The sequence below is a fragment of the Pinus tabuliformis genome, chromosome X, assembly GCF_031772625.1.
Source record: "Pinus tabuliformis cultivar Carrire ecotype Pingquan chromosome X, CPIR1, whole genome shotgun sequence".
In the NCBI taxonomy this organism is placed as follows: Eukaryota; Viridiplantae; Streptophyta; class Pinopsida; order Pinales; family Pinaceae; genus Pinus; species Pinus tabuliformis.
The window spans coordinates 915,982,259-916,054,347 of record NC_142308.1 but is presented as its reverse complement, the minus strand read 5'-3'; positions in this window follow the sequence as shown (position 1 = coordinate 916,054,347).

Sequence of the window (72,089 nt, the reverse complement as noted above, 5' to 3'; positions counted from 1 at the left end):
AGTTATGAGAAGTTGGTGTTAATTTTAAGAAACAACTCATGAAAATATTATGTCTTAGCGTGGTCAAATTGATTCCCTCACTATGAACATTGATAAAAGTTAGGAAAGACTGAGAAAATAAAAAAAGGGAAAAAGATATTTCTCATTTATTTACCATCAATTATGAATAAAGTTTTATAAATAATATATACACACTAGAATAGGAGTGTAAATCTTTTTAAAATTATATTCTTAACGGTGAAGAATGCATCTCTTCTAGTTTTGTGTAATTATGCAATATGATATGGTTAACTTGCGTTTTTTCATTGGATTACATGGACTTGTATGGGTGCCAGGATATGGTATGTTTTGTATAGAGAAGAAAATGGGATTAAATGATTGGTATGCGTTGGATGGTTGCAGAAAACATATAAGGGGAAGTGGAAAATTGGATTAAATAATTGGTATGTGTTGGATGGTTGCAGAAAACAATAAAGAGAACTGTCGAGACTGATTTTTGTCACAATAATATATGGTGGGAAATGCATACCAATATGTAGTTATGAGCAAGTAATTCTTAGGGTTGATGGAGAGTTTGATAAAATATTATAGGGATGGTAAAGAATAGTTGATTCTATGTACTTGGTAATCATATGAATTTGGTGTGATTTAAATGCCTTATTTCTGTTATTAAATAAATAAAATTGGGAATTGGATAATAAATACCATTTGTTTGGGAAAGTTTAGATAACTTAATAGTTATATGAACTATTTATGTTGTGTATGATTGGTTTTCATAATATTAAATTGTTTAAGAAATGTCTAAAAATCATAGAAAATCAGAAGCACAAGTTAATGAAACTAAGCATAATATATACACTAAGATATGTGATAAAAAGCCTAAGTTGGAATCTTTAACAATTCGAGTATACATTTTGTTTTGTTTTATTTTTTATTTTTTTTATAGTGAACCTTTTGACCTAAAGGAATTTGGATGACTATGGATAAGATGTGTTGTTTTTATTGTGAGATTTCTTGAGAAGTTATGGATTGTGGTGAATTTGTTCCATGTTTTCCTAATATATTATTACTATATTATTTCTAAAATATAAATATCACGAGAGATGCAACTAGGATTTTTATTTAATGGGAAATTATTATTATTTTCTGAATATGTGTGTTGAGGATGAAAAAAATTATTACTTCTCTTAAATAAATCCTATGACTATATTCCATCTCATGGAAATAGTTCCCAAGGTAGAAATTAGACATTATTCACTTGTTTCCTTAATGAAGAATTTCTCACTAAATAATCTTTAAGTTGTTTGAGTTATTTATTAACTCTTGAGTGATGAATTGAATACTTTTTATTGAAATTTTACTTATGATCTATTTAGAGCTTTACAAACTTGTAATTCTTAAAGGAATGATATGCTTAGAGCTAATCTCTCTTATGTGCATGGAACTTTCATTTTAGATTAGACAATGGACATGATATTGTATGAAGAACTAAAATTTAGTTCTTGATAATTAACAAGAGTTGTTCTTTAGAGATTCCTATAACATGATATTGAACAAGGGTGATATTCCTCTATTGGTGAATTAGAGTGTGCAATCATAATACCATTTGGATGATTTTATAGCATGAAAAATGTAAAATACAACTTGATATTGAAATTCGTACTTATGTCACATGATTGTATGAGCAACTAATGGTCATGGAAGAATATTATAAGCTTATGAAGAGAATAATAAAGAATCTCCTTTACAATTGGGTGGAGCTAAAGCTTAGCTTTTGAGTAGAAATTCGTAGTATGATAGCCTAATACTTATGTAAAAGGAGAGGATTCATAATTTTTGGATTGTAGTTTTTGCATAGGTTGTTTGAAGTGATGTGGGTGTATGGACATTAATAAATAATTATGCATGATATATGAATAACAATTGGAAAATAATTAATGATGTACATTTGAAAGGTGGATATATTTCTAATTCTCATGAGAGATAACCTATTTAGCTATGCATAAAAGTTACCCTAGATTAGTATCTTGCAAAATGATATTTTTCGATCAAATCCCTTTAATTGATTCCTTACATGTGTGATATAACATGTAAGAGAAGAAAATGACACTAATTACATTGAGACTTAAGAAAAGTACTATGGGTTATACCATTCGAAGAGCTACCTCGAGTAGGCCCAATAACCTACAAAGATAATCAAAATGTGGAAGGAACATAGTCATGCTAAAATGAATACTAGTATACATTCTATACAATTCCATTAAACTGGTTAGCCACAACTATGGAATTCCAAACTTAAGTAAAACGATTAGTAAGGAGATTTCCCTACCCTTTCTCCTCTTGTTACATTAATAACATAACATTAGCATAAAGAAGTGGCTTATTCACATGAGTAGGGAATGGAAATATTGTATTTATTAGCATGATTGATTAGAACATGATAAGGTTGTTATTTCAATTCATATGAATTAGTAAGCATGTTGAAGCATGTGAGTGTATGTGAGTATGTGAAGTACTATGTGGAAGTGTTGTTGCAGAATGCTTGGGGATAATCTATTGTTACACAAAATGAATGTAGTCTAACACTTAAAATGGCTGTTGGTTTAACTGTGAATCCAAGAGGAATGATGATGTAATGAGGTTGTTACTATATCGATCAGTTCGATGAGGAAGGATAAGGAAAGTGTTTCTTATTAGTGGTTAGATGAAGGAATTAGGTGAGAGTTCCTCTCAGCATCAACAGGTCATCTTCATAATGAGCTAATGGTACAAAAACATAAGATATCCATCTTTACGAGGATGGAATAAGGACAAGAAAGATTTTATTACGAGGTTGGTTAACCCTATAAAAGTATAAAGACATTAGGTACATCAGAGCCATAGATGGAAGTCATGTAGGTATGAATTTCATTGTGGTTATAATGCTCATGTGTTAAAGTAATCAGGTAAGAACTCTTTTAGTTATAATTGGTATCATAAGATGGGAATGATTATTGTTTGAATGAATTATGGAATGCTTTGAATGATTTTGGTGTAAATAAATAATGTAATGATAACTTCATTTCAATTTAGCAATAAATTATAAGTGATTGAAACATTATGTGTATAATAATTCTAAGATCAATTTAACAAATATAAATGTATGAATGCTTACCATTGTTTTGATAATTAAAAATATGAAATTGTAGTTGAAATGGAATTTGTTATGATAATGAAGGATTAGTACTACTATATGCAAGAGTCAAACATAATTAAAATATTCTCATATTTATGAAATTTGATTTCTACATGAAGCATGTTTGGAAAAGAGTAGAAAAGGAAGAAGATTTAATTCAAATGATTATGATTAATCTCATGGAAATTTTATTCATGTGATACATGTGACATGATTATCTATCTAGGAAGTGTAAATGATGATTGTGAAGTTGAAAATCCTAGGGACAAGGCTATTGTGGTTACACTAGAACCTTATGACATTCCTTGATCACCATGAGTTATGTTATGACAAATGTGTTGTACTATTAGAGAAATCCATAGGGATGGCTTGGTTGTAAGACTTCATAGGTCTTAAGAATATTATTATGCAAGGAAGTCTTGCCAAGGATTGGATCACCCAAGTGACTATGGAGGAAGAGAAGGAGATTTCTGAACTTGGAATTCGTGTGACTACAAGGAAGGGGAGACTTGAATGAATTGGTTTTCAAATATTCGTGTACATACTCATTACGATAATGAATGCATTATGTGTGTCCAAGAAAACATTGAGATGATCTTGTTCATTATGGAATTGATCTTTAAATTGTCATGGATATTCAACTAGACAATTTGTCACGACATATATGATAAAAATAAACATAAAAAATTAAAAAATATACGATATTACCATTTTATATCTCTTTATATTTATGGATATGTGGTGGGCTCCAGTATTGTAGCAATAATGCTACAACTCCTGGAGCTTCCTTCTCTAATTTTATCAGCCCGGTAGTTCGTAACAAACTTGGAAGCGACGGTGCTGTATGCACAAGTACTAGCTCTTGTCGCAGCTGTCACTTGGTCAGCTGGCACAAGTCCGCTAGGGCTCAAGCCAACTTCTATGAGTTCTCAGAAGGAGCTTTTTAACCGATGAATGAAAGCTATCTCAAAGGAAATTAACCTACTGTAGGAAGGAACTGAAAGCCAACAAGAAACGAAAAGCCTAGCAAACCCTAATTCTACCATCTAGACCTACTGATGCAAAGGTGGGAATGCAAACTACTGAAAGAGGTGCCATTACTTCTAGGAAGGTGAGATGCATGTGTCTAGACTACTTTGATCTAAAGAAAGCATATTTTTGTATTTTTGTTCAAGTCGTTGGAATTATTATGTGTTTGCTTCTAACTGGGTCTTGACTGTGCAGGGATAGATCAAGGAGGGAAATGCTTGGAAAAGGTCAGGAAGCCTCAGAGAGGGTCTAAGGAATCCCTAACATCCTTTCAGAGAAGTTCATAAAGTTCAGATGCTTGGCAACCGTGTTTACAAGCTTCTACAGGAAGTCTGCATGGGTTCTACAGGATGTTCAGAATTTCTACAGGAAGTTCACTAATTCCTACAGGATGTTCTGCAATAGGATTTTTGGGTGATGGATGAGTGGAAGAGGCTATATGGATGGATAGGGAGGTAGGAGGGGAGCTTGTGATGGCTTATGGACAGAGAGATGAGATGAAGAGGGGGTTTGCAAAGCTGGTTGGTCTAGAGGAGGTTAGAGGAAATGGAAGGCCGAAAAGGTAGAGTCACGTGGGTGAGAGGAGAGTTAGGAGGTAAGTGGTCTAACTGAGAGATGGGTGGATGGCCTGGGCACGGCTTAGGAGGATAGGGGAGTGAGGGAGTAGGACTGCACAGTGTAAATGAAACAAATCATCCATGTCTTGCACATAACCAAAATTTCATCAACCTATTCTAACTGTTTTTATGAAACCATAGAACAGCAACGTGATTTTGTAAGGAAACTCTTACATGGTACTGAAGCAAAGATTCATTCCACTAGCCTTTTGGGACAGAGCGTAGAATTACACCTCTGCCACGCATACAATTCACGAAGACTATCTCCAGATAAGCTTTAACAGAGCTTAATTACAAATTATATCCTATAGGAGACTTTACATACACCTCGACGACAATTCATGCAAACGGCAGACAACACTTGCAATTCTTTTATGAGCAGACTGTAGAACGTCGACTCCGCCACCCTCGAAACCAATTGCATGGGAGGCAAGGTTCAGGTTTACCTTTTTAATTCGCCACCTTTGACGTGAAGAGCCCAATTTTCCCTGTGGCAGTGAGCTTCCTGTAGAAGCAGCTTTCCTGTAGAAGCAGTGCACGGGTTCTGGAGAACACTGCAGTGGTTCTGCGCCCTCTGTGCTACTATCAGAGATTCGAACGGCCGAAGACTTGGAGTGTCGAGCTTCAGAGGAATCTGGATGCTCACTCGACTTCTAAGCGGCTGATGATAAATGCGTGGGGTGGCAATCTAGCCGATAGATTTGAATCCGGCAGAATCTGTGGTGCGCGGGTGAGCTGTCCCTGCTGTACCGTTGGACAACGTCACTTAATCATTCTACTGCAAGTTCCCTGACTGCCGCATCATTCTCCACAGATCCGCCGTCGTCATTTCTGTTAAAACGTGCTTCTCCTTGACTGGATGGCTCTCACGTGTCCACTACCCGTTCTTCTTGCCACGACCACCATTTACACATCCGACTAGATCATCTGACTGGTTGACATGGCCAGTCGAATGGCCATATGACCGCTCAACCCATTCATTTCATACTTCCAAACATTTCAAAGTAATATTCATGTAATTCGACGAAAGAAAGGGCGAGGCACTTACCTGTGCGACCGCGACATGATTTCTCAGGCTTCAGGACGACGATGACTAGATTTGCTTGCTGCTGCTTAATTGCACAGGCCCGAAGGTTCCTCTTCGCAGGCTGCTGACGATGAAGCTTGTGACTCGGCTGCATGTGCCCGCGTTATTATTGCATGTTGCAGGCGATTGAATGGTGTACACTCTAGTTGGCTTAACTGCTACGGGACTCCTGCAGGATGTCCTGTAGCAGTTTTTCCTCCTCGGGTGCATGCTGACCGGTGAAGACAGTGGCATCACGATCACGCTCGCAGGGCCCTTGGATAGCTGTGATGGGTATTGCATGGCATCTCAGCATTTTTTCATTTAAGAATCGCTTCCTTTTGATAACTCAATGATCTGTTTTGATTGTGCAGGTACTTTTATTACATGTCAACTGGGGTGGTAGAAGGAGGTGACAACAGTGTGTGATGGAGGAAATAGTAGCTTGCATGCCTCCATGTCGAACCTTGGTCGTTAGATCTCCCCACATAATGAATTCTGGGCCGACCAGAACTTCTACAGAAAGTTTCCTGTAGAAATACAGAACTTCCTGTAGAAAGTCTGCAGCTTCCTGTAGAAGACTAAGCTGTGATGAAATCGTGCCCATACCTTGGAGAAGATGAGTGTTTTCGGGGGAGGTGCTGGTGAGGCTACTGGTAGCATGATAAGGACCCTTAACTTTGAGTTGAGAGACCTCCTCTCCTTCATAGAATACCTGCAACCTGCATGCATTGCCACTTGTAAACTTGTTGTCCCTGTCTTTTTTGCTTATTGTTTTTTTCTTTTTTTTCTTCTTTTTTTTTGAAAGACAGCAGGGGCGCCTCAATGAGGTTTTCACCCTTGCCATATGCCTTAGGCGCCTCAGAGAGGATTTCACTCAAGGATCTTTTTCAAATCTTTTTTTTTTTTTTTTTTTTTTTTTTTTTTTTTTTTTTTTTTTTTTTTTTTTTCTGAAAGAGAGCAGGGGCGCCTCAATGAGGTTTTCACCCCTACCATCTGCCTTGGGAGCCTCAGAAAGGTTTTCACCCAATGATATTTTTTTTTTTTTTTTTTTTTTTTAAGATCTTTCAGGGTATGCCCAAAACAGAGGAAGAACCCTTCTCTATGACCAACACTGATTTCTCCACAGTTTTGATGAACTCTTGTCTTGAGAGAGGTTTCCTGTAGATCTTCAGTCGATGCCCATTGACAAGCATGGGGATGGCCTCCTCATCAATGGTCCGAATAAGAACAGATCCATTGTCATGACATTTTTCCACTGCATATGGTCCTAGACATCTGGTTCTCAGCTTCCCCTTGAAATCTTTATGCTTGGAATCATACAACAGCGCCCAATCTCCTGGCTGAAATTGCTTGTCATTGAGCTGTTGGTCATGCCACACCATTCTCTAAAGCTGAACCACTTCTGAGTGAAGGAGGGTCTGCATTCAGTGCTCGTCCAATCCATTCAGCTGCAATAACCTTTCTTGTTGGGCATGGCTGAGATCTAGGTCCAGCTGAGCTGCCATCCTCAAAGTGTTGTATTCAAATTCAATTGACAGCAAAGCTCTCTTCCCATAGACCAGCTCATAAGGTGTGAAGCCAGTTGTGGTCTTCCAAGTGGTGTTGTAAGCCCATGTGGCCTCAACCAGGCGATCTGCCCAATCTTTCCTACTGCTGCTCACTACCTTAGTCAGAATCCCTTCCAATGCTTTATTGGTGACTTACACTTGCCCATTTTCCTGAGGATGATAGGGGGTGGAAGTCCTATGCTTGATTTTGTGATGAGCTAGTAGGTCTTCAATTAGGTTGGATGTGAACTGGCTTCCTTGATTGGTGACTAGCTCTCTTGGGTAGCCAAATTTGTAGAAGATGTTTTCTCTTAAGAACTCAGCCACCTTTTCTTCTGTTGCTTCTTTGATTGCCTTCGTTTCTGCCCGCTTTGTCAGGTAGTCGGTGCACACAATGCTGTAAGATCTTTGCCTCGAAGGAGGGTTGATTGGACCCACAAAGTCCATACCCCACTTCTCAAATGGCTCAAGAGTCACTTGAGGTTGGAGAGGCATCTCATCCCTTTGAGTCAGTTTCCCCATTCTTTGGCATCAGTCACATTGGCTGATATACCTTCTGACATCTTGATGAAGTGTGGGCCAATAGTAGCCTGCCTGCAGGATTTTGAAGGCAGTCCTCTTTGCTGCAAAATGTCCTCCACAAGGCCCATCATGACAGGTGAGGAGGATATCAAAGACTTCCTCCTCCCTTACACAACGCCTTAAGATCTGATCAGGGCCAAGCTTGAACAGGTTGCCCCCGATCCAAGTGAATGAGGCACTTTTTCTGATGATTCTGCTCTTCTCTCTTGAGGATAGGTGCGGAGGGAACTGTGCTGAAACAAGGTAGTTTGCTATATCAGCAAACCATGGAGAGAGTACTGAAATAGCAAACAGATGTTCATCGGGCATCTGGTCATCCACTGTTCCATCCTCATCTGCAGATAAATCCAATCTAGATAAAAAGTTAGCAACAATATTTTCTCTATCTGGGTTGTCAACGATAGTCAAATCAAACTGCTGCAACAAAAGTAACCATCTAATAATACGAGCATTCACATCTGGTTTATTCATTAAATATCTAATTGTAGCATGATCAGTATGTACAAATGTTTGATAGCCAGTGATATTATGTCGGAACTTGTTCAGTGCATGGACCACAACCAAGAATTCTTTCTCAGTAACAGTGTAATTCAGTTATGCTTTGGATAAGTTTTTGCTAACAAAGTAAATGGCATACGGAAGTTTTTGTTCAACTTGTCCTAAGGCTGCCCCTATGGCTTTGTTCGAGGCGCCAGTGTGGATGTGGAAAGGTAGGGCTCAGTTTGGACCTCTCAAGATTGGGGCAGACACCAACTTGTCCTTTAATTCATTCAGAGCCCTCTGACAATCGTCAGTCCATTTAAACTCCACATCTTTTGCCAACAGGCCAAACAACAGCGAGGCTAGCTTGCTGAAGTCTTTAACGAATCTCCTGTAATACCCTGCTAATCCCAAGAAACTCCGAACATCCCTTACCTTTTGAGGAGGTGGAACCTTCTTGATGAGAGCAATTTTGTTAGGATCCACCTGTAACCCTTGGCAAGAAATGGTATGGCCTAGCACGGTCCCTTCAGTCATCAAGAATTCACATTTTTCAGGACTAAGGGACAGGTTCATCTCAATGCATTTGGTTAGGACTTTTCCCAGATTGGACAATGCTTCTTGGAAGTTGGACCCATAAGGAGTGAAGTCATCCATATAGATTTCCACCGCATCATGGACCAGCTCAGAAACGATGCCCAAGACGGCTCTCTAGAAGGTAGCAGGAGCATTGCATAGCCCAAAGGGAAGAACTCGGTAGGGAAAGGTACCCCAAGGACAAGTGAAGGTGGTCTTATCTTGGTCTTCCGGGCTGATTTGGATTTGGTTGTACCCGCTAAACCCATCTAGGAAAGAGAAAAACTTCTTTCTTGCCAGTCCATCCAACACTTGATCTATGAAAGGTAGAGGGAAATGGTCTTTCTTGGTAGCTTTGTTCAGTTCTCGGTAGTCCACACAGATTCTCCACTTCCCATTTTTCTTGGGAACCAACACCAGAGGGGACACCCATTCGCTATCTGAGATGGGGTAAATGAATCCGGCATCAAACAGTTTTTGAAATTCGTCCTTGACGATGTCCTTAAGGGCTGGATTCATTCTCCTCTGGGATTACCTAACTCGTTTACAATCCTCTTTGATGTAGATGTGATGGGTACAGACCGAAGGATGGACTCCTTTCATCTCCTTATAGCTCCAAGCAAAAGCATCTAGATGACTGGCCAACAGACTACACAGCTCCTTTTCCTGGGAAGGAGATAGGGAGGAGCTGATCTTTAACGTTCTCTCAGGGCCGAACTCCACATTCTTGACTCTGTGAGTGACAGGGTTGGTCACACAAAGGTCCACTAAGGTGCTGGCTTGGGCATCCTCCACCAATTTTTCTAAGGACAGTGCACCGGGAGGTGGATTCTGGATCAAGGTCTCAATCAAATCATCCTTGGTTGGGGGGTCTCCCGTAGTGGTGTCTAGGGTGCACAAAGGTGCTGAGTACACCTCATCCTCTTCTCCTTCCTCCAACCAAAGTGGTAAGTCATGCTCTAATGAGGGTTGGGCAGGAGGGTATAGGACTAGCTACTTGGACATAGGACCATTTTTGATGGTCATGTTTCCTGCACGGCAACTTATGTAAGCAGCTGTAGTGGCTAACCAAGGCCTTCCCAAAATAAGAGGATATCCAGTGAGCTTTGCCTTTGGTTGCAAAACGAAGAAATCTACAGGGTATTCCCAAGAGTCAACAGAGACCAAGACATCCTCCACAATCCCTTAGGGAGTCATGGTGGAGCGATCTGCTAGTTGTAGGACTGTCGAGATCTTCCTCAAGGAACCCTGAAGGTTGAGTTTGAGCATCGTATCTCTGGTCATCACGTTAATGGCAGCCCCCAGATCAATCAAGGTGTGAGGTATGATGGTGGCATTGATGTGGACATCTACTATAGGACTCCCAGGATCTAGATACTTTGGGCAGATGACTTGTCCCAACATAAGGTCAGACAGTTGTCCTATGACATTGATGGTGGAAGCATCCCTCTTTCGCCTGCCTGGGTGTCTGAAACACTTTTCCTTAACTAGTTTGTTGTATATTGGCACATCTTTGATGGCTTGGAGAAGTGATATTTTCACACACAACTGTTTGAGCTCTCCCAGAAGCTCATCCTCCTCTGGGTTGGGTTGTGTGGTGGCTGTTAGTCTCTCACGAAAGGGTGGAATAGCCTTTGGTTCACTTTCCTGTTTGTCTTCCTCGTCCTCTAGGGGAGGAGGTTGGCGATCCGGAAGAGTCTTTCCAGACCGCAGATTGATCTCCTGGATCTCCACAGCATAGGTAGGGCATGATGTTTCCCCAGTATATACCTGTTGGGCCTGTCTGTTGTTGGGGTTCAGGTTCAGTTGAGCAGGAATTTGAGGTTGCCTTGGAGGAGCAGGAGGTAATGGTTGTGGTTGAACTAGTGGTGGAGGCAAAATGGCGGGAGGAGTGTTGTACTGGGGCCTCCATCCCAATTGAGGTGCATTCCACTGCGGCTGTGGCTGGGCATGTGAGCGATACGAATGAGTAGTGGGTTGAGTATGGTACTGAGGTGGGTAAGACCATGGAGGAGGCACAGACCAGGAAGGATGAGCAGGGGGACCCCAGGAAGGCATAGGAGTAGATTGGTTGGGGCTGTAATAAGCTTGGGGTACCCCTTGCATCCCCTGCTGGTAAGGTCTAGGTCCCTGTGGCCTCCTTTGGTTGAGGAAATAGAGAGGTTCGGTGGGGGCTTCTGTCCCTTGATACATGGCTTTAAGCCCAGGTAAGGTTGGACATTGGTTTGTGGGATGGTCCTCCTCGCAAACAAAACATACTTTAACCGAATGTAATGGGCATTCGTTCTTAGGGTGTTTCCTTGTACACCTAGGGCAGAAGATAGCCAAGGCCCTCTCGGCTTCTTCCTTCTTCTGCTGGATCCTGAATGTATCAATTTGCATGGAAATGGTTTGTCTCACCTCACTCTTGAGATCCTCTAATTGATTTGCAAACTCATGTTTGGAGAAAGGAATACCAGCTGAGAGGAGGTTTCCTCTACCTCGTTTCCGGGCTGCCCTAGAGTGGTTTCTAAACACAGTCTTTATGTCCTCATAAGGCAGTTGGTAAATATCTCCTCCAGCTAACATGTGAAGGGTATCTAAGAGGTCTTTAGGGACTCCTCGGAGTAGGACCAACTTGAGGGATTCAGGGTCAAGTGTGCACCTGGCCCGTTTATAGCTAAGTTGGAACCTTTCCTCGTAATCCTCTAAGGACTCATCATTTCCCATGGTCATCCAAAAGATTTCTCCCTTGGTTTCCTTGGACCTACAGTAGTCCTGGTATTTGGTATTGAAAGCTTGCTGCATCTAAGCCCAAGTGGTGATACTGTTCCCAGGTAAGCCCATGAACCAGCGTAATGCTGCATCCTTAAGGGTTGAGGGGAAGAGTTTCAGCTTCTGCTCATCTTCAGTATAGTCATAGGTTCGACAAAGGACAACAAACTCAAACAGGAAGGTATCAGGATCTTCAGTAGTCAGTCCATGGAAGTGAGTTAAAGCGGAGGGGCTAATGTTCTTCATTTTCATGTCTCCATTGGTCTCTCGGATGGGGAAGGCACCTTCTATTCTCTCATCTTCTCCCCTATTGTCAGCCATAGCTTCAGATGGAATGGTCTCTAATTCTTCTTCTGCTATAGGATCTTCGTATATCTCAAGAGGTTCACCTATAGGTTCTTCTGGATCACTGTCACCGAAGAAGAGAGAAGGGTGACTCAGTGATGTAGTGGGGGTGTTGGGTAAGAATTTGCCTATTTTATCTCGATTCCTACGAGGCATGAAATGGAAAGACTTTTGATTGCTTTTGTTTTTTTTCTCTGGTACCTACAAAAACTGAAACAGATTGATCTACAACTAACTATCTTGCTGAAGTGAAAATGCAGAATTGAAATGAGGAAAGAACTAATCTACTTTGCTCAAATGAAATTGTAGGAATGGAAATGCTAGTCTACGCTTGCAGAATTGAATTGCTAATCTACGCTTGCAAAAATAAAATTGCGGAATTGAAATGTTAATCTATGAAAGCAGGAAATGTCTATGCTACTTTTGCAGAAAGGAAATGAAATAAACTACTTGGCAGAAGGCGAGAGTAGGAAAATAGAAGAAAAGCAACAATTACTAATACTCTGACGCTTCCCCGGCAACGGCGCCAAAAAGATGGTGGGCTCCAGTATTGTAGCAATAATGCTACAACTCCTGGAGCTTCCTTCTCTAATTTTATCAACCCGGTAGTTCATAACAAACTTGGAAGCGACGGTGCTGTATGCACAAGTACTAGCTCTTGTCGTAGCTGTCACTTGGTCAGCTGGCACAAGTCCGCTAGGGTTCAAGCCAACTTCTATGAGTTCTCAGAAGGAGCTTTTTAACCGATGAATGAAAGCTATCTCAAAGGAAATTAACCTACTGTAGGAAGGAACTGAAAGCCAACAAGAAATGAAAACCCTAGCAAACCCTAATTCTACCAGCTAGTCCTACTAATGCAAAGGTGGGAATGCAAACTACTGAAAGAGGTGCCATTACTTCTAGGAAGGTGAGATGAATGTGTCTAGACTACTTTGATCTAAAGAAAGCATATTTTTGTATTTTTGTTCAAGTCGTTCGAATTATTATGTGTGTGCTTCTAACTGGGTCTTGACCGTGCAGGGGTAGATCAAGGAGGGAAGTTCTTGGAAAAGGTCAGGAAGGCTCAGAGAGGGTCTAAGGAATCCCTAACATCCTTTCAAAGAAGTTCATAAAGTTCAGATGCTTGGCAACCGTGTTTACAAGCTTCTACAGGAAGTCTGCAGGGGTTCTACAGGATGTTCAGAATTTCTACAAGAAGTTCACTAATTCCTACAGGATGTTCTGCAATAGGATTTTTGGGTGATGGATGAGTGGAAGAGGCTATATGGATAGACAGGGAGGTAGGAGGGGAGCTTGTGATGGCTTATGGATAGAGAGATGAGATGAAGAGGGGGTGTGCAAAGCTGGTTGGTCTAGAGGAGGTTAGAGGAAATGGAAGGCCGAAAAGGTAGAGTCACGTAGGTGAGAGGAGAGTTAGGAGGTAAGTGGTCTAACTGAGAGATGAGTGGATGGCCTAGGCAGGGCTTAGGAGGATAGGGGAGTGAGGGAGTATGACTGCACAGTGTAAACGAAACAAATCATCCATGTCTTGCACATAATCGAAATTTCATCAACCTATTCTAATTGTTTTTATGAAACCACAGAACAGCAACGTGATTTTGTAAGGAAGATCTTGCATGGTACTGAAGCAAAGATTCATTCCACAAGATCTGAACGCATGGATGCTGCTACAACCGAGAACATTGCATTAAAGCTTGCATGAACATGTAAAATAGTGTTTTTAGTGGGTGGCACGGTTTGCAATTCCAGTCTCTAAACAGAGGTGGAAGTGAGCGTGCAGTCAACCCTTTTTTGGAACTTTGATTAACTCCAATCTCCTTACGCTAATATAAACTACTGAAAGCAACTTTGTTCATAAGACTAACCTGATTAATCACACCAAGAAGTTCAACTCAGCAAACTGTGTTTCCGAATGCATGTAAAGGAAAAGAAATACAATGCTGAAAGAAAAGTAACAATACAAAGAAAGGAGGCCTATTTCTCTCAGGTTGGGCCCAACCCCGAGAGCTATGGCTCCTCTAAGAACTCAGAACTAGACTCAAATCTGCCTGCTTTTCATTAAAAGATAATAGTCATAAGTCAAATAACATGCCAAAAATGGCTTACAAAGAGCAAAACAGAGCTATCAGCTCGTAATCCAGAATATGCAACAAAGTTTCAAAAGTCCCCATCGAAGGCTATAGCCTCATCATTTATACATTACAAGGGCCAAGCTGGCCTCCTAAATTAGTGGGGTTTGGCTGTCCAAACTAAGAGTAATATGTTGCTTCCTCACAATCTGTTTGGCTGCCTTCTAGCTCGGTGGTGGTGGCTGTTGGAGCTCGGAGTTGGGGTGGAGATCACGAGGAAGGCCATTCAATGCTGTGGACAACCTTCCTACAAAACCTCAATCCCATCTTGGCTGTCTCCTAGCCCTCATCTGCGTGGTTTTGCTCCATTAAATGTCAAAAAACCTGAAATAAACATGTGTTAGCCACCTAGGAATAGTGACTGCCCTCCTTCGTACAAATGACATGAATATACTAAAAAATGATGCATAAGTTATGAAAAATGAAGGGTTGAGCAAGGGTAGTTAGGCCAAATGAGCCCAAAATGTTACCAAATTTGGGGCTCATCAATATGTAAATTATAATAACGCATGCATGTGAATTAAAGTTATGTAGAAAGTAGAGAAAAGTAAAATAAAATCCAACACACACATTTGACACAATACATGACCTGGGAAACCCTTTTAAGGAAAAATCCCAACTCGAAGGTGAGGTTTCTCTATTGTCTTTCTCTGAATAGAAATTGTTTTCAAGTACAAATAAGTATGGCCTGTGTCCTATGGTTATCATAGGCATAAATCCTTTGTGTTTTCTCTATCTCATATCTATCTCAGTTATTTTTTATTAGTTATGGAACAATTGCACTAGAAAGAATGGAACCCTTGTTTCTTCTAGTGGTATGGTTATAACACAACCCAATAACCTACTAGTGGTTAGTTTTGACTACCTCAACTCTTAATCGGAGATATAATATAGACTCTTCTAGAGTATTCTTCATAATAATCATATGGATATCCAATTTTCCACGAATTATGGGGTCTGACATGGAATCATCTCGAATTATGGTAGTGAAAACACAAAGGTGAACTTATGAGTAACATAAATTTTTTATGCAGACTCTGATCGATATGATTCTTATGTTGTAAAAAAGTTTCCTAGGTGTATAATAGGAAACAAATGTGCATCAATAAAGAAACATAGTTTTACTCATGAAACAAATCATTTGATGCCTCAAAATGCTCCTAAAAGTTTCTAAACCCCACTTTTTGAAACTCGGTCTTGTCGGTAAACATTGTCATGTGAGTTTATTCATCCACTTTTTCCACTCTAAAAGCATCGATATGGATGAAAATAAATATAATTATCTAATATGGATCACATATAATTATTTTTGGAGGATTTTGGTCCCCAAAATATTTTACTGAATGAGGTGATGAAATGTTTCCTATACCTTCTCTTGGGTGTACCATTTAGCTTTTCCTAGAAGTTGTCCTTTCAACCCAATCTACCGAAGGTCATGATGACCCTCTCTTGTAGTTATGGATCTCTTCTATAAAAGTTGACATTCTATCAAATATTACTTGTTACTCTCCCTGATCTAGCATGGAAGGCTCATAAAGTTTCATATTCTCTACATTCAGAACTAAGTAAATGTGCACATATGGTAGTAAACTAATTCGATAGGAATTATGGCTAAAATTTTATAGTATCTCAAATGGAGCATACCTTATAACCTTTTTTTTCTTATGAAGCCCCTATAGCATCTCCTTGTTCAACTATAGCCATACTCTATCTCCGACCTTCAATGACTTATCTACTCTATTTTGATCATATTGGGCCTTATATTTATCTTGTGACTTTTGTAGTGTATCTTGTACATATATATGGATCTGCTAGACCCTCCCTATAATTTTTTCATCCCTTAAGGAATCCCTTCTAATATCTTCCTTCATTTCTTCATCCTACCCATATGCAATGTCCAAATGTGAAGGTGTAAAATATCCAAAACAATATTCAAATGGGGACTTTCCTATAGAAGTGTGGACTACTCTATTATGAGAATATATATATATATATATATATATATATATATATATATATATATATATATATATATATATATATATATATATATATATATATATATATATATATATATATATATATATATATATATATATATATAGATAGATATATATATAGATACCATATTTTAATCCCATGTCTTTGGATGTTTATGGTTTGATAGACTTAGAAGTTGCACTAAAGTCCTCTTGACTACTTTTGTCTTCCCATTTGTCTATGGATGGATTGTTGTAGATCTCTTCAACTTTGTGTGCACATACACCTGTTCAACAAACATATTTTCATTTTCCTTCCCACTGATGGCCTTTTTACAGGGAATTAGAACACACATATTGTTGATCCTACCAACTACCATGAAAAAATATTCATGTCCATTCCTAGCATTGAGAAACCAAGAGGCTTACAATTTACATTATATTTCTCTTTACATGGTAATTACTTATGAGTTTATTGACATTTTTATTATTATTATGTTTTCCTTCTTTCATCAAACAATTACCATAATAAAAACATGAAGATCACAAAAGACAAAGAAACACAAGATATAGGCTGCAAGCCAGGGAAAAACCCCTATAACAGGAAAACCTAGAAAAATTTTCTTCTTATAGAATGAAACCAAACTAAGATATCCAAGATCCGTGACCACAAAAAATAACAACCTTGTATATGCCAATTCAAACCCTAATTCTGCACAATAAATACTTCAATAGCGAGATACCATCAACAAATATTCATCGAGATATATGATGAGGCAACAAATCGACAAACCCTTCACCAATTGCATACTTTGACCCTCCTTCTACTAAAATTTTGAACGAATTGAGTGAATTGTGTGTGTTCAAATTTTTTGAAATAATCCTCTATTTTTTTTATTTTTAATTTTATATGGGTGTGAATAGACATTCCCTTTCAGACTGGACCAACTTGACAGGTAGGCCAACTTGGCATCTAGAAGGGTTTTTGATGAAAATTACATATCTGAAAAATATTTTTTCCTTTTTTTCTTACAAAAGTTCCAAATAGGAATTTGACTTTTTGACTCAACGAGTCCTAGAAGCATGAAGAACATTATTATCTAATAAAATAATAATAATAATAATATTTTTTCTTATCTCTCTTTTATATAAAATATACAATGATATAGGTACAAAGACCATTATGGAGACTGAACCTATTTACATTTTTTAACACTCCCTCTTAACAAGGGAGTTAATTCATAATTCCATAACCAATACAATGATACTTCTCAAATTGAAATATTATCATAAGAGGAGTCAGATTGATAAACCATCTTTAGCAATCAACATCATAACCAACATTGCCAAATTTCAACATAGCAAGGCAATAAGTTGACGAGATCTAAATATCCATAAGGCTAGAGCATAATGCTGGGAGGCATACATATAGACACCTTAACCTCTCAAGGCACATACACCATCCAAATGTTCACTGAGCATGTTTTTCCAGTTTTATTCTTATATTGGATTCCTAATCCTTAAAGAATACCAGTAATGTTTGACCACTCTTATCTTGGATACCCTATCAGATCCTCAAAGAGCTTCGGTCAATGAGACGACTTCCTATCTTCAATTCCTAATCCTGAAGGATTACCATTCCCATATGCTTATCAATCCTTCATTCTCCCTCCCAGTGTGATACATTATATGTACATTGGTTACTCTTTGCCTAGTGCATGACACATGTGGAGAATATGATGTGCACCATCACCCCCTCTCGACCAAGGAGGAGGTCCTTACTGCTCAAACAGGGAGGAGATTTTTTACTCCCTTTCAATCATGGATACATCATAAAAATACTTGGTTAGTCTCATACTTAATCAATCCATCAATTAATTTTTCTTCTATGGAGATGTTAGTGGTAGATGCAAGGGCTCCTATCTCACAATACATCATGTCTCAACTCCTAATATCATCACGCAATATCAAATTTTGATCTTTCTAGATTTCCTCACTCATCATGTAACTTTGTCATCAACTGGTCCATTTATCCTCTTAAAGCATTTGAGATTCCTCAAAACTACTAGCACATGTCTTATTTCTTCATAAAAGAGTCTTTCCTCATATTATTCAAAGTGTCCTATGAACTTTATAATATCAATTTTTTCCTTGTACTTGGCCAAGCGATAAAAAATGTTATCCACAAAATTAATTTGCTCCATGGTCAAACCATGTATCTGTAGGTACAACATCATCAAAAAATTCTCCTTCCATCATTTTCACACACTATAGAAATATATCCTACCAGGGACTAAAGTCATATCCCAATATTGTTAATATAAGAGTCATCAAATTATAATATCCTGTAGTCAGAGTGTCATCTCAAATTATTCTACATGCTCCCTCTGAGGTCAACATTCTTTTGCATGTTCTATCTTCATGTTGCAACAAGGTTCAACTTCAACTTTCAATCATATATGTGTTCGTAGAATGAACTCATTAGTTGGAAGCTTCAATATCATCAGGTTCATTTTACCTCCCTCTTTCCATCAAAATCATCATTATCAAGAAGTTATCATCAAGCACCGATATTTTTTTACTTTTTTATTCCATCCTCCTCATCTTTCTTCCATAACTTTGACATTTTTCTTTATGTACCTACAATTATTACTAGGAATAATAACCAGGTGAAATATACAAAGACAAGAGAATGATGTCAGATATTTCAATATAAGGTTTCTATGATTTCTCAAAATTTACTTGTAGGGTTCTAGTTAAAAACCTATATATTATTTTACCTAACCCTTCTTAGGGGTTTCGTTTTTAGTGGAAATATAACGTAGTAGGGTTTTGACTTCAAGCCCTGGGTTTGACTTAATCCAACCTTTTCTATAGCTTAATACATACCCTAGTGTAGGTCTCTTAAAGCTATTTTATGTTAAGGCTTCAATGTGTTTTTAATATCAAATAATACTCAACATACAAACCATATATACTTGATATTCATCAATACTTGTCATCAAAATGTTGCAAAACCCTAATGATTCTTTCATGCATCTCATATGATTACAATACCTAGTGTTCAACATATCATTTTATTATATGTTACAATTTTAATCTATATGTAGAACGTCTTTCAAGATCATAATTAGGACTGAATTAGAAATTATATGTACCTCTTTTAAGTTTTTCCTATCCTTCTATGTGGAGATCTGATATTGATTCTCAAGTCAACTTCACGAGGTCTTCATGATCCAAACTAATGTCCATCAACCATTATAGTCAGCTCTATAGATCAATTTTTTTCAAAGTTACTACCATATCAACACCATTTATTCAAGTAAATTGGTATGTCATCCATCAAGGACACTTTCAAGATTAAGTAAGTCACTTTCATTGTCACTGCCATGTCTAAAGTTGTTAAATATTCAAAGCAAAATCTCATATAGATAATATTATTGTCTTATCCATTTAGGACACTATTGAGATCATATATTGTAAAGGTTACCACCATTTATAGGTTCTTATCAAGGATCAAAACATATATAAGCATAGTCATTGTCATCCAAATTATATTAGTTCAGAACTATACATGTTAGGTCACTACCATCAACTTTGATGACATATGATATCATCATAATCTCATCATCATAATACCATCATAGGTAACATTATTGAATCATCATAGAAAGTGTATAATTATCACCATAGAGACTATATGGAAGTTGTAGGATAATCTAGCGAGCAAGCCATAAGTGTATGTAGATGAGCCATCAATGAGTCATTGTTGTGACTAAGAGTCTCTATGCTATCACAAGGTATAACTTCCATTGTTGAGACGATGCCATTACAAACCCAAGAATCATAGAGAAGAAAAGAAATCCATGATTGTGTGAGTGGCCATTGTAAACATAGTATATTATTGAGGAAATCTAGTATGCCTTCAAAGAATGTGAATCACTAGATAAATTTCATTCAAAGCCACTATATCTTTAAACATGGTTCCATTGTATTGTAGTAAGCCAAAAAACCCCAGTAGCGAGCTACAATCCATAAAATTGAGTCTTCACAAAGATACATGTGCTAGGGCCAATGTTACAGATAAGTCGGTTCCATATCTCTGAGATATAAAATAGTGATGACATTGCTTATACATTACTACCATACCTTCAAGCCATCGAATATTGATTCCATAGGTCAGAGTGTATGTGATGAACTGTGGAAATCCAAAACTATGCTAGAGAGTCATAGTATGTATATGAAGCCACTATTGTATATATTGAGCCCCTCATAGCCATATATATATATCATATGGGTCACAAGAGTAATCGTGAGCCACGTGAAAATGATCCAAGCCACAAAAAAATGATTCCAAAGTGTTAGAGTGCAATCCATATAACTTTATATATGTGAGTTCAAAAACATACATTTCTGTCAAAATGGGAGCTTTAAAGTCAACAAAGGAAATAGTGAGGCACTTGATATGATGTTATAGAGTAATCACTCTACTAGACGCTATTGAAACTCAAATGATATAAATTCTGCCTTCACACAGGAAGTATAAGAGTAATGCGATATAGATATTATTCATCCTGCTGAGATATAAGAGCCATTTACCATAACCAATCCAAAAATTTTAATATTTAAGGATGAGCTGAAGTTCCACTGTAGCATGTGAGTCCATAGAGTATTAAAGGTGTGTGACCATTCTAATGATTAAACCAATACATAGAATACATATAGTGTGCCTCAAATATTTAATGTGAAAATGAATCATTTATCAATTATAAGGTTGTGAGTCGTATTCAAGGCATGTTCATGCCACAACGAGTATGAAAATATATAGAGAAAATCCACGACACCACAAAGAGTGAACAAAAATAGTTGAGATCCATTAAACATGATGTGCCACTATAACTTATATGAGTATTAGAATTGTTGTTCAATCCATGAAGTCCTTGTGTGAGTATGTAGAGGGATTCACTATAATTATATGAGCCACAAAGCTATGCTAGCTAGAGTTGATAAATGCGAGCCTTCAATTATAAGAACAAACCACTAAACCATAGTATCACAGATCCAAATTTCTATGTTGGTCATAAATTCATTGAATATGATATTCCAATCACTCGATGCTTAATACTTTGAAGCCAACAAAGTGATATTCCGTCCTCCTAATCCAAACCTTAGTTCTGACTCCATGTTGAGAAATTGGGTGGCTTGTTATTTAGATTATATTTCTCTTTACATGATAATTACTAGAGATTTGTTAGCCTTTTTATTATTATTATGTTTTCCTTCTTTCATCAAGAAATTACCATAATAAAAACATGAAGATCATATAAGACAAAATAACACAAGATATAGGCTCCAAGCTAGGGAAAAACCCTTCCAAGGGGAAAACCATGAAAATGTCTCTTCTTATAGAATCAGATTAAAGTGAGATATCCAAAACCCATAAAAAATACGATGTTTTTATTGGAATTATGAATTAGGTGTCATCCTTGATGGCAACCTACCTCATGAGTTGTCCTTCATAACAAGATGAATGGAAACCTACCTTATGAGTTGTCTCTTGATTGAAACCTACTTGTTGAATACGTAAACAAGATCTGACAAAGTGTTTTGGCAAAGGAATATTAGTTTAGAGGCAGAGGTACGATAAAGTTGAAAGTTCAAGAAGTATACGTGGGTTCTATTAAGGAATGTCGTGTACACACGCGAGTTCGACAAAGGAAAGGAGTTTACATTTTCTACACCATGGTATTCTAAATACCAAGGGTCCTTGCCATGGTATTTCCTTGTGGTATTAAGCCTAGTAACAGATGTTTTGATTTCGCCTAAGGAAACCATCAACTGGAGTATGGTTTTGACCTATGGTATTGTAAAAAGGATCAGATATAAAAGGTGATGAAGATCAAAGTGATGAGATATAGTGCAGGGTGTGCATGTGATGGAAATATTATGAATAGTTAGATCTAAAGAAAATATGCATGTTATGGGATATTGATGTTTTGCTTGATCTAAACTAAGTATGTACCTGGGAGTTTAATGATGGATCAAATACAATATCTCTAAGATGACAATCATGATTATGGGATGATCTATTTTTTGTTAAATACACGATTCTTTTATGTATGCCATGATCTGAGTATGTCTGAAGTTTTGTGTTGCACAAAATATTTGACTCTGAATTTACATACATGCACGCGGGTTTTGTAGCCTTCAAGGTGTGTATACATGAAAATATGTTTATGGTAAGTCACATAAATGTGATTTTGGTTCCTAAAAAGCACATGCACACATGACTTTGGTTTGAGGAAAGAGCATACATAAAGTTTTTCTTTTGATGAAAGGATGCTTGATCCGTTTTATCAGTTCTCACGTATTTCTATTATCTGTCAATGAAATCTTCTTGATGATATGGGTTTAAACAATTATGTTTTGATTTTGTATTCATTGATTGAAGAATATTGAGATAACTTGCTAATTGTGATTCAAGATTAGAGACAATTCCATGATTGGTTCAGTATGTGTTAGTAGATCTGAGTATGATTTAGTTTTTGTTTTAGAATGAAAGTGCTCCAATTTTCAGTTTGCAGTAGTTTAAAATATGCATGCAGGTATGCTTCATGAAAGGCGCATACACACACGAGTTTTCTATGGAAAAGTAGTGTATACATTTTGACAGATGGTTGATCAAGGTTTACAGTAACAAAATATGGTTTCTATGATATGGGGTATGTTGTTTAATTTTCTATTTATAGGGATATGACTGATTGGTTGAGTTTCAGTTCATTGGGTTTCAATGATTGGTTGATTCAATAGTGTCATAGTTTGATGATTCTGTTACAGTGATGAGTTATAGTTTCATGATTGATATTGAGCTTAAATGTTGGTAGTGGGTCTAGTCTAAAAATTTGATGAAATGTGCCCTACAAGTTATGATGTGTTGTAGCAGGTGGAACTAGTATGAAAATTTATGAAACACGGTCCCCAGAGTTGATGGAGTTAGATCTTCCTTCTAGTAGTAGTTGATAAATTAGATAAGGGAGTGCATCTCCCTTGCAATAGTAGTTGGAGAATGAGTGAAGGTTATATCATTCAGTAGGTTGGTGTCTTCATACTGGTACAATTTTAAATCAGTAAAAGAGCCAGGGCGTTAGAGCTCCCTTCCAGTAGAGGCTGGATAATGAGCGAAGGTTGTAGCCTTCTTGTTGGGTCCCTATAATACTAGTAATTACCCCATTAATATTGTAGTTGCATCCCTTATTAATATTTTGTGCCCCTATTATCCCCATATTGTTATTAATGTGCCCCATAGAATCCCTCTATTGTTATTTTTGTGGCTTTATATTATTATTGTTACGTCGGCTGGGTTATATTGTGACTCCTTAGACTCCTATATATAGAAAAGAGGTTTTGTCATTTGAATCATCCAAGAATTGTTCATTTATGTAATGTAAAGGATGTTTCCCCCTCGAAGAGGCTGAATTCTAAGTCGTTGATCTATTTTTTCTATCTTTTCTTGAGCTGGTTTCATAACATTTGGTATCAGAGCTTTGGATTCTAGGGTTTCGCTGCTCCAAATAGGTCATCGTGGCATTTTTGCTATAATTTTTTTCTACGATGTTTCAAAAGCTAAAAAAAAACCATTTGAGAAGACATCATGCTGAACCTTGGGTCCAAATTTCAGAGCTTTTCGTGCTATATTTGTGGAGATATGCCCTGAGGAAGTTGATATTTTTGCATGCTCCTGAATTACATTCCAAACAGGTGACTTGGGCAGAATCATCATAACCTTCTCTCTGAGCATCAGATTGAAATTTCGTAAGAAGTTATAGAAATAGGACAGACTTTAGTTTCTTGTGGATATTTTTCAGAGCCAAAAGTCAAAACAGTGACTTGTGGCACGTCGTACAAGTTCGCTCTACTGAACTAGTCTATAATCAAGTCACTGTGGGAGATTTCGCATAACTCTTCCTTGGAGAATCCAATTTGGGTCAGACTGGTGGCATTGAAAAGAGGACACAGAGGGCTACTGTAGGTTGCAACTTTAGAACTGGACGATTAGAAAGTACAGAGATACATCAGACGCAATATCGAGATCCTACAAAGTGAAAAAGGGTGTGTAGATTTTCTTAAAATTTTTCTTAAGCTTGGTTTGAAAATTTATTTTGAAGGAATTCAAAGGGCATAGTAGAGCATTATTTTTGGTAACTGATGCCTCAAGGAAAGAAAATAAAAACACTTGGTAAGAAACCTAGAAGCTCTAGCATGACTCATGAAGAAAAGGAAGAAATGCTACATGATATATCAAAATTACAAGAACAAGTGCAACAAATGTCACTCTCACAAAAGCTAACAGAAGCTAAGATAAATGGCGTGGAAGCTAAGATGAATGGCATGGAAGCTAAGATGGACAACTTGAAGATAGATTTCAACACAAATTTGAAGACAGGCATGGCAGATTTGAAGAGAGATTTGACAAGTTTTCTATAAGAAATACTTAATAATGGTGAAAAGGTAGTAAAGGAAACTCATGATGCAAACAAAAGAAATGTTAATCATGATTTCATAGACTTTAATGTGGGATTGAAGACCCACCATATTCCAAAAATCTATATGAGGAAGTTTGATGGCAAGGATCCCGCAACATGGATATTACAAATGGAGCAATTGTTTGATCTCAATAATGTGCAAAACACATAAAAGGTACATATTGAAACTTTATATTTGGAACCAAATCAGTTTGTATGGTATCAATGGATTTGCTCTCGTAAACAAATCATCACTTGGGCAATTTTTACAGAAGAATTGATAGTACATTATGAGGATACAAAAAGCAACACTTTTTTTAGCCAATTGATAAGTCTCAAACAAAAGGGTTCAATAATGGAGCACATTGAGGAGTTCAAAAAATTGAACATAAGGGGGAAAAATATTCCAGAGGAGCATAGGATTGATGTGTTCATAGGGACTTTAAAGGATAATATCCAACATGATGTTCACCGTTAGGAACCTGATTCATTAGAGAAGGCATTCAGGTTAGCAAGAAAAATGGAAAGCAAAATTATGGCAACCAGGAAGCATACCACTCACAACTATAAAGATGGAAGTGTGGTTGCCCCTAGTCTTCCACAACGTATAAGGTTGACACCACAACAATTGGGAGAAAAAAGAGCAAAAGGGCTTTGTTACAGTTGTGATAGCAAATACACTAAAGGTAATAAGTGTGCTGAGAATAAATTATTCTACATAGATTGCGAAGAGGAAGAAGAAAAGGAGCAAGAAAGGTCAAAAGAAGAGGATATACTTTAGGAACAAATCCTAGATAAAGAAGAAATGAATCCGACCATATGTTGTAATTCATTGGCGGGAATTACCACTCCTAAAACCATCAAGATAGAAGGACAAATCAAGAAGAAAAAGGTAATAGTGTTGATTGATTCAGGAAGTACCCATAATTTTATTCATTGTAAGGTAGCAAAAGAATTGAATTGCTTCTTATATCCAGCACCAGAGTGTCAAGTGATGGTTGCAAATGGAGGAACAATAAATTGCTCTGGAAAGTGCCATAATATCAAACTATCAATGGGAGAATATGTATTGACTAGCCCAATGCTTTCGATTCGAATGGGAGGTGTTGAAGTTGTACTAGGAGTCTAATGGCTACAATCCTTGGGTACAATAGCTTTTAATTTTCAAGAATTTTTCATGAAATTTTCCATGGAAGGAAAGGAAGTTGAATTAAGGGGTATTGCAGGGAAAACATGAAAGATAATTAGCTATAATGGTATGACAAAGCTTCTAAAAAAGGAACAAAGGGGTGTAATTGCAAAATTATGTTCGCTAGATGTTTCCACATTGCAATCATCCATTTATCCAGATCTCCAAAAAATATTGGACAATCATTCCAAGGTATTTGAGACTCCCAAAGGTCTCCCACCTATTCGTGATCATGATCATGCTATTCATTTGATTCCAGGAAGTGTTCCTCCAAACATTAGGACGTACAGATATCCCTATGCCCAAAAGAGTGAAATTGAACGTATGGTTGCAGAAATGCTAGAGGCTGGTGTAATTCAATCGAGTCAAAGTTCTTTCTCTGCTCCAGTAGTATTAGTGCATAAGAAGGATGGATCATGGCGCATGTGTCCAGATTATAGGGAGCTCAACAAGCTCACTATTAAAGATAAGTTTCCCATTCCTGTCATTGATGAATTACTGGATGAATTGCATGGATCAATTTACTTCACCAAGTTGGATCTTCGTTTAGGATATCATCAAATTAGAATGAAGGCTGAAGACATTCTGAAAACAACATTTAGAACTCATGAGGGTCATTATGAATTTTTGGTCATGCCTTTTGACCTTACCAATGCACCTTCTACATTTCAAGGTTTGATGAATTTTTTTTTCAAACAATTCCTTAGAAAATTTGTGTTAGTATTTTTTGATGATATACTAATCTACAACAAGTTTTGGAAGGATCATGTTGAACATGTTGACAGGGTGCTACAACTATTGGAGGAGAAACAATTATATGCAAAAAGATCCAAATGTTTCTTTGGAGTACAAGAGGTGGAATATCTGGGTCATATTGTATCTCATGAAGGAGTTAAGGTAGACCGTAGCAAAATTAAAGCCATTAAGGAATGGAAAATCCCCACATCCATAAAGCATATACGAGGATTTCTCGGGTTGACAAGGTATTATAGCAAGTTTGTTAAAAATTATGGGAGAATAACAAAACCTCTAACAAAATTATTGAAGAAAGATGCATTTTCATGGACTCCAGAAGCAACAAAGGCCTTCTAACATCTTAAAGAGGCAATGTGCCAAGCACCAGTCTTAGTTACACCAGAATTCACAAAAACCTTTATTGTGGAATGTGATGCTTTAGGAAATGGAATTGGTGCTATTTTAATGCAAGATGAAAGACCCATTTCTTTTGAAAGTCGTCCAATCAAGGGAAAGTTTTTACAAAAAGCTATTTATGAGAAGGAAATGTTGGCAATACTCCATGCACTTAAGAAATGGCGACCCTACCTAATGGGAAGAAACTTCAAGGTAAAAACGGATCACGATAGCCTTAAATACTTTTTAGAACAAAGATTATCCTCTGAAGAGCAACAAAAGTGGGTCACAAAGATGTTGGGTTGTGACTTTGAAATCATCTACAAAAAAGGGAAGCAAAATGTGGTGGCAAATGCACTCTCAAGAAAGGATAAGGATGTGGAAGCATTGCTGTGAGCCATTTCTATTATCCAACCAGATTGGATAAACAAAGCAAGGGAGAAATGGAAGAATGACGAATAAGTGTGGGCACTTATTCGAAAGTTACAATAAGATTCTAGTACGTCTAATACATTCAGCTGGCAAAATGATTCTTTATGGTACAAAGATCGCTTATACCTCTGTAAGAATTCCCAACTAAAACAAAATGTTCTTATGGAATTGCACACTTCTCCCTTAGGAGGGCACTCAGGATTTTTAAAAACTTACCACAGGGTTAAGAAGGAATTTCTTTGGGATGGCCTTAAATCGGATATTCAAAAATTTGAGGTGGAATGTTTGGTTTGCCAACAAAATAAATTTGAAACAATTAAGACACTGGGTCTATTACAACCTTTATCCATTCCAAGCCAACATTGGGAGGAGGTTTCAATGGATTTTATCACAGGTTTACCCAAGTCTGAGGGAAAGAGTGTCATCATGGTGGTAGTTTATAGACTTACTAAGTATGCACACTTTTGTGCATTATCACATCCATTTAAAGCCAATACAGTTTATACTGCATTTATGGAAACAATCCAAAAGCTGCATGGAAACCCAAAGATTATTGTAAGTGACAGAGATCCCATTTTCACTGGAAATTTTTGGATAGAAATATTTTCTTGTCTTGGTACTCAGTTAGCTCATAGCTCATCTTATCATCCTCAATCTAATGGGAAAACTGAGATAGTAAACAAATTTTTGGAAGGATATCTTCATTTCTTTGTATCTGATAAATAGACATAATGGGTCAAATGGTTTCCTCTGGCTGAATGGTGGTATAACACTTCCTTCCATACAACAACAAAAATGACCCCATTTATGGCACTTTATGTATATCATCCACCATCCATCACATCATATTTAAGAGAAAATTCTAAGGTTCAAGCATTGAAACATCACATCGAACATCAACAACAAGTCCTCTAACTCTTAAAGGATAACCTCGTGTTGGCACAGAATAGAATGAAACAACAGGCAGATCAACATCGTAGTGAAAGAAGTTTTGATGTAGGTGATTGGGTATTCCTATAGCTACAACCATATAAGAAAATTTCCCTCAAGCAAGCTAAGAAGGATAATAAATTATCACCAAAGTATTATGGTCCGTACAAGGTGTTGCAAAAGATTGGTACTATGGCATACAAATTGGAGCTTCCTACAGCTTCTCGATTGCACCCAGTTTTCCATGTTTCGTGTTTAAAGAAGGTTATAGGCGACAAGCTCCCAGTTCAAACAATATTGCCAGAACTTGACAAGGAAGGAAAAATTATATTGGAACTGAAAGTAGTCACAGAAATAAGAACTCGACAGTTATGAAATCGATCAATTTCGGAGTATCTTATCAAATGGAAGAACTTATTCACTGAAGATTCCACACGGGAGGATGAAAATTTTATATAGAAGCATCCAGAACTACTCAAGCGTTCAGGAAAACACTTTTTTGAAGTAGAGGGGCATGTTGGGTCCCTATAATACCAGTAATTACACCATTAGTATTGTAGTTGCATCCCTTATTAATATTGTTGTGCCCCTATTATCCCCATATTGTTATTACTGTGCCCCATAGAATCCCTCTATTGTTATTTTTGTGGCTTTATATTATTATTGTTAGGTCGGTTGGGTTATATTGTGACTCCTTAGACTCCTATATATAGAAAGGAGGTTTTGTCATTTGAATCATCCAAGAATTGTTCATTTATGTAATGTAAAGGAGGTTGCCCCCTCGAAGAGGATGAATTCTAAGCCGTTGATCTATCTTTTCTATATTTTCTTGAGCTGGTTTCATAACACTTCTGCAGGTGGGGGCTTGTGTACTGGTATGAGTTTGCACAAGTACAAGATTGTAAAAATATTTCCTTTATATTAAAAGAAGACAGAGATGACATGAACATGTGGTTTTTTACTGCATTGGATTTCGACCTTAAATCCCAGTGTTCATGTGTGTTGCTTAAGTGTGATAGTTTATTTTGTTCTTAATTCACATGGTTACTGTATATATAATATTTAATAAAGTACTGATGCACTGGTTGAAGATGAAAAGATGTTGAATTAACTGAAGCATAAGTTTAATGGATATATGCTAGTTGTCTTTAGAATAGTCGTGTACACACGTGGTTCCTTTCAGTAAATTCATGTACATAAATCATAATATGAGATGAAATGTTTTCTATTTTGAAAATATTGATTCACCCCCCTCCCCTATTAGTATTTTTCCAAACAATTGGTATCAAAGTAGGTTCTTTGGTAGAAGCTTGATCACATGAAGGAGATCCATCAAGATGGGTAGTCACGAAGGAGTATTTTCTATCCGACCTCCTATATTTAATGGAACTAACTTTGTCTTCTGGAAAGTTAGGATGAGAGCATACTTCCAGGCACTAGGAGTTGATGTATGGGAAATAGTTTAAAGTCAATATCAATTTCCATCCTCCATTCCTTTAGACACTACATGAAAGAAATAGTATGAAACCAATGAAAAGGTTGTAAATTCCATCTTGGAAAGTTCGGTCGAGACTGAGTTTTTGAAGGTAATGCAGACGGACACAACAAAGGGAATGTGGGATAATATTATCTAAATTTATGAAGGAAACAACAAAGTAAAAAGTGCTAAACTTCAAACATTCAGAATTTTGTATGAGACATTGAAAATGCATGATGATGAAATCATTGTAACATGTTTTCTTAGAGTAGATGAGGTTGTGAATTCCATGAGAAATATTGGTGAAGAAATAAAATATGCCTCTATTATTGAAAATGTTATGAGATCTCTAACTCCAAAGTTCAAATACAAAGTATTTGCTATTGAAGAAATGAAGGATCTAAAAAGTTTTACACTTGACCAAATCCATGGAATATTGACAACACTTGAGATTAAGAAAGGTGGTCCTTCAGATATGAGAGAAGAAGCCTTCAAAGCTACTGCAAAATGAAAAGAGAAGGAATAAACATGCTATGTATCATAATAATAAGAAGCAAAATTCGTAAAGGAACTCCAACTAGGTACATGAATATTCATAGGTAAGATTCCTTTCAAATGTTTTTCCTGTGGTAGACTTGGTCATTATCCTACTAAGTGTCCTTATAAAGAAAACCAGGAGAAAGGAAAGGAAGCTCCCAAAATAAAGAGGAAGAGGTTTGAAAACAAGAGAAGTTTTTATACACATGTATACAATGATGGTCTTTGAAATTGTGACGAAGGTTAGTCTGAAGATGATTCTGATTATAATTTCATTGATGCCCTAGAAGAAAAGGATACATTTGTTAAAAAATTTGACAGGAATAGATTAGATGCATATGTCAACAAATATTGAAATCTAAGAGAAAACACTTTCTAGTGATCAAGAATGAAGAAGATGAAGCATCATCAAGTATGGATTCTTGGTCAAGATGTGATCCATTTTCTTGTCTATGCAACAATGATAGTGATGATGACAGTGAAACTACTAAGCTTCTGCTTATGGGTAAAGATCAAAGTAAGTCTCTTGAGGAAACAAATCAAGGCAAATTAGAATCAATAGACAATGTAGATGTGCCTATGCTAAGCAAATATAATTATCAATACTGGAAAGGATTTATGAAACAAAATATAATAAGTCTCAATGTATGGAATCTAGTGTGCAATGCTTACACGAAGGTTCCTCCATTAGACAAGGAAGTACAAAAGAATAGTAAAGGTTTCAGTAACATCTTTTGTAGCATATCTGATTCAATATTGAATAAGGTTATGCATTACACTACTGCAAGAAAGTATGGGACATGTTACAATAAATACATGAAGAAGTCCCAAAGGAAGATCCCACGGGTAATATAATATCTAACAATGTGTCCAAAATGACAAATGGAGTTGTTGATTCAAAAGAAGACATGTTACAAGAAATTGTTAATCTTAGAACAAAACTTGATCTTACTTTGAAGAAGAATGACAAGTTGCAGGCTTATGATAACAAGGATCATGTTAGTATGGCATCTAAGAAATATTGTGAAGGTCTTGAAGCTAAGGTAATCACCCTAAGAGTATATATCAAAAAATCAATTAAGCAGAATGATGATCTACTTCAAGTTTTTGAAGAAAAAGAGAATGGGCTGAAAGAAGCAAATCTTAAATTGAAACTGCAAGTGGAGGAAGGAAGAAAGATTGAATAAATCTTGAATAAATAGGAAAAAAAGTATGAGGTTGAGGTAAATATCCTAAAAGGTAAATTATAAGAAAAGGATAAACACTTTCGATTTCAATAAAGTACTAAGATTTTGGATAATATTCTTAGTAGTCAAAGGTATCATGCCATCAAGACTAGTCTTGGTTTTCATGAAATTGTTAAAGGTGATTCTAGATCACAAGCTGAAGAAAGGAATTGTAATGAAAAACAAGAAATGTTGAACAAATAGATAATATGTCAACCTCATCAACAACCAAGGAAACAAAGTCCTCAAAGGAAATCATTTACTCCTAACTATAAAAGTGTTAACAATTTCCTTCTTTGATCAATAATGTTGAATGTTCTATATGTCATAATTTTGGACATGTTGTAACCAGTTGCAAAAGTAGAATGTTTCAAGCTAATAATTGTATCACAGAAAGATCATCAACTTCTAGGTACTTTAAGGGATATCATTTTGCTTTCAATATGTTTGTTCACAAATCCATTAATTTCAATAGAAGGAATATGAAACATATAAGATGTTATGATTGTAACAATTTTGGCCATCTAGCAAGAGAATGTAGGAGCAAGTCTATGGATCAACACAGAAAGTATGGTAAGAAACCAAATAAGAAAATTGATATCATAAAATATGAAAAAGATGGATCCATCAATAAGAAAGAAAAGGAAGAACATATAAGGTGTTGTATTTCTATTTTCTCATTCGAAGAAGAAGACGAATGGTAAATAGATAGTGAATGTTCTGATCACATGACTAGAGATAAGAGTAAAATGTAGTCTCTCATGAAGAACCATCATGGTAAAGTTATTGTTGGAACTGATGTTTCAACAAAAGTTATAGGACAAGGAAAACCCAAAATTAATAAAACTAGAGCAACAAATGATGCTTTATTAGTTCAAGGACTAAAGCAGAATATTCTGAGTGTAGGACAAATGGCAGACAAGGGAAATATAATTGTGTTTACATCAAGAAAGTGTAAGGTTATGAATAAAGTAACTGGAAAAGTCATAATAAGAGGATATAGAAATCAAGACAAATTATCTGTATTTTAAGATTGGAATTCTCATAAATATGAGAAAGGTTCAGACTTAGAGTAAAATAAGAAGGTTCCTATGGAAATCTCTTATTCTTAAATGAATATTTCTGACATTGACTGTAGAAGTGGTTAGAGGTACTTAAGCTCATGAAAAATAGAAGATGGTTACCAGGTCCTCAATATCGGTGATGTGTAATCTCAGTGGGAGTAATACATATTAATTCCCATGGTTGTTTTTTATTTTCTTGCTGCTTATACTAGTGACAGTGCCTCTGGTGAAGTAACAATGCATGGGTATAGACATGACAGATTCAAGAAGAGATGATAATGTGAAATTTAAGTATTTCAATTTCTGTAAGCGGATCTTATATAGTAAAGGAATGTGTATACACGAGTTCTAAGCTAAACAATTGCTTATATTTTGGTTTGATGAAGAAATAGTGGGACAGACTTAGGAAAAGGGTCTGATATGCCTCAATCAATTATCAATTTCCTTTTTTTCTTTGATGGTTGAAGTTGGCATAGGTTCAGGGGGAGAATTTTCTCTGCTTCTAATAATTCATTATTGGCATTATGTTTGCTGCATACATAATTATTCTTTGGTGTTTCTACTTATGTTGACGAAGTTCTTGAATGTTGAATTTTCTATGACAAACAATTGATTATCTTTCATATTGATGAAGTGGTGCTGGTGTGATAAATCTTCTTATGAAGAATTTGGCCCAAGAAAATTGTGTTGTGAAGACATGGTCATATTCTATTGCTACATTTGCTGAATGATACTTGGAAACATGGGATATTGAAGAATGATGCTACATTGTCCTATCTTATGATGCTTCTTACTTATGGTGTTGTAACTACATACCAGGTCATAGGTTGATGGTATTGAAGCTACATTGTCTTATATTGAGAATTGATTATGGAAATATACAGTTTTTTGTTCTTGGTACTGTTAGATGCTCATGGTGTACATCATATATAGTGTATGATGGTTGATGATGAATTTCATGGTATTATTAAGGTCTTTTAGACTTGGTTATGAATATCATGTCTATCATTTGATGTAAAGGAAATGTAAAGACCTATGATGTACTCATTGTAAAATTAAATCATGTATGGACTGTTGTGGTCAAGCCATTTTTGAACATGTGACGTAATTTTCAATCCCATTGTGTTTGGGAAGTTGATGTAATAATGATGTTAAATATGTAAACCCACTGTGATTCGGTGATTGATGTAAGTTTGAGTCATTGGTGATAGAGTCATAGAGTCATGTACTTCATTGTCAAATATTTCAGCATGTCATTAGGGAAGCATGCTCAGAGATTTTAACATGTGCTTAGGGGGAGCATGGTTAATGTTCATATTCAACAGTTCAGACATGGAAATCCTCATTTAGCATTGGTCAACCCTTTTCCCTTAATATCAAATGGGGAGAGTAACTTGGTGTTTGGGTTGGTGGTTGAAGAGTAGCTTGATGATTGGATTGATGTATTTATAGGTTGTGGTGACCAAACACCAAAGTGATTTCCATCAAGTCCAAAGGGGGAGATTGTTGGCATTATGACTTAGGTGTTGTCCTTCATGGAAACCTACCTAATGAGTTGTCCTTGATGACAAGATGAATGGAAACCTACTTAATGAGTTGTCTCTTGATGAAAACCTACTCACTTAATATGTAAACAGGATGTGACAGAGTGTTTTACAAATGTGACAAAGTGTTTTGGTGATGGCTTATCAGTTCAGAGGCAAACATGTGATAAAAATGAATGTTTAAGAAGTATATGTGGATTATGTTAAGAAAAGTCATGTATACACGTGGGTTTGAATAGGAAAAGGTGTGTACAGTGTCCACACCATGGTATTCTAAATATGAAGGGTCCTTACCATGGTATTGCACTGTGGTATTGAGCTCAGTAACAGGTGTTTTGATCTTGTCTAAGAAAACCATCAGTTAGAGTATGGTTTTGACCTGTGGTATTGTAAAAAGGCTAAGCTATATAAGGTGATGAAGATCAAAGTGGTGAGATATAGTGTAAAGTGTGTAATTGATGGAAATATTATGAATAGTTCGACCTGAAGAAAATATGCATGCTATGGGATATTGATGATTTTCTTTATCTAAACTAAGTATGCACCTAGGAGTTTGATGATGGATCAAATCCAATAGATCTAAGATTACAATAATGATTATGAGATGCTTTGTTTTGTGTTAAACATCTGATTTTTTCTATGTATGCTGAGATTTAGGTATGTTTGAAGTTTTCTATTAGAGCAAAGACTTCACTTTGAATTTGCAGATCTGTACATGAGTTTTGTAGCCCTCAAGGCATGTACAGACATAGATTTGTTTCTGGTGAGTCACGTACACAAAATTTTGGTTCCTAAAATGCACATACACACGCAACTATTCTCTGAGGAAAGAGCGTATAGAAAGTACAACTTTCGATGAAAGGATGTCTAATCAATTTTATCTGTTCTCACATATTTCTGTTGTCTATCAATGAATTATTCTTGATGATTTGGGTTTGAACATTGATTTTTTGATTGTATATTGATTGATTGAAAAATACTGAGATAACTTGTGGATTGTGATTGAAGATTAGAGATTGTTTTTTGATTGGTTCAGAACGTTGCAGTAAATCTAAGTATGGTTTAGTGTTTGTTTCAGAATGATAGTGGTCCAGTTTTCATTTTGCACATGTTTAAGGTCTGTCAATAGGTATGCTTCATGAAAGGTGCGTACACACATGGGTTTAGTACGACAAAGTAGCTTATACATTTTGACAGATGGTTGATCAGGGTTTGTAGTAACAAAATTTGGTTTATGTGATATGCAATATGATGTTTTATGTTTTTGTTACAGTGATCTCACTTATTGGTTGAGTTTTGATTGGGTTTTAGTTGATAGGGTTTCATTGATTGGTTGATTTGGTAGTGCGAGAGTTTGATGATTGTGTTACAGTGATGAGTTACAGTTTGATGACTGATATTGAGCTTAAATGTTTGTAGTGGGTCCAGTCTGAAAATTTGATGAAACGTGGCCTACAAGTTATGATGTGTTGTAGCAAGTGGAAATAATATGAAAATTTTGAAATGTGGTCCCTAGACATGAGGGAGTTGGAGCTTCCTTGGAGCAGTAGCTAGTAAATCAATTCAGGGGGTTGGAGCTCCCTTCCAGTAGCAGCTAGAGAATGAGTGAAGATTGTAGCCTTTGATAGGTTGGTTCCTATGTGTTGGTATAATTTTAGGCCATTACAAGAGCTAGGGGGTTGGAGCTCCCATCCAATAGGAGTTGGAGAATGAGCGAAGGTTGTAGCCTTCTGCAGGTGGTTGATTACATACTGGTATAAGTTTTTACCCACAAAAGACTGTAAAAGGATTTCCTTTATATTAAAAGAAGGAAAATACAGCCACAATAGGAATTTTTTTCCTGCATTGGGTTTCCACCTTGAATCTCGGTGTTCATGTGTGTTATGTGTGATGGTTTATTTTGTTCTTACTGCACATGGTTACTATATATCTAATATTTAATAACACATTGATGCACTGGCTGAAGATGAACATATAATGAATTAACTGAAACATAAGCTTCCATATGTACGCTAGTAGTCTTTAGAACAATCATGTAAACACGCGGGTTCCTTTTAGTAAAGTCGCGTACAAAAATTAGGATATGAAATAAAAAGTTAGTGATTTTTAAAATACGAATTCACCCCCCTCTTAGTATTTTTCCCAATTTCAAAGTCACAAAATTTTCATTTCGTATTCTAATTTCTGTACGTGACTTTACTAAAAGGAACCCGCGTGTGTACATGACCATTCTAAAGACAACTAGCGTACATCTAGTAAACTCATGTTTCAATTAATTCATCATATGTTTATCTTAAATTAGTGCATCGATACTTTATTGAAGATTAGATAGACAATAACCATGTGTAGTAAGAACAAAATAAAGAATCACATATAAGCCTTAGTTTTGACACCATGTTGAGAAACCTGGAGGCTTACTATTTATATTAGATTTCTCTTTACATGATAATTACTTGAGATTTTGTTAGAATTTTTCTTATCATTATGTTATCCTTATTTCATCGAGAAATTAGCATAATAAAAACATGAAGATTACATAAGACTAAATAACACAAGATATAGGCTCCAAGTTAGGGAAAAACCCTTCCAAGGGGAAAACCTTGAAAATTTCTCTTCCTATAGAATCATATTAAAGTGAGATATCCAAGGCCCATAACAAAAGAAAAATACGAGGTTTCTAGATGAAAATTCAAACGCTTCTTCTACATAGTAAGTCCATTAATAGCAAGATATTATGAACAAATATATATAAAGAGATATGATTTGGTAGAACTTCAATAAACCCTTCTCCAATTTCAAACATTGGCCCTCCTCCTTCTATAAAATTTTAGAACCAATTGAGAGAACTATGTGTGTCCGAATGAGCTCAAATCACATTCTATTTATACTATCCAGAGGGGTGTGAATAGACATATCCTTTGGGGCTTGATCGAATTGACAGGTAGGCCGGCTTGGAATCTATAGGGGTTTTTGGCATAAATTTCATATTTAAAAATTAGTTTTTCCTTTTTTTTATTTACAATAGGTCCAAATAGAACTTTTAGTCTTTGACTCAACAAATCCTGAAACCATGAAAAAAATGCTTATATAATAAAATAGCAACAATATTTTTTTTCTTATTTTTCTTTAACATAAAATATACAATGATATTTGTACAAAGAACATTATAAAGACTAAACCTAGTTACAATTTCTAAGACTCGATTGTTGGTAAACCTCCCACAAACTCCATGGATATTCTCTCCCAAGGATGAGTGGGTGCAATTAGGGGATGCTATAGACCCTGTTTCCTATTGCTAGGCCTATTGGTACGACAAAGCATGCATCCTCTTATGAACCTAGCTGCCTATTCTTGCATATTGGGCTAGTATACATACCTTTATCAGTTGGCCATGGTATTCCATACAACATAGGGCCATGATACCTTAGAGGTGTGAGCCTCTCTACTTTGTTGCAATCGCTTACATTTAAGTACACATAGACTATCCAAATTATAGAGTAACCAATCCTGGAGATGATATTCAATGGTGATGTCACCATCATGGACATGAATGGAATGGCTACATGTGCACATAAGAGTCCCAAAATTTGTGATATTTAAGGTGGGTGGACTTGATAACATGTGAGTTAACTTGTTTGTGTTTCCATTCTTGTACTTGATCACAAATTTAAACTTCTATAGAAACTCCATCCACTTGTAATGCTTGGTATGTTGTAGCTTACTCTGGGCCTCCAAATACTATACTCGCTGATGATCTATGTGGATTATTGTCTCCTTTCCCATGAGGTAGTTCTTCCACTACTTCACATATTGCACAAGTATAGATATCCTTTTCATAGCACTACCAGGAAAATACCTTCTGGAGGTTATAGCAAAGGTTTTTAGTGTTATAAAATTGGGAAAAATTGTCAAAAAGAACCTCTAAAACATTTGTTTGCAATAATGGATGTTTTGGTGGAGATAATAACAAAAATTCATCACCACTAAAAGGATTTGGGCAACAAGAGGTTTTAACGGATGTTTTTTTGTGCGGTGACCTTCACGGAAAATGTAGCACCAATGAGTTAGATATATAAAAGCATTGGGGTTGCATACATAACTAAAATCACTGAGATGTTGAATGAAAATAACATTGGTGCTTGAAATGTATATTGTTTTAGTGTCTATATATCAAAAAATGCCCTAGGGTGTTCTTTTAAGGAACGATATTGGGGCAGGAAAAAATATTACTGACCTGGTGCTTTTATTTAAACTTGTAGCGCCTATGCATATGGTTTGCATAAACACACATGTTGTTTAAGGATATAAAAGGAAAAATGTTGTTAATTTTAATAACGGATTGGAGCTGGAAATAATATATTGTAGGACTGAAGCCTTAGTTCTATGAAAGCATTGGTGTGTTAAGAATTACAATGCACTAGGGCATTAATTGTCAACAATGCCAGTGATTGAAGAACTAAACATCCCAGTCCTTTTGTTTTTGAGAAAGGCATCGGTCACAAAAAAATATGTCGTCGTGCTGCTTTTATATAACATAATGCACCAGTTTTTGTTTATGTTATTGACACACAACCTTTTGTAAGAGATTTTCTCTTTTTTGGAAACATCGACCTGTGACAGTGCAATTATTGTAATTTTTTAAATCCTTTATTCATAAAAAATCAACATATATCTTATAACAATATTCATATCAATTAAAATTCTATTAGTGCATTTATGTATGATGTTTCGATTAATTTTTTGTATTATCAGATTTAGCATATCTTCATTACAATATTTAATCATCCATATATTTAATCAGTGGTGTAACATTTCTCAGTGACATTAGATAAAATAATAGAATAAATTAAAATGTATTTTATTATATATAAAAAAAGGCTATTTTTCATCTAAAATGGGATTGTAATTGGTAACCCCTTTTCTTTTAATTGGGACACTATGTCCATTACATTAAACAAAAGGTTTGATTTTCATAGACATTTATTTAAAAAAATATAACAGGTTGCATTGATATCCAAATAGATCATCATTCTTCATTGGAACTACTATCAATGCTCAAGCTACTTCAATGACTTGGGTTATTTGGATGAATGTTTTGTTGACTGCGTCAATTATTTTTGTCTTCTTGATCTTGTTCCAACTGCAAACATAAAAATAAAGTCTAATAATTTTATCTACATTGGTGAGAATAACGAAAATTTAAATAAATAGTATGCATAGATGTAAATCGAATAATAATGTACCATAGCAAGAAGTGTCTCATAAAGTGTACACATGATTTCAAAGCCAAGTCTCATGCCTTGTTGCAAAATGTCTTCTGTGGTCATAGCTCCATACTTTGTTTCCTGCATGTTTTAAACCCCATTATAAATCATAGATTTAATATAAAGGAATTTTTTGTTTTATTAATTATAAACACAAAGAAGTAAAACAATTCATTTTTTATATGCCAACATATACTCACAATCCATATTTAACCTAGTGCCAATGAATTCTGATGATTTCCCTTATTTTTATGTTAGCACCTATTTGAAGACATTCATGAATGGTTGTTGTAAAACAACTTAAAATGTAAAAAAAATAAAACCTTTAGTTGTTATAAGGAAATATTAACAATTAATCACTAATTTTGATATCAACCCTTTTCTTCCTTGTCATCATGTTTTATGTGATGAATGAGTTCCATTTTGCTCTTCTTCTTCTTGTTTTTTCTTTTTTTCCTGCAAGAAAATAGTTGAAAATTAATATTTAATGCTAAATTATTTTTTTATATGTACAAATTCAATCATGATTACATACATTTAAAGAAATTTTTTGTTGAGATGGATTATCCTATGATACAATTATGTCCATTTCTTTGACCAATTCCTTGTATAGCTTTTTGGACATTCCTACTAGCATGTTTCACATATCATCTCATTGATCATTTGGGATTTCCATCATCTTCCTGAAAAGAGTAATGAACAATCTTTACATTCATATATGAAAACTAAATATAAAAAAATCAATATTAATAAATGAACGGATTCTAGTGATATATGCATATAATTCTAGAAAATCATTTTATTTAGGAATATTACCTTTTGAAGGATTCTATTTTGTTGTTCTATTATTTTAGTATTGCAAGTCTAACATGTCTCATTCACCATTTCTCAAGAAATTCTTCCCATAGTTTAGATAAGGTTTGGTTCTTGGAATCATTGGATTGATTTTTCTATTGTAAGTGGACATTACATATATATGTTCATTCCACTAGATCCATCATAGTTTTGTAAAAAAAATATCCCCCTTCCACTAACTTTCCACACCACTCCATATTTTTGGCATTATGACACATGCATTGTACTTGATGGCAACCCACTTGTAGCAGAACAACTCACTTCTATATGGTAACCAGATGAATCTACGTAACTAGATGAATCTACATGAGAGATATCAGAGGTAATAGAATGCATGGTAGTTGTGTTTACAAATATGACAAAATGTAGGGTAGTTCAAAGGAATCATTTCAGAAGTAATATAGAAAATTAAAGTGTAAATAGGGCATTGGTACAAAAAGAACAGGAAGATGGAACTAAGGTCTACTGATCAAAATAAAAAATGTAAAAGAAAAAGTTGATGTAAAGCAGTTTAAGAAGTATACGTAGGTCCACTTAGTCAAAACAACATATACACTGTGGTCCACAGAGAAAAAAGCGCATATATGTATACATCCCCTCCCACACGAGGAAAAGTGCGTACATGTTGGAAAACCAAGGTTTTGGTCCAAGCTGTTTGGTCCAAGGTATTGGTCCAAGGTATTTGGTCCAAGGTATTTGGTTTGAGGTAATGACACTACGTATGTGGTCCAAGATATTTTAGTCAAAGGCATTGGTCCAAGATATTTGGTCCAAAGTATTTGGTCTGAGGTATTGACCCTAAGTATTTGGTCGAAGGTATTGGTCCTAAGTGGTTTCGGTCCAAGGTATTGCCAAAGGACATAAGTATATAAGGAGGAGAAGATCAAAGGGGTAAGTGCACAGGTAATGAATATCTTATGAAGTGTTAAATGAAAAGAAAATACGCATGTTATAGGTTTTTTATGCTTTTCTTGATCTGGAGTAACTAAGCACCTGAGCATTTGATGATGGATGAGATCTAATGATGGATCAAGATCATAATGACTTATCATTATGTGATTTGATAATGGATGGGCTAGATCTAATTGCTAACACATGTTTTATCCTTTATATGTGATGATCTGGGTATGTATGAAGTCGGGAATTGCAACGAAGTTATAAGTAAGTATTTGAAGATCTATACATTGGTTCGCTTTGGTGAAGGTGCATATACACACTAGTTCGACTCTTCCAAGTAACGTATTCAAAAGAAAAACCTTGATGTCCAAGGATGACTGATCTATTAGGTCAAGTGTTGTTGTTTTACTATTGTTTGTAAGTGAAGTCTTCTTAGATTTGAAAGTAAAACTGAATGCATAAAGAATTTGTGTCTCATTGATTAATTGATTCAGAAAGAAATGTGATCCTTATTGCTATCTATTTAGAACACTGTAATATGACAATAGATCTTCAGAATGCCACTAATTGGTACAATTTCTGGTTCAGAGGTTTTATGGTTCAGTATCTTTATAGCTATACATAGGTTGGGAAAAAATGAAGTAGCATATACACACATGTTTGCTTCATTAAAGGAGCGTATACATTCTAACACGTGCCTTTTCAGGTTATAATTATTTCTAGTTGTTGATGTAGTGTTCTGAGTTAAGATCTGTGTACTGGTTACATTGATCTATCTATTCAAATTATGTTATGAAGCCAGCTCACAAGAAGATAGAAAAGATATATCAATTCCTTATAATTCAGTCTCTTCGAGGGGGCAACCTCATTTACATTACACAAATGAACAATTCTTTAATGATCCAAATGACAAGACCTCCTTTCTATAGATAGGAGTATAAGGGGTCATAATATAATCAGAGCTGACATAACAATAATAATGTAAGGGCACAATAATAACAATAGTGGGCTTCTATGGGGAACAATAGTAACAATATGGGGACTACATGTGTACAACAATATAATAAGGGGGTTGTACTAATAATAATATGTGGTTACACTAGTAGTATAGGGGCCTAACATGCCCCTATCTTTCAAAAAGTGTTGTCCTCAATGCTTGAGTAGTTCTTGATGCTTCTGTATAAAATTATTGTCCTTCCATGTGAAATCTTCAACAGGTAAGTTCTTCCACTTGATGAGATGCTTTGAAATTGATTGATTTTGTAGCTGTCAACTTTTCAATTCTGTAAATGCTTTAGGTTCCAATATGTGTTTTTCCTTCCTTGTCAAGTTCTGGTAATATTTTTGGAACTTGGATATTTGACAACTTTTGAATGAGTTCCCACCCTGCTTTGCCATTCTTCCATTCATACCTTCCTTTGTTTATCAAATTTGGTTGGATAATTGTACCAAACTCTACCATTTCTACAACCATATGTTCAATTTCACTCCTTTGGGCTTATGGATATCTATAAGGCTTGATGTTTGGAGGAACACATCCTGGAATAAAATGAATAACATGACCATGATCATGAATATGTGGGAGAACTTTGGGAGTCTCAAATACCTGGCTCTGATACCAAATGTTATGAAACCTTCTCACATGAAGATAGAAAAGATAGATCAACGCCTTAGAATTCAACCTCTTCTAGGGGCCAACACCCTTTACATTACACAAATGAACAATTCTTCGATGATCCAAATGAAAAAACTTCCTTTCTATATATAGGAGTCTAGGGGGTCATAATATAATTAGAGCCGACATAACAATAATAATGTAAGGGCATAATAATAACAATAGTGGGCTTCTATGGGGCACAATAGTAACAATATGAGGACTACATGGATACAACAATATAATAAGGGGGTTGTACTAATAACAATAAGGGGTCACACTAGTAGTATAGGGGCCTAAAGAATTGATTGGTTGAATTTGATTAAGTTTGAATGAATGGTTGATTCAGTTGTGTCATATGTTCAGGGGTTTCAGTGATTGATTGTTTCAGTTATATGAGATATTAATGATTGGGCTTTGGTGATATCAAAGATTGATTGGGTTTCAGTGATTGGTTGATGTAGATGTATTTGATGGTTGTATTCCAGTGGTGATTGATTTTGAGCTTCAATGTTACTAATGGGTCCAATATGAAAATTTGATTAAATGAGGCCTTCATGTGTATTTTTGTGTACCAGGAGCATCCAATCTGAAAATTTATGAAACATGGTCTGTGGAGGATATCGACGATTGGAGCCTTAAGTAAGGAAGTCAAAGCTTCCTTCCAGTAGTAGCTGGTGATTTTATCAAGGGGTTGAGACTCCCATCTAGTAGCAGCTGGAGAACGAGTGAAGGTTGTAGCCTTCTATAGGTTGGAGCCTACAAACTAGTAAACATATCGGCTAGTAAAAGAACTAGGGGGTTGTAGCTCCCTTCCAGAAGAAGCTAGAGAATGAGAGAAGGTTGTAGCCTTTTGCAAGTGGGTGCCTATCTACTGGTATGGGTCTACACCAGTACAAGATTGTAAACAAATCTTCTTATTATTAAAAGAATATAGAGACGACAGTGGCTAGTGGTTTTCACCCACATTCAGTTTGCACCTTAAATCTTGGTTTTCATGTGTGATGGCTTATTCTATTATTATTGCACATGGTTACTGTTTAATGTCTAATAAATTATTGGTGCACTAATTAAAGATCAACATATGATGAATTAACTGAATCATATGTTCACTGGATATATGTTGGTTGCCTTAAGAACATTTGTGTGCACACACAAGTTCCCTTCACTCATGTAGCATATATAAATCTGATTATGGAAATGAAAAAGTTATTAATTTGTAGATACTAATTCGCCCCCCTCTCAGTATCATTCCAAACTATTTGTATTAGAGCAGGTCCTTTAACAGAAGTTTGATCACTTGAAGGAGAACCGTAGAAATAATGCGAAAGAAGCTAAAGAAGAAATCACTTCAAAAGAAGAAGACATCTCAAGGGAACTGTGACAGTGGGAGAGACGATTGGCCATTATGTGGAAGCAACTCCTAAGATTTGGAATCACCTCAAAATTGAGATGAACAAGAAAAATAATTATCAGGTATGAATTTGTTGTCCTCTGGTGATACATTTCTTTGTTCATTTGAAGATAATGAATGTGATAGCGAAACAACTGAATTTTCTCTTATGGATGAAAGAGAAAAAAATCAAATAGAGGCAGAATTTAAAAAGCTCACATACCTAATTAGAGACCAACAAGATATATTGGACAAAAGGGAGTGAACGTACAAAGAAAAGATTACAAAGTTAAAGGTTCAGTTAGAGGAGGGAAACATAGTAAGGAAGCAGTACAAGGAAAAGGAAGATCAATGTCAAGGGCTGCAAGATGAAGTTGCATCATTGAGAAATGAAGTGAATGAAAGGGACACAACAACCTAGGAACTTATAGAAAGAACCAACTACTATGAAGGTATTGAAGTTGTGGTCGTTTCTCTAAATGAAGATCTCAAAAATTCAAATAAGAAGAATGAAGAACTACTCCAAGAATTTGAAGAACAAGAAAGTGAAGTTCTCGAATTAAGGAAACAAGTGGAAGAAGGAAGAAAAGTTGAAGAAATCATGAAGAAGTGGTATCTTGAAAAAGAAGAGCAATATAAAGTTGAGGTAAATATCCTAAAAGGTAAATTATAAGAAAAGGATAAACTTTTACGATTTCAAGATAGCACTAATGTTTTGGATAATATTCTTAGTAGTAAAAGGTCTCCTATTATCAAATTTGGTATTGGTTTTCATGAAATTATTGAAGGTGAATCTAGTTCACAAGATGAGTCAAGGAACTCTAATGCAAAATCTGAAATGCTCAACAAGGAGATAAGAGGTCAACCCCATCAACAACCAAGGAAAGAAAGACTTCAAAGAAAACCATTTACTCCTAACTATGGAAGTGATAATCAGTTATTTCCTCTGATGAATAATGTTGAATGTTTTGTATGCCATAATTTTGGACATGTTGCAGCAAGATACAAAAGTAGAATGGTTCAAACTAATAACCATCACACAAAAATATCATCAACTTCCAGGTACTTTAAGGGATATTGTTTTTCTTACAATATGTTTGGTTACAAAGCCATTGACTACTTTAGAAGGAATATGAAACATATAAGATGTTATTCTTGTAACAATTTTGGGCATATAGAAAAAGAATGCAAGAGAAAATTTCAGCCAACATACCAAAAGGAACAAACGTAATCACACTCCAAGGTATGGAAGAAGAAGGAATTATAGGCGAAAAGATGTGGCATAGCTAAGTATACAAACATAACAGACTTAGAAGGAACTGAAAGTATGAAATTTTAGTGTCCTAATTCTCATACGCAATAATCATGAAGACAAGTCATGTATATATGCAAGTTAGAAGCTTCACAGACACGTGTATGTTGGTTTGATGAAGAATCAATGGAACAAACTCAGAAAAATTATTTGATATGGTTCAAACAATTATCAATTATCTTTTCTGTATTGATGATCGATGACTACAGTATGTGGATTTTGTTTATAAGTTCTTTTTATACTCATGACTTGATGTATATCTAATTCATGATGATGCCTTGATATTTCTTACTAATTTATGCAATGATCAAATCTGACAGTGGACAGGTGGCACTGGTTCGGGGGGGAATATGCTATGCTTCTAATATTGCATTGTTGGCATTATGGTACCTAATGATTCTTATCAATGGTGATGATGCTTATGTGGCTAAAGTGTTTAAATGATACGTCATGCTATGTTACAGTTATAAGTTTCCTATGATGATGATACTTGTATGGCTTGGGGTTACATAGTTGTCATTCAAATTATATTTATGGGTGATTGTGGATGACTTTTGATGATGCATACAGTACATATTGTTTCTTACATGGTGATCTTTATAAGGACAAGGAGAAATCTAAAGCTTGGGTACAAAACTTCATTATTTGATGATAAGCCACTCATTTCTTTTAGGCTCATGTCATCATGCCTTCAAAGATGCATAAAGTTCATATGGTGCAGTTATGATGCGGGATTCCTATAGTTATTAGCTCTCACATGGTTGAGGATTGTTGTTGTTGTTAGTATCAAGAAATCTTGACAAATGACTATGAGCTCATGGTTTTCTAGCTACATATTTCTATCTCTTTGATGGATACACATTACGCTGGATACATGGATGATTACTTAAGTTGCATATTGATAAATATTGTTGGTTGGCCAAGAGAATGGTGTTATTACAGGTCTCATGAAGACAAAGCTATTTGAAGACATGGATATTCAGGGACATGTCGTACTTAGTGACAAAATGATGATGCCTCCTTACTTTATGATGATGGGTTTGATACTCACATATGTTGATTATCATGGTTAATGCTTATCAAATGTGGGATGTTCCCTAGTGATGATACATGGTTGATATATTGAGTATTCTTGTGGAAAGATCATGCAGTTCTTGATGATGAAGCTATGATCATAGATGATGACTACGGTTTTTTCACATACATGTGATATGATTTTGTGTTATTGCTTGGAGATATGACATACACTTATTTGATTCATGGAAGGTTATGATAAGGCTCTTTCTACTAAGGAAATGAAGCAAGTTGATCTTGATGAGATCAAGAGGATGAGTTGATATCTATATGCAACATACTTTGTCACACATTGATGATATTTACATTTTCATATCTTTGAAACTGATGATGGACATATACAGGTTGTTGGTCTAGATGTTGCTAATAGATGCTTATGGTACAACTCATATATGGTGTATGATAGTTGTTGATGACTATCATAGTCTTGTTTAGATCTTTGTTTTGTTCTTTGTTATAAATGTCATGTATGTCAATCAATGAAAAGGTCAGATATAGGACCATGATGTTATAATATATATCTATCTATCATAGTCTTTTAATGAGTCCTTTTGGTCATATGATGTAATTTATACCCCCACTATGCGTGGGAAGGATGATGTAGTAATTGCTATATTTCAATCATGTATAAACATTTGGTATATCCCCACTTGGTTGGGTAGATGAGTAAAAATTTGTATATCCCCACTTAGTTTGGAGATTGATGTATGTATGAGTCATTGGTGATAGGAAGGTCATACTCACATAGTTGAGTTACAGAGTCATGTTATTCTTTTAGAATATATATTTGCAGACTCTGCATGTGCTCAAGGGGAGCATGGATGGTATAGTGGATCTCAGCATCTACAATGGTGGATTTTAATCAGAGAATTCAGCATGTGCCTAGGGGGAGCATGATCAATGTTCATATTCAATTGTTTAGATCTGGAAGTCTTCATTTTCCTCAGCGCTTTACCCTTGATATCAAAGGGGGAGAGTATCTTGGTCTTCCCTTTGCCCTTAATGTCAAAGGGGGAGAGTATTTTAGTGTTTCTTGTTATATCTAATAGTTTCTACAGCTTGCAGTAATCAACACCAACATGGTTTCCATCAAGTCGAAAGGGGGAGATTGTTGGCATTATGATACGTGTGTTGTACTTGATGGAAACTCACTTGTAGAAAAACAACCCACTTGTATATGGTAACTAGATGAATCTACATAACTAGATGAATCTACAGGAGAGATATCGAATGTAACATAATGCATGGTAGTTGTGTTTATAGATGTGACAAAATGAAAGGTAGTTCAAAGGAATCATTTCAGAAGTAATATGGTGAATTACAGTGTAAATAGGGCATTGTTAAAAAAGAACAAGAAGATGGAACTAACATCTACTGATCAAAATAAAGAAGGTAAAAGAAAAATTTGATGTAAAGAATTTTAAAAAGTATACGCAAGTCCACTTAGTCAAAACAACATATACACACTCATCCACAAAACAAAAAGAGTGTATACGGATACACACACTCCCATGGGAGGAAAAGTGCGTACATGTTGGAAAACTAAAGTTTTGGTCTGAGGTATTTGGTCCAAGGTATTTTGGTCCAAGGTATTGGTCCAAGGTATTTGGTCCAAGTTATTTGGTTCGAGGTAGTGACCCTAGGTATTTGGTCTGAGGTACTGACCCTAGGTATTTGGTCCAAGCTATTGGTCCTAAGTGGTTTTGGTCTGAGGTATTGACAAAGGATCTATGTATATAAGGAGAAGAAGATGAAAGGGCTAAGCGCACAAGTAATGATATCTTATGAAATGTTAGATGAAAAGAAAATATGCGTGTTATGGGTTTCTAATGCTTTGCTTGATCTAGACAAAATATGCACTGGAGTGTTTGATGATGGATGAGATCTAATGATCGATCAAGATCTGTTGAAGCCCCGAAAATTGGGTCTACAATAGGGGGGATACCCACCCAGTCCAGACCTTGGTTAGCAGTTCCTTTTCCATTTGGTATAGTGGGTCTGACTGGGGATATGGGACAAGTTTCCCAATTTATGTGTGTGTGTGTGAAGAATTGATATTTCCCTTCTAAAAGTTCCTAAGTGAGATGCTCTAATTCTAACTCTAATCTAATCACATGTAAATTGTATTCTAATAAGCAGAAATATCTAGGTCTACACTAACCCGAGGTGTAATCCTTCTGTTATGAGATCTAAAAAGATTTCAGATAACAATTGGTAATAAAGATCATTCAACTGTCATGAGAAAATAATTCAATATAGATAAACCACTTCCTATAAAAAGTTAGATGAAACAGTTGTGAAAAACATATTGCATAATAAGATATTCATACAATAAGCATAAATAAATAGTTATCAATGTACAAAAGTCCAAATGATAACTCAAGCATTCACGCATCAATATATAAACAACTGAACATGAATATCGCTTTTAACACAAAGGCAGAAATAGTTAAGAGATAGAAGGACCATTTATAACTAGTCCTACACATGAGCTTCAAGCGATAATGATTTATCTCTTCGTAATCTAACATCCACTAAGAGTAAAGAAGTGTAACATGAGTAGCAGATATTAAATACAGATGTCAATAAATCCTATTCCATTCATTCATAAAAACCTCCTTAGAGTGTACAAAAGTGCATGTTCTGGGGATAAGTTTTTGACAAATTTCAGGACCCTTCTCTAAATTCATGAGAAGGGTTTAAATACTACTAACTAAATCTAAAAATAACTTATTACAAAAATGTAGGATGTGGTTTAAATGACCACCCTCATTTTGGGCAAAACTAAAACAAAATTAAAACTAAAACTGAATCTAAAACTAAAATTACTAACTATTTCTGTATCTGCTCCTTGAAATCACACGCGTTCAGCATCTATTTGAGAAGAGTCGGCTGGCTGCCTTCCTATTTTAATTGTGGTGCGAAAACAGAATCGACGAGAGCTGACTCCATATTTTTGGCAGAATTGATAATACACTTGAGGGTCATCCACTGGCTATGCGGCTTTATCAAGTACATCCATTAACAATCCCAATTCAGCTTGGTTAACCTTTGGATTGATTATGCCTTCTCTTGAGCTTTTTGTCTTCAGTCTATTCGTAATTGCTGTAAATATATACATACTATTTTGAAGATATTTATGACAAATATCATTGGTTTTAGGATTTAAGTTTTACTTGATTACCTCTAACGTTCTTTTTTACAAATTTCTCGGCTTACAGGTGATTGAGCACTTAGAATATTTCCTTTTCAAGAAGTTTTGCCCAGCGATGCGCGATTACAGAAACTGGCTCTGTTTCTTGATCCGGGCTTCCTTGGTGCATTTTTCACCCTTTGCGCATTTTTTAGCGATTAAAGCTCAATTTTTTGTAAAAATAACGAATTCGTAATGTCTTCACCTTGAGTCTTAAACTCTCTATCTATGATATCTGTGCTATCCAGTATCCATTTAACCATGTCCATGTCAAGAAGAATTATGGGCCTCGCCGCTATCTTATGTAATAACAAACATGCCAACTCTGTAATGAATGCCTCAGAAGAACTATGTGAGCCTGCAGTAGCCTCAACCTCCATTACTCTCAGATTCTCTTCCTCAAGTAGATTATATATACCTTCCAAGGTAGCAATACCAGCATCTCTGTCATAGGCAGTGTCTGTATACAAGGGCCCCATTTCCTTCTCTTCAGAGCTCGGGGCTTTGCCTTTCTTTCCCATGATATCCTGTGTACTGCTTCGTATATTTCTCTGCTCTTTGTTCCTGCAATTTACAAGTGAAGTGAGAATAATGATATGGAAAAGGTGACGGGAAAGTCTTAAATGCTGCAGACGTATAAAATATACCACCTTACGTGAAATGACTTTTCGATAAGCATGAAACCATATTCCATTAATAACTCGAAACTAACTTATTAATTAGCATTAAAGCGCATAACCAGGTGTCGATTTATGGAAAATACTTCATTTTGAACAATGAGCCCGAAAGATCTGTGATGAAGCGATTTTGCGATTTGCTTCACAATATCGCAGATCACAACATCGTAGAATTGCAACATTTCAAGGTTGCTAGCTTGCTATATCAGGTTATTGCATAATCGTTTTTCCGCTCTATCTCTATATCACAATATCGCATTATCGTGTTGCCGGAATATCGCAATATCACAATATCGCAGGATCATGACATATGAAAATTTTAGTTAATCTGTTTTCTGCGAAATGCGATTCGCGATATGCACCATCGCATATCAGCAGTTTAAAGTTTTTCAATGTAAGCGATCTTTGATGCATGCGATGCGATATATGTTTGTAGTCCTGTATCGCGATCTCACAATCTTAGAATTTGGCTGGCAAGGAGGTATGCTTGATCTTTTTGCGATGTGATTTTTCGCAAGGAAATATTTTGTCTTACCTTATCATATAACTTATATTTTTAGATTTTTCAAGGGTATTCTCCTAAGTTTGTGATGGTAAGTTTTATTAAAAAGGAAATACAAGCCTAATTGATTTTTAATTTTTTTTTACCAAGGGTCCCCACTTATTTAGTATTATTAATAACACCAAATAAGAAGGGGGGTTGTTGCTGGCCACAACAATTGGCGATTCACTTGGAAGAACCAGTTATCTCTGGTTTTCTTTTGGATTTTCTAAACTTCCAAAATAGAAAATTTTCCAGAAAATTAACCTTTATTATAGAAAGACAAAGTACATCATGCCTTTACCTATCAATGATATTTTGTTTCTTCTATTTTTCAACTTTGATTATTTACTCCCTTAAGCTAGTCCTTGTATCTACATCAGTCATTACTTGGTTTATAAAGATAAAAACAAAGCCTTATCTGTAAATCAGTTTTGAATATGCTCATTTTTCATAGGTAGAGCCTCTGCTACCAGCAAGCGTTTATAGCCTCGACAGGGTTACCTGTTACCCAGCAATGATCCTGTATCCTACCGAGAGAAATTTACAACTTTCAAAGAGAAGTCCATTTCCACACTTATTACTTTAATTTTCTTTTACCCTTAAAGAACAATGTCTTGGTTTGGTAGCCAATTTATGACATAGTCATTCACTGATTTATAGCTTTACTGAACAAGTTGGCTCTTGATGAGACCCCTTGTCTTTTGATTGCAACAATCTTGAGTATTTGCCCTATTGTGGTATGAAGTTTTGGCAAAGTCAGCAAGCTATAATATCTATGATCATGATAAGTTGGCTCGTGATGAGACCTCTTACGCTTTAAGTTAAAGTGTATCTTTGGATCATTCTCTAAACATTGAAGTTTCCTAGGTGGGGAGGAAGTCATTGTTTCCTTGAGATAGCTTTGGACGAAAATAGTAGAGTTTTTTGGAAAGAACTTTTCTATAGAGAATCTTCATTTCTTGTTATTGATACCTTTCATTGGACTGATACAAAACAATTTCCCACTAAAAGTGGCTTTTCATCAAAATTTATACAGTTGAAACTAGTATCATTTCTAGGCTTAGAGTCTTCGACTGTATCTTTGAATCATAATGATCACTTTTCTAAAAGAATTATATTTATACAAGAGAAAAAAAAAATCTAAAAGAGAATTTGTGTCTTTTTCATGAATCTCAAACGTAACCATTTACAACTGGTTTTATTAAGAAACTAAAAAAACTACTCTACAAAATAGAAGAATGATCTCCTATGGAAAGTATTTTTTGAGGATCTGTCAGTTAACAGGTAAAGAATCTCTTTTTCCTATTAAATCCTATAACATAAAAGTAGACGGGCCTATGAATTCTACAATTTGAAAAGGGCCAAGCCACATTCTTTGAAATTTTGTATGTTTCCCTTTTCCCTCATGAGCCTTGTCCCATTTTAAAAATAGATCTCCCATCTGAAAATCTTTTCTTGATATCATGTTTGAATCAAAAGAAGCCTTCACTAATGCTTGGTGATGAGCATGAGTTATTTTAGCCTGTTCTCGTTGTTCTTCTAACTTAATTATTTCCAGCTGCCTTATTTGTAAGGAGGAAGTTGGTGCTTCATCGATATATTGAACTAAGGCTAAAGAGGGAATTTCCAAATGAGTTGGAAGAACCACTTCTTTCCTGTAAACTAAATTGAAGGGGGAAGTGCCGATGGAGGCTTTTTGCGTTATCTGGTCTACCCATAAAGCATATATTAAATACTTGTGCCAATTTTTATGATTTTGGTCAATGGTTCGCTTAATAATTATGATTAAGTTCTTATTTGTAGATTTAGATAATCCATTCCACTATGGGTAATAATTGGCAAAGTATTTAAGCTTGAAACCTCTTTTGAGTACAAATTCAGTCATTGCATTACCACAGAAATATGATGCATTATCAAACATTAAAGCGGAAGGCAACCTAAACCTGGTGATTATGAAATGGTGTATGAACTCGATGATATTTTCAGCATTAGTCCTCTTGAGTGGAACTGCTTCTACTCATTTAGTAAAGTAATTTGTTGCTATAAGAATATATCTATGCTATTTAGAAGAGTGAGGAACAATCTCACCTATTACGTCCAAACCCCATTAATCAAAAGGCTACTCAATGTTAACTGGTTGTAGTGCAAAGGATGGTTTCTTTTGTCTCCAAGCAGCAGTTTGATAGACTTGGCATTTTCTCATGTAGTTATGTGAGTCTTTGAATAATGTTGGTTAGTAATAGCCTACATGTAAGATTTTATGAGCAGTAGCGTCTCCAACATAGTGTCTGCCTGCTGGTCATCATGGAGTTCCTGCAAGACTTTTTCAGCTTCAAGTTTCTCAAGACATCTAAGGAGAACATAATCATAATTTATTCTAAAAAGAACATCATTTACAAGCTGATATTGTTTGGCTTTCAACCTTAGAGCTCTTTTCTTGGTATGATCAAGGTTTGAAGGAGCGTATCCAATCTTTAGATAATAAATGATATCAATGTATAATGTTTCAGCATCGTTTAGGCTTACCTCATACATTTGTATCTCTGCAGATGGAATTTCGGATATAAGTGATGCTCCGGCCAGCATTTTGCAAAAGCCTTTACCTTTTACAATACTTGCTGGTTTGATTTCTATGTCATATTCCTATAAAGTAGTAACCCAGTTGGCTCTGTTCTCACCTACATCCTTCTGTACTAGAAGATTTCTTACTGCTAGAAACGGTACTAGGATTTTAGTATGCATTTTGAGTAAAAAAAGGCCTAAAATACTTAACTTCTTTGAAAACAGCATAAGCTTGTTTCTCCACATTTGGATAATTCAACTCAGCCCCTTGTAAATTGGAACTGAAAAAACCAAATGGAGCTTCTGCCTTTTCTTGATTTGCTTGAGTGAGTATCGCAGCATATGATCTATCAGAGGCAAACGTATATAGAATAAAACGATCAAAAAAACTTGGAGTTGCTAAAGATGGAGCATTAACAATTGCTTGTTTGATCAGATTGAATGCCTCATGTTCATCTTGGCCCCATTTAAAGTTTGAGTTCTTTTTAATCATTGCTTGTAGAGGAGACACAATTCTTGAAAAATATGGAACAAATCTTTTTACAAAGTTAATCTGGCCAAGAAAATATTGCATGGCTTTCTTTTTGTGAGGTAGAGGAACTACGGAAATCTCCTTGATTCTGTCGGGATCAATGTGAATTCCATATTTTGACACTATGAATCCGAGAAGTTTCCCTTCACTTAATGCGAAAAAGGATTTTTTGGGGTTAATTGAAATTCCATACCTTTGACAACGTTGGAATATTTGTTTTAAATCTTTACGATTATTGTCTCGTTTCTTGGAATATGCAGTTATATCATCCAAATAGATTACCACTAATTTATTAACTAACCCTTTGAATGCGATGTCCATGGCCATGTAAAATGTGGCACCAGGACCAAATGGCATCTTTTGATATGCATATGTGCCCCATTCAGTTCTGAATGTAGTTTTTAATTGATCATTGGGATGTACCAACACTTGATTGTATCCTGAGAATCCATCCAAGAAGGACATCAATTCTGAGCCCGCAAGTGCTTGCAGTATTTGTCCATGGGAGGCAAAGGGAAATTATCCTTTTGTTAGGCTTTGTTAAGATTTCGAAAGTCAATGCAGATTCTAATGTCTCTGTTTTTCTTTCTAACAGGGACCATATTGGAAACCCATTTGGAATGTCGAACGAGAAAAATTATTTTAGCTTTCAATAACTTATTGAGTGCAGATTTGATCTAGTTTTGTTGGACAGGTTTTTCATCATCTATCATTGGAATAGTATGTTGGATGATGGAGGTGTCATACGTTTTGAGCTCATCGTAATTCCAAGCAAAGACACTTTTGTATTGTCTCAAGAGACGAATATACGCTAATTTTTCTTCAGGAGCTAGACCAAGGCCTAGATTGATATTCTGTGGTCTGATATCAGTTCCTAGAATTACTAATTCATAGTTCAAAGTTGAACTTTGGAGTTTTGAATTGGTAGATCTTTTAAACCAATCTTTCAAATCATAAAGATCTTCTAACTTGACTACAGACTTTGGTATAGCATTATTTGTGCTATCTTGTTGCAATTGTTTGTCATGTTGGTATTTGTTAATTATTTGATTGGTATAGGATCCTTCAGATGTGAGGAAACTTACGATATCAGGATCATCGTTGAAAACCCTCCAATTGGTAATGTTATAGAGAATAGATGATCTAAAAATTAATTCAATTGAAAATCGATCAGCGCTAAAATCTTCTAAACGAATGCGATTGGAAGCTACGTTGGCTAAGAGGTCCACACTAGCATTATGGAGACTAGGAATTGATGAAATATTAAACGCTATAAAGTGTTCAATCAGATCTTGGACTAAATATTGGTAATGTTTTAGATGACCTGATAAAAAATGTATAGTATTACGTACCTGTTTGATTACAATTTCAGAATCTTCGAAAACTTGAAGGTATTTGGCATCTAATCCGATTGCTTTGTATAACCCTTGGACTAAAGCATCATATTTTGCGGTATCATTGGTGCAATCAAATTCAAGTCTGCAAGTTAACATAGTTTTATCTCCGTCTGGAATTATTAACATGCATCCTGCTCCTGTTCCTTCATTAGACTTAGAACCATAAAAAAATAATTTCCAAAATAAAGATTTATTTACAGGACTATCTATAAAATTAATACAATTAGAACTATATGTTTGAGAGAAATTTTCTAATTGAGATAAAACAGAATGTTCTAAGTAAGGTGAGGTATGAGCATTAAAATTTCCTAGGAAAGAATCTACTAAGTAGTTGTCAATTATGTTATTGATGTATGCTACTGGTTCGTTTTCTCCCTCCAGTTCCATTACTATGTATTTCTGATGTCTTTCCCGCTCAACTTTTATTTGATTTGGTTTACCACTGTAAGGGAGCCACATGTGCGACCAGTCAGTTGCAAAATATCCATGAATTTTTTTTGACCAATCCCTGCTGAGAATTAAGCCATAAAATATCGAAAACTAAAATGTCGATAACTTGACATACATTTGGGTTGGATGATAGCCTTATGGTAACCTGATTTAATTCACCAATTTCTTCGACTTGCGATCGATCTAATTGGACTATGCACACAATGGATTTTTGTGGTTAAACGTTCAATTTTGCACATATTGACTTTGATAAGATATTCGATGAAGCTCCAGAATCCACTAAGCAATTATGCACATTTTTATTGAAAATTTCATAAGTAAGAAGAAATAGGGGAGTATGAGACCTTGATCTTCCTCCAATTAAGGCAATGTCGTTTGGATCAAATTTATTGATTGCATTAGTTGGAGGTCTTCCCATGTCATGGGAAGCTTGAGAGATTACAGCGGTGGGTAAAGGTGAAGCTGGCACAACATGTAATTCTTTCAAAAGTACCCTTTGCTGGTATTTTAACTTGCTCAATTCGTAAAAAGTAATATTGGGCCTAGTATTTTTCATGTCTTCGATGATATTATACTCCATTTCATCCGAAACGATTAGCGTTTTAGATGGAGTTGATGAGTCTGTCTGGACTGGGCTGGTTTGAGTCGCTTTAGGTGTCGTTTTCTTCACTGCGACTTTATCCTTCATCATCGAGCTTGCGCTCTTTAGCTTAGGTGTAGGTTGGGGAGGATCAAATTGATTTCTACAACGAGTACTGACCGGGGATGCCTCTTGATCCTCTTCATCTGGGAGGATGAAATCACACATACCTTGTAACTCTATAACTTCTTCTTCATTGGTATGTTCTTCAGTAGCAATTTCCTCTTATTCTTCTTCGGATTCAGCACTTGTAATAGCATTAGGGGGTTTGGAATTGGTCGAAGGGTTCCTTTTAAAAGATCTGTATGGCTTTTTAGAAGAATTTTCTGCCACTTGTTTCTTAATGTCCTCCATCTCATTAGACATGGTCTTAAAAAATTTTTGTAATCCCTCTAAATCGAATGAATCTTTCGATTGTTTTTTCTTGGGATCTTCCTTGAAAGTAACCTTCTTTGATTTTCATTCTTCTATAGAATTTTTCTTTTCTACGGCCATAATATGTTTCTCTACTGCTATCGCTTCTTTCATATTTCAACTAAAGTTGTTTTGTTAGCCCTATCAACAAAGATTGCTATGTTTGATGGTAAAGCAGTGGTATACCATTCACTTCGCACTTCTTCGCTAGGCTGGGAAGCAGTAGGAATTTTTTTTAATATTTTATTGAATTGTAAATTGAAATCTTTGATAGGTTCTTTTGACTCGGTCTTAAGCTTAGACAGGTCGTTGATCAATGTTGTTGTAGACCTATCATCACCAAATTTTGTCAGGAATTGTTCTTGGAAAACCTCCCAACTAGTAATAGATCTAGATGGTAATGAGAAATGCAATGATCAGGCTGGTCCTTGCTGAGTATAAGGAAAAATTCGAACAACAGCGTCTTCTTTGGTAACTCCATTGAGATTTATGGATAGCATAAAGTTATTTATATGTTCTTCCGCTAGCATGCATGCCTCAGGATTAAACTTAGGCAGCCATTTTTCAGGATGGGCCAGTAAGTGACTCAAGGGTGCAGGCATTAAGACTACCCTTGGGTTATTCCATGGAGATTGGGCCATTGTTGAACTACTAACAGAGGAAAGCGCAGAAGATGATCCCCACGATTGAGAAGACGAGGGTATTATGACTCCAAATGATTGAGAAGGAGATGTGGGAGTACCGGTGGACAGATGGACAATGATCTGAAGTGGAGGAGTGGATGGTTGACTCCGCGGTGAATAGGTTGAGATGGAAGATGATGATGAAAGATTCTCACTATTGGACCCTTTAGGAGACTTCCTTGCTCTCTTCCTTGTAGGTAGAGGTAACTCGGTTGGATGAACGCCAAAATTTTCACTCTTTAATCTGGTAAGAGGATGAGCAGGATTATATTGTGAAGTCATGCTGTCTTGACATTTATTTGATTTTTTAGGAGATATAGAAAATCGCTGAAGTTTGTGAATCAAAGATTCAACTTTAGGAGGTTCAATAGTAGATTGTTCTAAAATGTCAGGTTTTGTAGCAACAGTTGTTGCTCTTGCAACTTCTGGCTCTGGATTTAAAGATTATAAATGCAATGGAGAAGCCGAGGGAGATGGTAAGGGTGATTTAATCTCATAATGGTATTTAGATTTGGATGTACTTGCCATTCACAGTTCCATACCCTCCTTCTAACGCCAAATATGTTCAAGCGTCGAAAATCAGGTCTACAACAAGGGGGATACCTACCCGGTCTAGGCCTTGGCTAGTAGTTCGTTTTTTGTTTGGTATAGTGGGTCCGACTAGGGATATGGGACAAGTTTCCCAATTTATGTGTGTGTGTGTTCGAAGAATTGATATTTCCCTTCTAAAAGTTCCTAATTGAGATTCTCTAATTCTAACTCTAATCCAATCACATGTAAATTTTATTCTAATAAGCAGAAATATATAAGTCTACACTAAGCCGAGGTGTAATCCTTTTGTTATGTGACCTAAAATGATTTCAGATACCAATTGGTAATAAAGATCATTCAACTGTCATGAGAAAAGAATTCAATATAGATAAACCATTTCGTATAAAAATTTAGACGAAATAGTTGTGAAAAACATATCGCATAATAACCTATTCATACATTAAGCATAAATAAATAGCTATCACCGTACAAAAGTGCCAAATGATAACTCAAGCATTCACACATCAATATATAAACTACTGAACATGAATATCGCTTTTAAAACAAAGGTAGAAATAGTTAAGAGATAGAAGTACCATTTCTAACTAGTCCTACTCATGAGCTTCAAGTGATAATGATTTATCTATTCATAATCAAACATCCACTAAGAGTACAGAAGTGCAACATCAGTAGCAGATATTAAATACAGATGTCAATAAATCCTATTCCATTCATTCATCAAAACCTCCTCAGAGGGTACAAAAGTGCATGTTCTGGGAATAAGTTTTTGACAAATTTTAGGACCCTTCTCTAAATGCATGAGAAGGGTTTAAATACTACTATCTAAAAATAACTCATTACAAAAATGTAGGATGCGGTTTAAATGACCGCCCTCATTTTGGGCAAAAATAAAATAAAATTAAAACTAAAACTGAATCTAAAACTAAAATTACTAACTATTTTTGTATCTGATCCTTCAAATCACATGTGTTCAGCATCTATTTGAGAAGAGTCGGTTGGCCGACTTCCGATTTCAACTGTGCAGTGAAAATAGAATCAGCAAGAGCTGGCGCCATCTTTTCGGCAGAATTGATAATACACTTGAGAGTCATCCACTGGCTGTGTGGCTTTACCAAGTACATCCAGTAACAATCCCAAATCAACTTGGTTAACCTATGGATTGATTCTTCCTTCTCTTGAGCTTTTTCTCTCCATTTTGTTCGTAGATGTGTTACATATATACATACTATTTTGAAGATATTTTTTAAAAATATCATTGGTTTTAGGATTTAAGTTATACTTCTTTGCCTCTAATGTTCTTTTTTACAAATTTCTGGGCTTGCGGGTGACTGAGCACTTAGAAGCTTTCCTTTTCAAGAAGTCTTTCCCACTTAGCGCGATCAGAAACTGCCTCTGTTTCTTGATCCAAGCTTCCTTGGTATGTTTTTCACCCTTTGTGCGTTTTTTAGGGGATATAAAGCTCAATTTTTTGTAAAAATAACAAATTAGTAATTTCTTAACCTTGATTCTTAAACTGTCTATCTCTGATATCCATGCTGTCCAGTATCCATTTAACCATGTCCATGTAGGGAATAATTCTGGGCCTCACCACTATCTTGTGTAAGAACGAACAAGCCAACTCTGTAATGGATGGCTCAGAAGAACTCTGTGAGCCTGCAGTAGCCTCAACCTCCATTGCTGTTGGATTATCTTCATCAAGTAGATTATACATGCCTTCCCAGGTAGCAATGCCAGCGTCTCTGTTACAGGCAGTGTCTATATACAAGGGCGCCATTTCCTTCTCTTCAGAGCTCGGGGCTTTGCCTTTCTTTACCATGATATCCTGCATACTGCTTCGTATATTTTTCTGCTCTTCATTCCTGCAATTTACAAGTGAAGTGAGAATAATGATATGGAAAAGTTGATGGGAAAGACTTGAATGCTGTAGATGTATAAAATATACCACCTTATGTGAAATGAATTTTCGATAAGCACGAAACCATATTCCATTAATAACTGGCAACTAACTCATTAATTAGCATTAAAGCACATTACTAGGTGTCGTTTTATGGAAAATACTTCTTTTTGAACAATGAGCCTGAAAGATCTGCAATGAAGCGATTTTTCGATTTGCTTCGCAATATCGCAAATCGAAACAGCGCAAAATCACAACATTGCAAGGTTGCTAGCTCGCTATATCGCATTATCGCATAATCGTTTTGCCGCTCTATCACTATATCACAATATCGCACTATCGCGTTGCCAGAATATCTCAATATCGTAATATCACAATATCGTAGGATCATGACATATGACAATTTTAGTTAATCTGTTTTCTACGAAATGCAATTCGTGATATGCGCCATCGCATATCAGCAGTTTAAAGTTTTTCAACCTAAGCAGTCTTTGATGCATGCAATGCGATATATGTTTGATATTGCGATCTCGTAATCTTAGAATTCGGCTTGCAAGGAGGTATCCTTGATCTTTTTGCGATGCGATTTTTCCCAAGGAAAGATTTTGTCTTACCTTACCATAAAACTTATATTTTTAGATTTTTCAAGGGTATTCTCCTATGTTTGTGATGGTAAGTTTTATTAAAAAGGAAATACAAGCCCTAATTGATTTTTAAATTTTTTTTACTAAGGGTCCCCACTTATTTATTATTAGTAATAACACTAAATAAGAAGGGGGGTTTTTGCTGGCCACAACAGTATCTTAATGACTTATCATTATGTGATCTGATAATGGATGGGCTAGATCTGATTGCTAACACATGTTTTATCCTTTATATGTGATGATCTGGGTATGTCTGAAGTCGGGAATTGCAACTAAGTTATAGGTAAGTATTTCCAGATATATATCTTGGTTTGCTTTGGTGAAGCTGCATATGCACACTAGTTCAACTCTTCCAAGTAGCGTATGTAAAAGTAAAATCTTGATGTTCGAGGATCACTGATCTATCAGATCAAGTGATGTTGTTTTACTATTGTCTGTCAATGAAGTCTTCTTAGATCTGAAAGTAAAACTGAATGCATAAAGAGTTTGTGTCTCATTGATTAATTTATTAAGAAAGAAGGGTGATCCTTGTTGCTATCTATCTATAACTCTGTAATATGACAATAGATCTTCATAATGTCATTGATCAGTACAGTTTGTGGTTCAAAGGTTTTATGATTCAGTATCTTTAGAGGTATAGGAAATTTTGTCAAAAGGAAGTAGGGTATACACACATGTTTGCTTCGTTAAAGGAGCGCATACATTCTAACACATGACTTTTGAGGTTACAGTTAGTTCTAGTTGTTAATGCAGTGTTCCGAGTTCAGATCTATGTATTGGTTATAGTGATTTGTCTGTTCCAGTTGATTGGTTGAATTTGATTAAGTTTGAATGAATGGTTGATTCAGTTGTGTCAGAGGTTCAGAGGTTTTAGTGATTGATTGTTTCAGTTATATCAGAGATTGATGATTAGGTTTCAGTTATATCAGAGATTTATTGGGTTTCAGTGACTCGTTGATGTAGATGTATTTGATGGTTGTATTGCAGTGGTGATTGATTTTGAGATTCAATGTTACTAATGGGTCCAGTATGAAAATTTGATGAAATGAGGCCTTCATATGTATTGTTGTGTACCAGGAGCATCCAGTCTGAAAATTTATGAAATGTGGTCCCTGGAGGATACTGAGTGTTGGACCCTTTAGTAAGGAAGTCGAAGCTTCGTGCCAGTAGTAGCTAGTGATTTGATCAAGGGGTTGAAGCTCCCTTTCAGTAGCATTTGGAGAATGAGTGAAGGTTGTAGCCTTCCATAGGTCAGAGCCTACGTACTAGTAAACATAAAAACTAGTAGAATAACTAGGGGGTTGTAGCTCCTTCCCAGAAGAAGCTGAAGAATGAGGGAAGGATGTAGCCTTCTACATGTGGGTGCTTTTGTACTGGTATGAGTCTGCACCGGTAAAAGATTTTAAATAGATTTTCTTGTTATTAAAAGAAGACAGAGATGACAGTCATAGGTGGTTTTCAACCCCATCGGGTTTCCACCTTAGATCTTGGTGTTCATGTGTGTTGCTTATGTGTGATGGTTTATTCTGTTATTGCTGCACATGGTTACTATTTAATGTTTAATAAAGTATTGATGCACTGATTAAAGATCAACATATGATGAATTAACTAAATCATAAGTTCATTGGATATACGCTGGTTTCCTTAAGAACATTTGCGTGCACACGCAAGTTCCCTTCACTGAAGTAGCATATATAAATCTAATTATGGAAACAAAAAAGTTATTGATTTGTAAATACTGGTTCACCCCGCTCTCAGTATTATTCCCAATATAGATGACCTAAGGACCAATTCATCGTGATTTAGATGTTATACTATTTTTCTTTTCTTAGACTAACATCAAAATTTTCCCTCACTATTGCACCTTGTAGAAGGTTTAACATGTATGAATTAATATATTGTTTCAGACATGTTATCTAGTACTCTTATGTATATTATTAATGAAAATAAAAAAAATCATAATGAATAGTATTATTTCATTTACCTATTTCATCCTTCTACAATTTTTCTATTAGCCTTTTATGCTCTTCAACACTTAGATTAGAAATAATCTTATCTTCCTTATTCATTTTGTGGGTTTGCATGAGATACGCTAACCAATACATATTATTTAAACTTACATATAGGTCAAACATATTAATTTCGTAAAGAATTTACAAAGTACTTGTCTTCTTTTCTTTTGTCGGTGTGTTATCATTGTGTCGATCAATATTTTTGTTACTTGACACCTTCCGAGCCATTTTTTATCAATATACAACCTATACAATTCAATACATAAGAAATTAAATATATTTTATATATAAATCAAATAATTTTCAACAAAAAAGAGTTTTAGTACATTTATTTTAATAAACACATTGGTGCATTTACGCCATTAAATGCACCAACGTGAATTAACAATCCTATTTGGCAGAGGCACACCAGTGCACTATATTACATTGGGATAACCTATGAATAGAATGGATAGAACTGACAGGGTTATAATACATTGGTGTGTTGTATTACATATGGTGCACCAGTGCATTATTTTACATTAGCACACCATGAAACATACATAATTTTTAAAAAAAATAGACAGGGTTGGCAAGTTTTGGATCTAATTCAATAATGGATTCCCCTAATTTAAGTGTCAAACACCCTATATATAGTAAGTATAAAAACCCATTAAATCTAAAATGGGTAAAATGAAAACATTAATTGTGAAGTGGTAGAGGGATTTAAACCCTAAGGTGAAATTTTCCAGTCAAAGTAAGGGATAAAGGTAAGTATTGAGTTTTTTTTTCTTGATTTTAATTAAATTTAGATAGGAATAGAGATCGTAACAATGTTTACTAGTAAAATCAATATTGAACTTTTTATTATACATGGTTTATAATTTTTTTTTGTAAAATTATGAATAAATCTAACATAAACTGTAAACATTTTTAAAAGTAAAATCAAGAGTAAAATTAATAATTTTTGCTATGCAAGGTTTTGAGTGAATCATCATACCTTTCAAATTCTGATCTTTCTGTAGTTCCAAAATATGTTTCTACTCACAGTGCTCCTATTATGTCTCTCTTGCATATGATATCTCTTTTAATTAAACGCTAATAGAAATTGTAAAAAAATTTATTAGTAAAATCAACAATAAAATTTAAATTTTTACTATGTAGGGTCTTGAGAGAATCAGCATACCTTTTAGCTTCTGATCTTTTGAACAGGTCTGATGCTCCAAAGTATTATGTTTCTATACAATGCTCATAGTATGTTTGTCTTGCAAATCACTCCCTTGAAGTTTTGGGAAAATTATGAAATATTGAATCATGTTTTACTATTTAAAAGACTATGAAATTAAATTTAGAAAAATCAATTGCCACTTATTTTTGAATTTATAAAAAGAAAAAAAATTCTTTACTTTTTTTTCACTTGATATCAACCTCAATGTGTTTGATAGTAAATAACATTATTGCATTTAAAAGTAAAGCACATCGACATTGTCGGGGCACTCAATTTTTTTTACACATCGATGTGATACAATTTTGTTTTTTTTTCGAAATCTAGAAACAATGTGACTAATATTTTAATGCACTAGTGTGGTTTGTATTTAAATGAATCGGTGCTATAATTTTTATAAGGGAAGTATTATGGTAAAATTCATTTTTATTTTCAAAATCCTGGAAAAAGATGTTTACTAGTGTTGTTTTTATTTAAACACATTTGTGTGTCTTGTACTACAACACGATATTATAACATAGTTTATATTTTTCAAAATGATAGAAACTGATGTGGCCATTATTTGAACACCCTGGTACAGTTATGATTTAAATGCATTGCTTCTATTTGTTCTAATAAGAGCACCAGTAGGGTTTAAAATCTACCAGAAATTTTATTTTCACATAAAATGGCATATTAATCTCAAATTATCCTTTACGGGGCATCCCCATGAAAAATATTAGTTCATAGTATACATTTTCCACTTAAATTGACCTTATTTCTTTAGAAATGGCTTGAAAACTATATTGCAATTCAAATTGTGGTTATATGGTTATCGAAATTAATTTTAGATATGTAAACAATTTTTTTCCCTGATTTTTCTCAAGTGCAGGGACAAAATATCAATAATATCAAAGGGTCAATTCTTCAAATTCCATCTCATTCCATATTTTTGATCAAAGACCTTTATGGCCTTTAAATCTCTAGTATATTCAAATTCTATTTATATTTCGATTATCTAATTGATTTTCTTTTTAATCCATGTCAATTTGAATGAAAATGTATCCAATTTTTTAGGATCCTGATTCAAAATCAACTTTATATGTAGAAAATATTCCTCCATTTCAAAACATCAAAAGCTCTTACCAGGAGAAACATATCGTAAGCAATTGGTAGATGAAAATGTACGGCCCCTTCACCCTTCCAATTGGGACATGGTATTTTCCATCCACAATTCTAGATCAATGATGATAATAATTGTTTTGAATAATGTAATTTCAACAAATCAATTGCATTGGTGTGCTTACTAATATAATTGATATTGTACTACTGAAATTCAATATATTTCTTTTTCTTTTAAATTAGTCTAGTGATGATGAGCGACTCACTTACCAATTTCGAGTGCACCCCACTACAATGTCAACTCAAGAGAAGGCTACATTAAGAGAAAGACTGGAAGAGGAAGTATACAAAGAATGGTTGAATCAAACACCTATTCAATTCCCACTACATCCATATTCACCAATTAGGAATAACCACAAGAATAATAGTTCTTCATCACAAGTTGCCAACGGAAGCTATCAAATAGAGGTTGGTATGGATGATTACCTACGTGATATGACTACCATGGAGGCAATGTTGTTAGATGCATTCCATAATGATGAGATAGAGGATGATGCTCATATCATTGATACCTTATTCAAAAGCCTAAAATTTGCTTCCACCACCCCTCTCTTTGGACATGGTGAAAAGTTAAATTTTACTCAGCTGGGGACAACAATGTTGTTGTATAACTTGAAAGAAAAGTTTTTCATCTTCAATGCATGTTTCTCAACAATATTGAGGTAATTCACCTGCATGATCAATGAAGTCCCTTATATTTTGAGAAATATTGTCACACAATCAACATTAAAAATGATTGATTTTACTAACATTAAATATTGACATTGCATAATTATGTTCCCCATCGACAGCAAGTTATTCAAAGATAATATTCTTTCCAGTGATAATTTATTATCGGGTAGCTGCGAAGAGGGAAAGTGGTTGTTGAAAATGTTGTGTGTTGAGTACATAGAATATCATGCATGTCTGAATGATTGTACTTTATATATAGGAAAATATGCAGACAAAGAGATATGTTTGAAATATGGTCATGACAGATATTATAATTAAAAAAGTGTAAATCACATGGTCGTCCTCATAAGATATCGAGGAACATGCCTATAATATCAAGGATTCAAAGGTTCTTTCATTTAAAAGAATTAGTTATGTTGCAAGGATGTCTTGCCTCACCTAGAAGTCAATCAGGAGTTATATGAATCCCTCTAGATTTAATATCCATGAAGCATATAGAGGATAAATGGCCTAAAAAATTCAAGGATGAAGTATGAAGTCTACGAATCAACGTAGCCATGGATAGTTTCAAACCATATTCCCTCCAAAACACCAATTATTATGTTTCACCTATATTAGTGATCAATAAAAATATTCCCCATGGTTGTCTGTGAAGAATGAACATGTTATGTTGGCTCCCATAGTCCCTAGTAGAAGACAAGTAAAGAATATGGGTGTCTACTTATAACCATTGGTATATGAATTGAAGGAATTATGGGAAGGGATACATGTGTAGAATGTATCAACACCCATCACAGCAGAGAGGAGTTGTATGTTGTATGGCATATGTGCTTACACCATACATGGTTATCTAGGCTTAGGAGTTTGCTCTAGTAAATTACATTTTTATTGATTTGTTTATATACGTAACACTATTCTTTTGAATATTAATTTAATTTGTTGCAGTTGTTGTGCTCTTCATGGTTGCTAACATGTTGACATATATTCAATAATTTCCCAGGTCTTGTAACAAAATAGTATCATGGATGTAAATGTTTTGGGCCTTCTTTGAAGGCTAGCTGGTCTGACCACCTACAAAATCCAGTGTATGACTACTCCACGGTATTCTTCCCAGAAGAACACCCTTACAAAAGAGAAACATCCTCTTTCAATGGTAAACTAGAAGGAACCCAAAGTCTTGCAACAATTACATTGGTTGAATGACTTAGAGGATATGAGAGAGAGACAAGGAAAAGGAGTTTGGAGAAATGTTCGCTTCAAATGGGGAGCCTATATTCAATGATATAGAATTATTCAACACCTATGTTGAGAAATTTCCCATTGAGATGAAAAGTAAATATGCCTTTTATGAGCTCCCATATTGGGAGCATCTTAATATTTCACACTTACTAGATCCCATGAATCTATTTAAAATTGTTTCACCCTCTTTATGCATGCACATATAATTGAAAGAAAATGACACATTTTTTGTTAGGAGAGATATTATTTCCTCCAAAACTAAAAATAAACATTGGAAAAGATAAGAAAATAGAGGAGATGTTGGTCCATCTTGGTCATTCAAAGAAGGTGACGTCCTTTGGGTTTTAAATATAGATGATATATCTTTAGCAAAGGAAGTTATAATGAGTGGGAGGGCACCTTTTTATATAGGTCTTCACTATGACATTGTTTCACTATGGAAGATTGTTTTTCGGGGTTGAAATCAGATGACCATTTGAACATTCTAAGAGTATGTATGTTAAAAACATGATTTTATTATTATTATTATTATTATTATTATTATTATTATTATTATTATTATTATGCGATGAGATATTTTATAGTTAATTAGTGTCATTATCCTCCTCTCATGCATGGGTGTGTGAACCATGATATCTCCCAACATGTACATCGTGCCATATCTAAATTTTCTACATTTGTAAGTTGGATCACATCAAAGGAGATTCATATGGCTAGCATTCCATGGTGGCGTCAAGAGATAGTTGATATTGTTTGTATGTTTGAGAAGGAACTGCCAATGAATTTCATGGACTTGCAAGTTCATCTTCTAATTCATCTAGTAGATGAGGGTGAATTAGTTTGGATGGTTTCTTGTCATTGTATGTTCTTCTTAGAGAGGTACATGAATAAATTGAAAGGTTTTTTTCAACAAAGGGAAAAACCTGAGGGGTATATGGAAGAGGGGTATATATCATATGAGTATTTCTATTATTCCAGTAAGTATAGCAAGCATATCGATAACACACCAGGTGTGGAAATTTCGGAAGAAAAAATGGATGAATACAAATGAGAAGGGGAGCTTCTCAAAACAAATGAAAAGAGACACATGATAAAGAATAAGTGGCTTGTCATTCCTAAAATTTCGACATAGTACCTATTCAAACTGAACTTCATGTTAATGAATATATTCATCTCATACGTACTATATATGTTAGTATCATTTCATCAATGAACTCTTAAATTGAAGCAATCAACAAATTCATTCTTTACAATATGGAAACAACATAGTCATGGGTCGCATTGTATGAGGAGAATAGGAAGAAATGGGACAGTGATAGGGAATAATTAAAATAGTTGAATTGTAGAAGAATTCCTTATCCTAATCATTTAAAATAAAATATTGCAATGACATGCCTAAAAGTTAGGTTGTTGATCAAGTTAGAGAGAAATATGGTGCATCTATTCATTACTCGCGTGATGAAGAGGATGCACTAAACATAGGGATTGGGTGTAGCAACTCGGTAATTATAATCTCTTTCTGTACATTTTTAACTTCATACTACACATTTTCATTGTAACATCTATATATATTTTATATTTTTAATTATCTTTCAGTTATTAGACACATGACATTGTCATTTTTTAAACTTTTTTATAGGTGCATTTACTCCCATCTATGTGGGCATATGGACATAATTTTCACATGGTGGATGTCGATGATGGATGCATTACACAAGACTAAGGAGTGGAAGTTGAGTTTGACCAATCTAATTGTGCTAGCCATGCCGATAAAATCCTAATGGAGGGGACTTTAGGTTACGTTGGAAAGATACAGGAGATCATTCAAGTGGAATTATCTGCGTTTCAGTGTGTTATTTTTAGGTGCAAGAGGCAGGACACCTTTGATCAGAATAATGTAAAGGAAGATCATGATAGTGGGTTGATATCTATAAACTATAAAAATATGTGACATGAAGTTAGGGAGCCTTATGTTTTCCCAAAACACAAACAACAGGTGTTTTTTTTACCTAGATGTGTTGGACAGGGATTGGTGGTACATATAAAGAAAAGTCCCTAGATCAATACATATTTTTAAGAAAAGCAACGTTATCATGCCAAGTGAGGAATATAATCAGGGTGATGACAACGAAGAGTGGTATGTACTTGTGTTATTTCATCACTTATGCTATTGTATGTTTTTTTCTTTATTTCGCTAATTATATTATTTATTTTGTTTGTGTTGTTAGTATCTTATATAATTGGTAGGATACACAAATGTTTTTATACGTTCTTTTGTAGTGGAAACATTTTTAAACTTAAAACTAAGTATTTCCAACTGTGTACAATATCTATGATAATAAGGATTCAAGGTCATAATCCTTATCAAATAGGAAAATGAGAAGAATATAACGAAATTGAGAAGATAGTTAATATAGAAACAACATTGAATATTTATTCTTGATTTAGATACTTATTGGTTTATTAATCAGTTCACATCTTTCTTCGTGTTGTTTAGTTCAAAATAAATATAAATTTTGTAGTGATAACTCTATGAGGACTTTAACAATGAAAAAATTGTGTATTAATATGTAATAATAAATTCTTGACATGAGAGGTAAAGTAATGTACACTATAGTTAAATTAGACTTCTTGCAACATTATGTGAACTAAAAGGTCTTATTCACATATAAAATGTTGATTACATCTTTTTATGGACCATAGGAGAAACAAATGGTCTTACATGGATGCATGCGAGGTTTTAATTTTTTCATCATGGATAATGGAATAGTTTTGACTTTTATTTTCAAGGGTAATTATAAATAAAAGGCAACTTAATAAAAAATTTTATGGCTAAGAATTAAATGATAAATAATGTGATGGTGATGCATTTTTCTTTCCTATTTAGATTATGTAAAATGAATATCTATTTTTATGTTTCTACAAGTAAATTATTTAAATTAGACATGTCTTTATCATTGTGAGCATGATTTCATATTAGATAGGAGAAATGTGAAAACATGAATTTTAGTGACTAACTCATGATAAGTGTGGGGAAAAAATAATATTTCTTGCATTGTTCATTAAGAAACATACAAATATATTAGTTGTCAAAAGTTTAATTATAATATTGCATGAATTTTGTATTATTTAACTCATATTTATTATTAAGAAGAGTTAAATTTAAACCAATACAATAGCAAACAAAGAACCAAAATAGCACCAAAATGTTATATCTTTATTACTAGAAAAAACTTCACTTTCCTCTTATAGGGAGAAATTCGAATAGAGAAAATCCTCAACTACATGTAACTTCACAAGCCTTATTTTACATTTATTGATCCTCATCTTTAGAGAGAGAAATTTCTAATTTAAATTGGTAAGAGCTATTATAAATATTAAATTTAAATTGCTTGAAAAATTCATAACTTTAGTGATTAATTTAATTTTATAAAAGTAATATTTTTTAAGTTATATGAAATCTAAATTACTTATAAAAAAATTTGACTTAAGTTTTTTAAAATTTAACAATAGATTGAATTTTATAAACCAATATAGATCCATCTTAACAACAGGTCTACCAAGAGCTGAGATGAATCAAATATGATTATATGAAAATCTCTTTTCAGAATGTCAAACTTGAAAAAAGATGTACAAGTAAAAAAAATTAATCTCTTTATAAATCTATGATTAAAATAGATATATAGTACAAGTTTTCTATTTCTATATATAGATTGACCATAGTGTATTTTTTGATTGCTTAATTTGTAATTTGTAATAATTTATTATTATTAATATTCTATATTAAAAATTTTATGAGTTACACAGTTTCATCTTATTAAGAACTAACAAAATTATCTTACCTTTAATTATTTTTTCCTTGTGAGTATTGAAATATGTATGCAATAGAAAAATATTTATCATAATTTCACAATCATAGTTTCAACCATACTAAACTTTGTAATTTATAAAAATAACTTTTCATTTTCTTTTAAAGTAAATCCTTTTACATGTAATTTCATATATAAAATTTTAATATAAGTTCCCAAATACATAATATATAATAAATATTATTTCATAAAAATAAGTTAGTGTTGGTCCAAGCAGTCACTGGTGGACGAGGTGAAGGCTTTTGAGTCAGAGGCATGTTCCAACTATAAGTCATAACCTGACAAGGGGAATGTCAAATGGAAACAAATCATGGACATGGTATCGAGTGCCACTGTGGCCGCCAACGAGGTCCATGTTGTCTTGAGGGGGCCTGACCCAGGATTGGAGTTATTTAGCCAAACAAATCCCTGTACTACTGGCCCTTTCAGCAACAGCTTGCGGAGCGCAAACTGAGGTCTCACCCGAAGCAGTATGGGGAGATGCTGGAACAAATTTTATGCACCCTTGAGATGTCTGAGGGGTCAATTTAGTCCAACTGTGAATACCTTCATGTAGGTCACTTTGTGCACTCCCTTGACCTACGAGGCCTTTGCAATCTGTTGTAATCACCTTCACACAGCCCTAACTAGGGATGAGGTGCTTCCACGCTGCTAAAGTAGCGATCTGCACTATTTCCCCCAGTTACATTGTGGATCCTACTTATCTTCTTATAACAGTTAGTTTTCTTCGCCTAAACATATAATTTATCTTATCTTCCCTTTATCAACACTTTCATTTAATTTCGTGCATTATATAGACAATAGAGATGCAATTTATATCCGACAGATTCAATACACAAAATAAGAAAAGATATATAGAAATAATGTAAAGTTCTCTTTATTAATGCTTCAGCTAGTTACAAACTCAGCCTGCCCTACGCACTTAGCTGTAGGGGTCCACGCACTCAGCTACAGACTACTAGGCCTC